Source organism: Furipterus horrens, unplaced genomic scaffold (genome assembly GCF_987537825.1).
Source record: "Furipterus horrens unplaced genomic scaffold, mFurHor1.1.pri manual_scaffold_11, whole genome shotgun sequence".
In the NCBI taxonomy this organism is placed as follows: domain Eukaryota; kingdom Metazoa; phylum Chordata; class Mammalia; order Chiroptera; family Furipteridae; genus Furipterus; species Furipterus horrens.
In genome coordinates this window covers 46346175-46407122 of record NW_028327181.1, presented here as the reverse complement: position 1 = coordinate 46407122, position 60948 = coordinate 46346175, and the positions used below count along the sequence as shown (strand labels likewise).

Here is a 60948-nt window from a genome sequence, read left to right as displayed (position 1 = left end):
AGGAGGGGACTACACAGGGTTCAAATCCCAGGAGGAATGGTTCACCGGGGCCATCTTTGAGACTAGCTACCGCAAATAGTGTCTACTTCATAGAGCTTTTATGAGAACTTTTTTTTTTTCTCACTAAATTTTATTACCTTCTTCGCTTAGGGTCGTCTTTTTTACACCTGTGATGCACCCAAAGGTGACCAATGTAAATTTTTTAAGTGGCTCGAACAAGTGACCTCAGGACATTTATCACAGGGAGAATCCCCGCCTGCCACCGTGTTGAGTGATGCCAAGAGCATTGGCATGTACTTGAGAAGCCAGCAAGTGCCCCTCTATGAGGAATGCCAGCTTTTGGTGAGGTGCGTTTTATGGAAACAAATCATTGCCTCCACTTATGTCAGGAAATCGTAACATCACAGAACTATCGTCAGTTTTAAAAGCAGTGAAAGACAGAAGCTCCAAAGGGGAGCTGTCCTCTGAGAGTCAGCAGTGTCACAGTATCAGGGAGGCTGCGGGACCGCGACTCTTCTGGCCATTTTGGTGCACGCTCACAGTCCCAAGGGAAACCTGCTGGAGAGACCACACGTGCGGTTTGGGTCAGGGCGGCATAACGGGGCGCCTTGCACGAGCCGAATGACGAGGTGTTCGGGGTAAAAGAGCTGGTTTTTGGAAACACGTCTCATAGACGTGGGATCACCCAAAAAGTAAATATAACGAGCACTTGCTTGGTAACTTAATGGTGACACGTGCTGGGAGCTCACAGGTCCAGCACTTTGCGTGTCTTAGTTCGTCATTGTGACCTGTAGGAGGTGGCCGTGCGGGGCTAGCTCGTCACTCCCGTCACCGCTGCGGCAGCTCAGTTTCGTAGGTGCTTCTAGATGCTCTTGCTGTCTCGGTCTCTGACACGGTCACCCTTCTATGAGGGCTGCTGCCTTCTTCCTTGGACACAATATGTTTTTGTTTTGTATATATGTATGAAAGAATATGAAAACAGGCACCTCCTCGTTCTTTTCTTTTCCTACTGTATTTTAAAACAAGATTTTAAAAACAATTGTACCTTCAAACTTCCAGTTCTAAAGCAAGTCCTGGGAGTGCGGTGGCCAGAATGCCGAGTGTGGTCAGTGATACTGTGTTGAGTGTATGTGAAAGCCGCTCAGAGAGGAAACCTTAAAAGTTCTCACAAGAAAAGTCCGTAACTGTGTACTGATGGGTGTTAACCAGACCCACCGCGGGCATCACGTCACTGCGTGCATAGAATTATGATGTTGCACACCTGGGACTAATGTAATGTATATATATGCTCATTATGTCTCGGTTAAAAAATTGGTACCTTAAGATTCAAATTCATTTTTGCTTTTTACTCATTTTGCAGAAAAGGATTTGATTTTCAAAGAAAACAGTATGGCAAAATGAAGAAGTTTGCAACTGTAAACCCTGAGTTTTATAATGAACCTAAGAGCAGACTTTATCTCAAGCTGAGTCGGAAGGAAAGTTCTTCAACGTACAGCAAAGGTAAGCTGGTGGGTCTTGTGGGCGCCTCTCAGCTGTGTCCAGCCCTGGAAACGCTTCATGTATTTGTACATGTTTTCTCAAAATTTGATTACTTTTATTTAGTTAACAAGAACTTTTAATTTCTCCCAGAGCAGCAAAAATACAACTTCTGAAGGGATTTTTAAAATCCTGGTTTCCTTTCAGTCCCAGCGCCGAGGTGCCTGGAGGGGCCCCTCCCGCGGTGAGTCCCCTCATAGCCTGTCTGTTCCATCTCGGGGTGAAGCTCCGCAGGCCGGGCCTCCTCCACAGCTGCTCGTGCGCCCCCAGCACACCACCGCGCAACTGGATGCTGTGCATTCTATTTCAAAAGCCCCTCCTTTTCCTTTGGTTTTGTTTGCTGCATCTGTATTAGGCCTTCATCCACTGCAGTTGGCAACAAGAGAGTGGACAGAAGAAAATTTATCCCTCCAGCCTTCTCAGCTGCCAACACCAAACGTGAGCTGCCCAGCCTCGAAGCAGCACTGCGGTTAGCGGGCGAGCTGATCCAGGAGCACAGGTTAAACGAGGACCAAGCTGTGGCTCTCACGCAGATGGCTCGCATGGTGGCATCGCACGGATGAGCCGAGGAAGCAGAGGGGCCGCGCGCCTGCACGCCCCCCATCGCCATCGTCCACGGTGAGGCGCAGGGAAGAGCGGTCAGCTGCAGGCTGGGCGTGACCCTCTGTCTCCCAGTCTCCTGCTCAGCCCCTGCCCCTGTCCCACGCCCCACGCCCCGAAACTGATCTTGCCTCCAACATAGGAAGTGCAGATCGAAGCAAAGTCCAGTGCCCCTGCGCGTGCCCTGTTCCGGCCTCTGGGTCTGCCCCCAGGAAAGGAGCTTTGCTCTCCCCTCAGCGCTCACACTTCATCCGGCTCCGCCCCCGTTCAGCTCCTTTCCTCTCAGACCTCCCCCCCGAAGCTGCGCTGACCTTCTGTCCTGTTGACCAAGCCAGACGCCCGGGAGGCATCCTCACTTACTCTCTCACCAGATGAAGTGCCTTTCTCTTCATCCTCCTCCTCCTCCCCTTCCTGCTTATCTGCTGCCCCATCAGCTGAGTCACTGAGATGTGTCCCTGCCCCGTTTCTGTCTTCATGGCGAGCTCCAGCTCGTAGGGACCCCTCAATCCAATCTCCACAGTCCCGCTCAGCCATCAGTGCAAACGAAAAACGGCCTTATGAGAACTTTTTATAATGGTACCTGAAACATAGTAAATACTCAAAAATTATTTATTATTATAACTATAATCCCTGTGTTCGGGTTGGCAAATTTTTTTTGTAAAGAGCAAGAGAGTAAATATTTTAGACTTTGTAGGCTGAACGGTCTCTGTTGCAACTACTCACCTCTGCCATTGTCACATGGAAACATTCATAGACAATACATAAATAAATGAGTGTGACTTCAAATGGTGATGGTTGGGTTTAGTGAGATTATATGTACTGGATACCCAGCAACCAGTACAGAGCCCCATATGCTCTGTACTGGCTTTGTAATAACAAGTAGTGGTCTAGATTTGGCCATTTCTCTTGGGTCCCCTCTTCTCCTGTTGCTCGGGCCTTCCTTTCCCAACCAGTCTCTCAGAAAGATCAGTCTCCCTGATTGTGGTCTAGCCCCTGTCAGCCAGATGTCAGCTCTTGGGGAGTTCCATGGCCCTGGAGCACTGACAGCATATTGGGCTCTGTACTGGTTGCTGGGTATCCAGTACATATGATCTCACTAAATCCAACTATCAACATTCGAAGTCACCTCTGGCAGTGCCAAGTGGTGCCTGATAGGGGTCATTAGGACCCTCCCCCCATCTTCTGTCAGTCTCCTCAAAGCTACCCCAAATAAACATATACTTTAATTAAATGGTATATATTTTAATTAATATGTGCTTAATTAATAAACCTACCCCTTCCCTGAGTGCCATCGGAATTAGTATTATTCTCAGTTTACAGGTGAGGACAAGTATCATATTTAAGTTATACAACCAGTAAATTATAAGCCTGGGTTCAGACATGGGCAGCATGTTTATAACCACTGCCCTACACAGCCGGCAGCCAAGGATGCTGCTTGCCTGCTGGGAGTGCTGGAAGCCTGGGTCCTGCCCTTCCTCGAGGCTAAGGTGGCTGCCTAAAAACAGGAAGCAACATCAGAAGACCTCAGAGGCCCCTTCCACCTCTGACTCCAGGGTGCTAAGTGATAACAGTCCTGAGCTGTATACCACAACAGCATGCCAGGCATTAGACGTAAAAAGTCCACCAGAAAGACGATGTAGCCATACTATTAAAGTGTTAAATTTATATACCCTTTGGGCTAGTGATTGCACTTGTAGAAAGACAGGCTGTAGAATTGCCCACCTGGGTACACAAAAGTATGTTATGTACAAGGATGTTCGCTGCATTACTGTTCTTAACAGCAAAAATCTGGAGATGTGCCAGCTGTCCCCCATTAGGGGATCAGATAAATAAATTATGTTTTTTTGATACAGGGGAGTGCCACAAAGCTATTAAAGAATGAGAGAGTGCTGAAGTGGCCAACCATCTGCAAAATACAGTGAAGTTTAAAAGCTAGTGAGAAAATGGTGTGTACAGTGGTATAGCTCATCCCTGTTATAAGTATGTATGTTTCTACAATACACATAGTTAGCTTTTAAATAGGAAAAACTGGAGGCATATACAACTGTTATAATTAACTCTGGGAGGAAAAAGAATGGGGACTCTCACCCAAGCCATAGATTTATATTGTGTTTAAAATTTTTAACAGACGTTTTTTTAATTAATAGAAAGAGAGTTGCATGATGAAGGTTTGTATTCCTATTATCCAGATTTAATAATCAACTTATGACATGTATCGTTTCAGGCATACCCCCACCCACCCGTCCTCTTCCATATCATATCGAAGAAAATCTCCAAGTCATATTATTTCTTTCATAAATACTTCAGTGCATGTCTCTAAAAGATAAGGACTATTTTTTAAAAGTAGCCACAATACTATAATCACCACTAAAAAACCCCCACAATAATTCTTTAATATTATCAAATGTCCAGTAAGTAATTTCCAGTAATCTTATAAAAGCATGAATTATTTTTGTGATAAGAAAAAAAATGAGCCCTGGCTGCTGTGGCTCAGTGGATTGAGTGTCGGCCTGCGAACCAAATGTCGCTGGTTCGATTCCCAGTCAGGGCACATGACTAGGTTGCATATCAGGTCCACAGTTGGAGGCACGAGTGAGAGGCAACCACACAGTGATGTTTCTCTCCCTCTCTTTCTTCTTTCCCCTCTCTCTAAAAATAAATAAACAAACAAATAAGTAAATTTTTTTTTTTAATGAAAAAGAAAAAGTGTCAATCCAGAGGGTAGATTGGTACTTTCCTGGAGATTTGTTTAGTGATGCTTATCAAAAGCCTTAAAAAATGTGCTTATCTTTTGATCCAGAAATCCTAACCCATTAATTTGTTCTAAGAAAACAAAGTGCAAGAGGCACACAGACACTGTTCCCTGGAGTGTGCAGTACCTGTTTCAGAGAAGTGGCTTGAAAAATATTGTTGAATCTGAAGTTGAGATTCTTTGCAGCCTTGTTTTTAAAAGGAAAAACTGAAGCAACAGAAATGTATGATGTTAAGATACTGGCTAAATCAGTGAAGGCAGATCCATGAAATGGGAGTCTTGTTCTGTCATTTAAAATCAGGTTGTAATAACACATGTAGATACTCTCCCTACATGAGGTGGAGCTTAGTCTCCCTCCCCTTGAGTGTGGTGTGGACTTCATGATTGGTGTCCAAAGAATGTAGAATGAAAGGTAGGGGGATAGTATGTTTACAAGGGTGAACCCCAACAGATGCTCCCTTACCTTAACATCAGCAGTGATAAATCATGTGGCTATCAGGCACCCCTTGATATAATGTGGTCTTCCCTATAAACTGTAACCCCAGTCTCATCATGAGAAAAACATCAGACAAACTCAAATTGAGAGGCATTCTACAAAACACCTGAGCAGTGCTCTTCAAAGCTGTCAAGGTCATGAAAAACAAGGAAAGACTCAGATACTGTCACAGACCAGAGGAGCTGAAGGAAACAAGTTAGACTGAATGCATGTGGGGTCCTGGATGCAGTCCTGGAACAGAAAAAATAACATTTGTGGAAGAACTGGAAAAATCCTAATATAGTCTGCAGTTTAGTTAATATTTTATTAATGTTAATTTTTAGTTTGGCAAAGGTACCAAGGTTATGTAAGATGTTAACATTAGGGGAAGCTGGATGAAGAATATACTGGAATTCTTTGTGCTCTCTTTGCTCTAAATCTAAAGTTATTTAAAAATATAGTATCATTTTTAAATATATAGAGATACTGTGGACCCCAAGAAAGAAGATACCTACTAAGAAAGGCTCCTGGTACCTAAGTGGGCTCAAATTTTTTAAAAACCAGTCCGGCAGCCATTTCTACACAAGGGCCTCCCATGCAAATTGCGCTTTATGGAGAAGTCAGCACTGAACTACCCGCCTCGGCACCAAACTGCCTGGGTTTCTGCCCTCTGAGCCAGCCTTTGTAAAGGAGTTTCTGGAATCCCATTTTAATCAATAGGATTGAGGCTTTCCCCATTCAATTGGAGCTACATAGCTTAACCCAATCAACACCTGCACTGAGCAATTAAAGCAGCTTCATTCTGACCAATCAGAAAAGTGCCTTTTGGACCACTCTAACGGCAAGAATTTGGCATTCTCATTTGCATGAGGAGAGACCAATCAGGAACTAGGAGTGGGGACTTCTGTCTATATAAGCCAGCTCCTCTCTGGCTCTGAAAGTGTTCTGTTTCCACCAGAGACTGATGGCTGTTTCCCTAGGAGCTGAAACACAGAAGATGTCTCATGGGAGGAGAGCAGACCTATGCAGGCTGCGGCAAACTGGCACAGAACAGAGCAGACCAATGAGGTACACATGAAAATATACATACACATGCAGGAAAGCCAAAGTCTGGAAGCATATATTTCTGGGGCTCAGACTCAGAAGCCTTCAGGAGCCAGGTGGGTGAGAACCTCAGTGGCTTTGGTGAGCTGGGGTGTTCATGATCCTTCTAAAATGGGCAGCAGCTTTTGTGGTCCCAGCCTCTTGCAGACCTGTAGCCCTTGGCACCAGTCCCAGCAGATTTCTCTTTTCAAAAGAAATCAAAAATCCTGGTTGTTACACAAATTTCCAGGGCTCACTAAGCTGAAGGAGGAAGGCCTTCAGGGTCACATGGTGAAGGAAAAGAGGGCTTGGTCTAAAAGGGGCAGGCATCACAGGCCACCAGCTGGACTCCACCCATCAGGCCCCACCACCTGCATCAGGACTGGAAGGGTGGCCCACTAGCCAAAGCAGGGGGCAGGGAGAGGTTGCAGCTCCTCTGGCCGGCAGATCTGCATGCTGCCAGGCTGGGAGGTGGGGTTTGCTTGGCGCCTGAATGCCTGGGTTCTGACCCTCAGATTCACCAGATCACTGCAGGGCTGTCGTGTGTGTGTGTGTGTGTGTGTGTGTGTGTGTGTGTGTGTGCGTGCATGTGCGTGTTATGGATATAGAACTTCTTTGGGGATTTCTGTGCATATCCAGGTAGGGTCTGGAGGACTTCAAGTGTATATCTAGGCATGACCATGTTATTTGTCTATGTGTGTATTGGCATGTTTATCCATCGGTCTGTGATGGAATGAAGGAATGTGTGAATTGTACAAATGCATCTGTCTGTGTATTGTTGTATTGTGTTTACTTGCATGCCTGGTGTACAGATGGGCGGTTTAGTTGTGACCACGCCTCTGTGGGTATATGTCGGTGTCTGCAGCTGTGTATGTGTCTGGCTGAGTGTATGTGTGTGAGTGTTTGTGGGTGTGAGTGTTGGATGCTGGGGGCCGGGAGGTCTGGGTTCAAGCCACTCACAATTAGCACCAGCTTCTTGATTCCCTGTGCTTGGCTCCTGCAAGTCCTCATAAAAAGCTCATAGGGTCCAGCCTTTGAGCCCTACCCGCCGGGTGAAAAGGGGAGCAGTGGACTGGCTACAGGGTCTGGGCTTAGAGAGCCTGGAATTCACTCCTGGTGCACATACAGGGCAACTGCCGGCCTGCCTTGGCCTACCTAGCTCCTGGGGGGCCCTCGCCCCTGGCCGGCCAGAAAGACTTGATCCAGGACACAGCCCCCACAGCATGCCACACTTCATTAACTCCCACAAATCTATGTCACATCCACTTCTTTATAGGAGATGAGCAGAACCCAGCCTGATTTGATCGGTCCCCAAACACAGGCTTTGGGTACAGGGAGCTAGTCTCATCACCATTCTTGTGCTGTAACTGGGGGGATAGGGGGACAGGGGAAATCAAGAAGATGGGTAAATGGGGGGCAGCTTGGGCAGAGTAGGAGAAGCAGGAAGTCTCAGAGACTTAGGGCCAGAGAGGCCCTTGGACAACCTCTGATCCAGTCCCCTCTTTTACAGATGAGGATACTGAGCCCATAGAGAGCAAGGTCCTCACCTGAGGCCACGCAGCAAGTCCTGGGAAAAACACATTCTCTTCAGAGTGCTGGGTAGCTCCAGAGTTCACGGTCCGTAGGAGCTATTCAATCGTATCCACTACACACCAGGCCCAGTTCTAAGCCCTGGGACGCAGCAGTGGGCCCCACAGGAACAGCCCTTACCCTCACGGAGCTTACAGACAGTAAACAAAGAAATAAGATCATGTCAAGTCCTGTTAGGGCTTGGGGAGAAAAGTACACCCTGTGGTACATTAGACTCTCTCTGTCTAACACGGTAGCCACTGGCCAATTTAAGTTCCAATGAAGTAAAATGAGAAGTTGCCCAGGCTCAGTAGCTACATTCCTGCTGCTCGTCAGGGCCACACGGTAGGTACTGTGCTGGGCGGCACACAAAGAGAATATTCCATTATCACAGAAAGCCTTGCTGGACAGCGCTGGTCTGGAGAGTGAACAGAAGGGCTGGGGTGGTGGATGGCCAAGGCGGGTGACATCTGTGCTGTCCTGATGCAAGAGAGCGGTTACATGCTGGTGTCCCAGGAGGAAGCAACAGGTGCAAAGTCTGTGAGGAGGAATCAGCATGGTGTGTTCAAAGGACAGAGAGAAAGTGAGGGGAGAAGCGGGCAAGATGGGACCAGGGAGGTAAACGGAGGCCTCTGGGGTCTTGGCAAGAGTTTCTGCTTTGTTTTAAGGGCATCAGCAAGCCCTGGGGAGTTTAAGCCGGGGTGACAGAGTTTTAAAAATACAGAGAGAATGGCTTATGGGGGAGGGGGGTAAGAGTGGAAGTAGGGAGACCTAGTGAGAGGAAGGTGACTGTGATTCCGGTGATGAGGGGGGAAGGGAGAGAGCCACCAGACATACCCCAAACCACAGCCACCGACATACCCCAAACCACAGCCATCGGACATACCCCAAACCTTAGGGTGCTGAAGCTAAGTTTCACTTGATCCCCAAGCTCCCCTCTCCTCTCCTCTTGGTTTCTGGGCACTGACTTGAACACCTTCGTTCCTACGACCCATCTGTCCCCCCTCCCCCACAGGCCACTTGAGCAATCACTCAGACCCGTTCCCCAGGCTCCCTTTGGTGGCTGGAGTCCAGTCTCGTTTCCAGGGCTTTGCTGCTCTCACTGCGTCCCCGGGACTGATGACACAGGCTCGTCTAGTTGTCTTGGGCTGATGGGAAGATGCTTAAGTCATTTGGCGTTTTATTAAGTTTCCCCTCCACGATGACCATCTTGGAGCCAGTGAGGAGAACACAGGAAGAACCCGTTTGCACTGGGTCCAGGAGGCACTAAAAGAGAAGGTTCAGCCTTCAGTTGCAACAACCTCAGGAACTTTGGTTGGATCTCGGAAGGAACTTCTTCTCTAAAAAGAGCTGATGGCATAGCCATGCATTACCAGTGGAAGGGACCCTTGAAGGCCCTAGGAATGGGACAGGTAAGCTACTCCCAAGAGTGGGGCTGCAGAGACCTTCCTTCTGTTCCTCAAATGCCCAAATCTCATTTTTCCCCAAGACCTTTGCACTTGTCCTTCTCTGCCTGGAATGTTCTTCTCCCAGGACCTGAGGGTGGCTCCTTCTCCATCCTGATCAGCACTTCTCACCCTGAAGACTTGCCTCTCTTCTGTGCTAGAATGTCAGCTTCCGGAAGACAGAACTGTTGTCTGTCTTGTTTCCGTCTGCACACCTGTGCCGGAAGCAGTGCTTGGCACCTGCGGGAGTCCCCATGAGGTTTTCGGTGAGCAGGTCGGGCAGCCCCACACCTTGTTGCGTGCTCTCACCGCACCCTCCCCTCCCCACAGCCCCTGAAGGAAGGGGTCCACATTCTGTTGGCTGGACCTGGAAACTGAGGCTGGGAGAGATGAGGTCACTCACCCAAGGTTGCAGGGGCACTGAGTGGTAGGCCTGGCCTCGAGAGGTCTGCTGGGGCTGCAGCGGGGGCAGAGGTCGGGCGAGGCTGCCAGCACACCACCTCTCCACTCGGCAGCTCTGTGTTCACCCTCGGGCCTCTGCTTCCTGCCGAGCTCCATCTGGGCACTCCCACCCACCTAGTGTCCCTCTGTGTGACTGCTACTTGAGAGTGACTTACCAGTGGTGCACAGTGGCAGGCCCTGAAGCCGAGTGTCACATAGCAAATGAAGAGTCATAGTCGAAAGTCCTGCCCATGGTGGCCTCAGCCTGGCTCTGCTAATGGACCAAGCCCGGGGCACTTGGTGACTGCACTGGCCACGAGGCAGGCAGACCTGCCCTCTTGGTGGCACTTGGTCATGCCCTGGGCTTCCATCAGCTGAGTGGACTTGGGCCGCCTCTCTGCTCAGCTCCGGGCGCTTCGGGAACCCCTCCCACCCAGCTTGGAGGTCTCAGAGGTTTTGTCACAAAGAACTGGGGGCCTGAGTTCCCGTGGAGGTTTTGTTTCAAACTTCCCTCTTGACCCTCTGCCTTCCTGAGACAAAGCTTTGCGCTCATGTTCCCCATGCTCGCCGCCCCCCGTTCTACCCCCTAAAAATGCATCCTGGAAGAGCGGACAGTTGGGAGCACACCTCCGCTCCCTCAGCTCATTGACCTCTTCCCTCTCTCCAGTCGAATGCCTCCCTCCCCTTAGCATCCAAACGAGCGGAAAATTATGACATTTAGAAAGCACCCCGCTCCCTGTCCCTCCTTTATTGGATCTCAGAGCCGCGCTGGCCACTCAGTTCTTTTGAACTCCATCCCTCGGTTTCCTTGGTGCCAACTTCATCTGGTTCGGCCCGCCCCACCCCAACCCCCAGCCACCGTTGCTGAGGGGCTCCTCGAAGCTCTGTCCTTAGTCTCCTCTTCATCTCTGGGTGATCACACCCACCCCTCTGGCCTCGGTTACAGTCCCCACCTCCCCCCGCGCCCCCAACACACGCGGGATGGTGAGAATCCTGAACACACATGGGACAAGTTACATGCACCAAGAACCTGAGTCAAGCACCTTATTATTATGAACTCATTTGACTCTCCTTGCAGCCTAAGACTAGATGAGGAGACTCGGGTATGCAGAGGTTGTGTTTGTTCCCAGTTTGCCACAGTCATTATGTAGCAGTTAGTATGTGTACACAAACCTGCCACTCTGGGCCCAGGGTCCATGCCTCTCACCACTGCACCTCACTGCCTCCGCTCAGCCTGCACCTCTCCCAGACAGGTGTGTTTAACCACTTCCTGGCCGCCCAGCTCCTCCTGCGCTCTGCACCACCTAAATCAACACCCCAACAAACATCACCCTGGTCTCTCCTGGCCCGCCTCCTTCTCCATGTTCCCTCTCGGATCTTTCCAAATACCTACTGGTGTCTGATAGATGAAACACTGTGCTAAAAATGAGTCATGGAAGTCAACAGAGCAGATGCGTCCTTAACCTCCTGGAGCTCAAATCTAGTGTGTGGGGAGAGATGGATATTAACGAATCAAGGTACCAATAATGAATTAATCCAAGAAAATTATGAAACAAAAATAGTCATTTAAAGCTGATACCTAGAGAATGAATTAACCAAGTAAAGCATGTGTGTGTTTGAGTGTGTGCCTGTGTGTGTATATGTGTGTGTGGGGGGGACTTCTTGCACAGTGAATATCATGTTCAGGGGAATCAGTACCCAAGTAAGACCCCAGCACACACACATACTCGTATACGTAATGGAAACAAACGTTTCCTGAAACAATACTTGACTATGTGTAATGTCCTTTGATATTTTATCTATTTTTTTAAAAATGCGGGTGACAATTTACTACATGGATTTTACAATGGCTCACCGCTCTAGTTTGCCTGTTCACCTGGGTCCCCTAGTTGGGTTGTTTGTTTCCCAAGTGTCAGAAGTGTTTGTTTCCAAGCCTGTTCATGCCAGTAGTGTTTGTTACTGCAGGTAGGGGACTGAAGTCATGTCCTTTACCAGTGAAATATGGGGGGGGGAGGAGCAAGAGTTGTTATTTTTAGGAAAACTAAATTGAAAGTATGGGAAAGACTGGGGAAAGAGAAACACTTAGAAACAAGTCTTCCAATTTAGATCGTCTTGCCACAATTGTCTGTCAGTACCTGTCACAATGCCTGACACTTCATGTTCATGGATACAACAGCTTACATCTGCCCACGATGTGTGTGCTAAGTGCATTTCTTTATTCTTCTTTCACCCTCAAGGCAATTCTATGAAGTAGACACTATTGTTACTCCCATTTCAGATGACAAAACTGAGGCTCAGAATCTTGCTCGGGATGGAGGAGTCAGAGCAGAAACTTAAGCCCTGGATCTCTGACTCTAACACCTGAATTCTTTTATTTGTTTATTTTTGTCAACTTAACTTTTTTTATCCTCACTCGAGTACAAGGGAGGAAGAGAGAGAGAGAGAGAGAGAGGGAAGCATCAATCAGTTGCCTCCCTCACACACACCAGCCCGAGACTGAACCTGCAACCTAGGCATGTGCCCTGACTGGGACTCGAACCTGCTCCAGCCAACTGAGCCACACCAGCCAGAGCTAACACCTGAATTCTCAACCTTTGGTTATGTGGTCTCGTCAAGCGACAGGAAGGAATGAGTGAACACCCTCTCTGCACGGGGCTTTTCGCCCCCTTCAATCAGAACCATAACTGGCAGGCTAGGTGAAGGAAGATCAGTTTCCATGGCAACGAGAACAAGGAGGACGAAAAATTTTCTCTCTTTTTAAAAAAAGATTTTATTTATTTATTTTTAGGGAGAGAGGAAGGGAGGGAGAAAGAAAGGAAGACATACATGGACAGGTTGCCTCTCGTACGCCCCCAACCGGGGACCTGGCCTACACCCCAGGCATGTGCCCTGACTGGGAGTCGAACCAGTGACCTTTCAGTTCACAGGCCAGCACTCAATCCACTGAGACATACCAGCCAGGGGAAACATTTCCTTCTGAATGAAAAGGCTCCCCTTCTGCCTTGCATGGAGCGGTGAAGCTGGGGGGCGCGGTGGAGGTTGTGCTGAGGTGAGCAGGCTCCTGGTTGAGCGGCGGAGGGTACAGGGGCTTCTGCCCCTTTCTGTAAGGAGGAAAACCAATCCCTGGTTCCGAGCTGAGGCTTTCTGGGGCCCGGCTCCAGCCCTGCCCTGCCCTGGGAGCTCCGTGTCCAACAGTAAATCTTCTACCGGTTTCCTTGTCCTCACGGAACTGTCCGTCGGAGGGAAGCAGCAGACATGACCCTGTGCAAAATGCCACGAATGCCAAGTGCCAGGGCGGCGAGGGGATAGAATGGGGATGGGAACCACACCTGAGCAGGCTCTCCTTGGCATATGGCACTTTAGCTAAGGAATTAGGGGGACAAAGCAAGGGGATGAGGCCAATGCGGGGAGGCCAGAGTGCTGCCAGGTTCCAGGACCAGAGGAGGCTGAGCCCGACAGAGCGGGCAGGGGCCTGGCAGGCTGGGGCCCGGCAGGCAAGAGCCAGGAAGAAACTCAGTGTGAAGCTCGTAAGGAAAAATCTCACTTGAGGTGTATCAGACATACCTCTTTTTCCTTTGATTTCAATGCCATGGTTAGACCCTGAATGGCTTTATCCCTCTTCAAACTATTTTTCTTTTCCGTAGCAATTTCTCTTTCCTTCTCTCTCAGGTCCTCCTGAAGTGCCTAAATTAGATTAGAAAAAGATTCACTAAAGTGATGTGTTCCAACCAAAATGCATTGTAAATATATCTTTAAGAGCACATTCAAATGCAGTTATTCTATCTTATTCCTGTCAGCCTGTGATTAATGTTTCCAAGTAGAGCCGAACGTAGTGGCATCAGCTCCAAGTCACTGTGTTACCGCTCATAGCAGCAGGGCCGGGGGGAAGGAAGGGGATCAGATCAGTTAGAACGATGACAGCTATTCCTACAGGAAGGACTCCAGTGCCTTCTGGAATTTGAATGCAGTCACATCGGTGTCTTTGAAACCACACCAGGTTATTTGGGGGAAACAACAGATCATTAATTTCATTCCTTAATGCTACGAAAGCGAGCAGAGAACTTAGTTTGATGGAGACAGAACATATACATTTATCGTCTGAGTTCATTTCTAAAGATAATCACTGCTGCCTCCCTCCCAGGCTGTCGTGAGGATCAAATGAGATCACGGACGTGCAAGTACTTTCTAAGCTGGCAGGTGCTCTACAAGAGCCAGCTGCCGTGACTAAGGGACTGCGGAGCAATGGCTTTGGAATCAGACTGCAAGTCTGAATCCCTGCTGTACCTCCGCCAAGCGACGTGACCTTGGATGAGGGACCTCACTGCTCTGAGCCTCACGGGCCACATCTGCAAGATGGGAAGGCCTGCCTCACGGAGTTATTACAAAGGCTGAGAAACCTTTTCCATAGGGCCTAAAGCTCGACTGGCAGACAGTAGCATTCGATGAGTGACAGCTAATGCCACACAGAATTACCTGCTGCACTCAGAATAAAGCAAGAGCCAAGGATAAATCTTCAACACATTTTTAAGAATTGTATCAACATACCTGGATCCTCTCTTCAAAGCGATTTCTCTCCGTCTGGCGCTCCATTTGTGCAGCCTATGAAAACGCATTAATTGGTGCCCAGAAGGGACCCACAATCCACAGCTTCCCCAGAACCCTAAGAATGAGCACCTCCTTTACTTGTTGTTCCCCTTGCTGTGGAACTCAGGAAAGCAAGTGCCCACTCCTGTCCCACCCAAGTGAAGAAAAATGTGAATATGAGCAACCCACACAGAGTAAACCAAGGAGCCACTGGACAATGAAAAGGGACAAGGCCGAGGAAGTGAGACAGACGGTTCTGAGGAGCAAGAGACAACGGCTGAGGACAGCCAGCATCTAACTGGTGAGGCCACAGAATTCACTGCTGTGTGCGGGACAGAGGAGGCCCTGCTCCGTAAAGAAGCTGAGACCTTCCATGAGCACCCAGAGTGTCTCCTAAGGAGAACATACCGCACATAGCAGCCACCCAGGCTCGAGCAAGAATGGGACGGTGTGGACTAGGCCTACCTGCACGTCCAGGTCCTGCCCACCCTCTTCCAAAAGCTGGCCGAGGAGGGCACCCAGTGTGGGGAGGGGTCCAGGGAGGCTTTCGGGTCAGTACTAGTAACCCACCTCTTGGAGCCTAGGAAAATATAGCAACTGCTCTGAGCCAAGGCGAGGGGCCGTGATCCCCGCCTCACCCGCGGCCAGGATTAAATGAGGCGGCGCACTGAATCCCTCCGCGGGCTGCCGCCCAAACCAGTGAGTGCCCTGCCCCGCTGCCTCTGAAGTCTCAGACCAGAGATGGCCTTTAGCCTGCCTCTAGCCAGGTAAGTACCATAACGTCATTCCAAGAAAACCCAAAGGATGAAAATAAAGTCTCTGGGCAGCAACAAATTAACACACAGTGCAACAGGCGCGCAGGTATGGACTGTTTCCTTAACCCCCTCCATGAACACAAGGCTGGAAGGGGAAGCATGTGCCGGCGCCCCCGGCAGAGGGAGGCTCTGCTCACTCCTCCGCTGATGGGGGGTGACACTGAGAAGCGAACTGTGAGTGAGCCGTGGGGACTGAAGGGGCATCCCATCTCCCGGAGTCTGGCCTGCTCAGTAAAGTCCCCACTCCGTGTCCTCCCGCCTCACCTCACTGTCTCTCTCCTTTTCCTCCCTCCGAGCAGCAGAAAGTCCTTGGCGCTCTCCCGATGACACGTTCTCATCAGGAGACACCATCTGAGATTTCTCCTCTTGAAGGCACTCAATTAAAGCCTGTTTGCTCTTCAAAGACAGCTTCAAGTCCTCAATCGGTCTAAAAGAGAACAAAATTTAAATATTAATTCTAGGCTGTTCTCTTAGCTCAGTGGAGCAGGAGGAGGTAGGAAATGGGGCCATGCATCTTCAAAGTAGACACATCCAATGACTGAACACGAATGAAATCACATTTTGCAAGTCGGAGATTAAGGACCAGAATTCACGTGACCTTAACTGTCCCCTCACCCCCAGCCTCCCAGGCACCAGACTAGGGGTCTGACTGAGTCACAGCCCTGCTCAGACATCCAACAGCCCCACCACCGAGAGCAGTGGATTACTACTTCTTCGGCCAAGAAATCTCCTTTCCTATAAAAATCTGGCACTGAAAGCTAAATAAACATGACCAATAAAGCAGACTATTCTGGTAAATGCAAAAAAAAAAAAAAAAAAAAAAAAAAAAAAAAGAGGAAGGACGTCTCTCCAAGGCATCTCAGGTCAAAGGTTAAAATGCACTGTCTTCCGAGATAAAGACCAAACTCCTCTGCAAGGGGGCCCGGCCGAGCTTTCAGGGCCTAGGACAGAAGCCGGGCTGTGCTGCGCCCCCAGACCTTCGCGCACACGCCTCCCTGCACCCCACTCCCACCTCCACCTGATAAACGCCCATAGTCCTGCCAGGCTCAGCTCGGCATTATTCTCCTAGGGGGGCCTTTGCCAACCGACACCCCCGGCGGCCCCTCAGGTAGAGCCGAACACGTCCTTCTCGAGGCCACCAAATTACCTCTATCACCTGTTCTCTGACAACAGCCGCATTGTATCGGCTCTCTGAGCCTGCATTTCCTCAGCTATAAAATGGGGATAACTTATGTGGAATGGAGATAAGCTATTTAAAACGAACCTCCACCGCTCCAGGCATATGGCAGAATTCAACAAATGACAGTTGCTATAATTATTACTTTTCCTTTTAGCACGCGATGATGAGCATTTTGTCGAAGGACCCTACGAAGAGTGTCTCTAGCTGAGACTAAAAAGCAACGCACTGGGGCGGAAAGAGGACCGGCTCCCAGGGTGAAGGTGAGGAGGGGGCTAAGGGCAGTCAGAGCCCCCGGCGGCGCCCCCTGCAGAGGGAGGCTCTGCTCACTCCTCTGCTGACGGGGTGGGGTGGGGTGGGGGTGGGGTGGGGGGGGTAACACTGAGAAGCAGACTGTGGGTGAGCCGTGGGGACTGAATCTCCCAGAGTCCGGTCTGCTCATTAAAGTGCCCCTCCGTGTCCTGTCACCTCACCTCAGTGCATTGGCTGAACATTTGTACCTCCCCAAAAGTGATGGCATTATGGGGGTGGGGGGAGGCTTTGGGAGATGAGGTCATGTGGGTGGAACTCCCATGAATGGGACTGGTATCTTATCAGTGAAGCTCCAGAGATCCCTTGCCCCTTCGCCAGTGGGGACACAATGAGAAAAAGGACCTGAGAGGGGGCCCTCGCCTGACCATGCTGGCACCCTGAACTTGGACTTCCAGCATTCAAAACTGTAAGAAATAAATTTCTATTGTTTATAAGCGACCCAGAGTGGGGTATTCTGCTATGGCACCAAATGGATTAAGACAACCGGACATGGAGGGAACTGGCAGCACCAGTACAAGGCTCCCAAAACCAGGAAGAGGAGTAAGAGTGCCCTCTAGGGGCTCGGCTCTGAAATCATCACATAATCAACGGGAGAGACAGAAAGTCACCCAACTGTACACTAAAATGGGTGTTGTGTCTTGTGCAACTCACACCTTGATAACACTGATTTCTTAGTTACCTTAAAGCAAGTTCTAGCCGGGGATGGACATGAGAGGGGCCGGGCCCACCTCAGGGGGCAGCAGCGCTCGGGCAGGACCATGGCCCCATCCTCCAGCACCTTCCTGGTTTCCAAGAGCATCCAGAAACCCAGGCTCTTACATAAAATTAAGACTTTTAAAAATATTAGCGACTAGTTAAAACTTCAAAAGAAAAACGAAATCAGATAAAACATATCTGCTGGCCAGACTTGACCTGCAGGGCTCCTCACTGTCAGCTGCCTGGAAGATACAGACTAGCTTTGAAGTCCAATCGAAGGACAACAAGTAGCTAACACATGTACCTTCGAAAAGGGTGGTGAGGGCGCAAAACATCCTTGTGAGGGCGCTGCCCCAAGCCCCGTCAAACTGTGTGGCAGATCTGACGTCACCAGGGCCTGACCGGGGACCCTGTTCCAGTTCTGTGCTGAGCCCTCACCTTCTGTCACTGGCTCAGCTTCCTAAACAGGCCTGCCTTCAGGGAGGAAGCACACAACACCCTCAGCGAGCAGAGCCCCAGAGGACTCCCTGCTGCCTGAGTCTCTGGGACGTGGCTGGGGCGCACCTACCCCTGCGTCAGACGCATTCGCAGTTCTGACAAGTCAGGCTTCTGCGCCTACCCAGCTAGACCTGCGGGAGACCCCAGGAAGACGAAGCCTTTAGCAAGGCCCTGACCAGACAACCCACGTCCACGGACACCCCACCACTTGGACCAGTGATTACTCAATAAGCATTAAGCCTTCCCAAGCTCCCTTTCCCCAAAAGACAAGAATCCAAGTTTCTGCACTTTCCTCTGGAATTACCTAGAAACTGAGCCAGGCTCCACACCACTGCTCATGCCGTTCCCTCGGGGAGGCAAGGCTTCCCCCGCAACCCCATCACGCCTCCTCCCATGAGCCTTCCCTGCGCCACGCCCAAGCAGAGCTGGGCACTCCCTCACTTAGGTCTCAGCACAGAACCCTGTTTGTACCTCTGTCCCCTCTCACACGCGGGGACTCCATAGAAGGAAGACAGTGCTCCTCTCTGCATTGCCCACACCCAACGCAGCCTTGCTCAGTAGCTGGTTCTTGAATGGATCCTTAAATCCTCTAATTCAGGCCTTAATCCATATACCCAATGTTCTGGACTCCCCTCTTGGATGCCCACAGTCCCTCAATCCAACATGTCCCAGCTGAAAGCTCATCTTCCCAGCCCCTCTGCCCCCAAACATCTTTCTCCCTCTTCCCCCCTAAATTCAGCAAACTGCACTACCATCCCACTATTGCTCACCTGGGTGAGGGGCTATCTCTGCAGCCTTTTCCCTCAGTCTCAAATCCAATCAGCCACCAAGCCCTTCGCACCAACATGTGATTCTACCTTCTAAAATATATCTCTCTCTTATCCCCTAGTTCTGTCACCTTAATCCTGTCATCATCAAGATTAAGGGAAAAAGAGAAATCAAAATAGTCTTTCCCTTTTCCCTTTGGCTACCAGGAAGCTTACAGCCAAAGCCAAATGCTATACTCAGTATCTGAGTGGAAAATCCCAGCATGAATTTCTATCTACTACCTCTCTCTCTCGGTCCTCAGAATCCTAGTGTCCTTACTGTGGGAACAAGGAGGAAAGGAAGGGGACAGGGAAGAGACAATTCTTCCCCCATGCTGCCAGACAAATGACTGTCAGGTATCGGAGGGACAGAGCCAGACCTGTCTTTCTCTTCCAGGCCCAGAGCCATGTCCATGGTCCCCTCGTGCATCTTCTTCATCTCCAAAAGCTTGTTTTCCAAGCTTAACCGCAGAGCCTTCTCCGTTTCTGTCCCTGCAAAGGCCTTTTCCAGTTCTGCTTGGGCGGCTTTCACATCCTAGAGTTAAATTAAATGCATGTGATGCAATTTTCCAATACAATTGGGAACACTTTGAAAGGAAATTGGATTAAAATATAAATATTTATGACTTTTTCTCCGGCACATTTCCCCTCCCTGAATTGTACTATACATACATGGGGAGAATCAGTAATAAATACATTTGCCAGCCATCCTTCCTTCTTGTATCCTGAAGAGTAATAGGCATTTCCTATGGAAAAGACTCAACTCTACGAGAACTGTTTTGGTTTTGAAAAATCAGATCAATATTTACAGCTCAATGAGAACAAGGAGAAATGCGCCTCTCAATACCTAAACATACGTAAATCTCAAAGAGTCACCATAATCTCCACACAAATTCATTCCACACCCCACCGCCCCCACTAGCTTTTTTTAAGATAATGACTACACAATAGTTCTAAAGTACATTTTCTGTATCACCAAAGAGATTTAGGTGGTGAAAAACTCTAGGTTCTTCCGAGGCGCTCACAGAAACCAGCAAGGAAGTTATCTAAATCACGCAGCCAGGGTCTGTGTTAGGGATAAGGGACCTGGGGCTCATGAAAGTAACCTGGGACTACTCAAGCCAACCGCCTCGAATCACATCACAAACACAGAAGTCAAATCATACTGGGTACAAAGCCCAGCTCCCACTTACTTGCTGTGTGACCTTTGGGTAGTCACTTAACCTCCCTGAGCCCCATCTTTTCAATCTACACAACAGGGATAACAACCATTTACCAGAGACTTGTTGTGAGACCTGCCAAATGCCTGCTGTATCACAGGAAACTCAGAAAAATGTGGCTTCTTCCCCCCAATCCTTCCCCTCTAGGACCTCCCCCAACACTGTCTCCCAAGAGACTTGTCTGTCAATCATAGTGGTAGCTGGGAAAAATCATTTCCCAATATTCTGAGACCAAGCAACAAAACCTCTGACTTACTGAGAGCCTACTCGACACCGGGCTTTACAAGAAGCTCTGTTTGTAAATACCCTTGATTCTCACTCAACCCTAACAACTGGCAGACTACCGCAGTTCAGAGTGCAGGCTCTGCAGCCAGACCACCAGGCATTTACTTCCTGTGTCCCCTTAAGCAAGTGACTCAGCCACTCTGTGCGAGGGTCACGTTTTCCTTTTGGTTGTTAAAAGATGACAAAAGCACTTACCTTCTAGGTCTGTTGAGGGGATCACCTAAATCAATGTATGCAAAACGCTGAGAAGGATGCCTCACATACGGTAAGCCCCTGAGAAACTGGTAGTAGCACCGCTGTTATTACAATTACTACAGCAAAGCAGGTAGCACTAGCCTCATTTTACAGAGCAAGAGGCAGGGACTCAGGGAAGGGAACTGCTTTATCTAGGGTGACAAAGCTAGTAAGTGACAGAGCAGGGATTCAACCTAGTACTGCCCATTGTGCGGGCACCTTAAGACAGTGGGAAGCACTTACTGAGAAAAATAAGATGAATGAGCAAGATTAGGTTAAGCGTCTTAAAAGGCTCACAATTATCTTAACTAAAAGTCAGAACCTGGACTCAGAGACCCTTCTTGGACTCACAGAGGTCCCGGCTCTACCACTCATGACCATGACTCGTTTCCCACCCTCTCTGGGCCCATTTCCTCGTCTATCCGATCAACCTAATATCTACACACCCCCATGAAGCTGACAGAAGGGCTCCAGTGAACATCGTAACTGGAGAAGGACACTGTAAGCTTCAAAATACAGTACAAATATACCCACTCTTTGAATTCAGACGTGCTTTTTGGTGCTATTTCTCCTCATGTCTGCTTAGAAGAATCAGGGTCGCAGATAGAGAAAGCAAGATGAAACAACAGACTCCAAAGATCAAGACATAAGTAACTAATTTATGCAACCTTTTTAACATATTGAACCAGGATTTTCTAACCAAGAAACATCCTGACTCCCATCAGTCATAGGAAGCACCTGAGAATCAGGAAGATGAGGAACTATACACAGTGCCCCCCGGAAAAGAGGCACTCAATCAACACTGGTGGGACGCTGGGCTGGTGGCATGGAGGCTGGGCGCTGGGGACGCTGGGATGGTGGCATGGAGGCTGGACGCTGGGGACGCTGGGATGGTGGCAAGGAGGCTGGACGCTGGGGACGCTGGGATGGTGGCATGGAGGCTGGACGCTGGGATGGTGGCAAGGAGGCTGGACGCTGGGGACGGGCGGCATGGACACATAATGTCCATGATGGGTGAGTCACTCCCCCTCTCTGGGCCTCGGTGTCCTCTTCAGGGAAAGAAAGGCACTAAACCAGCTCACAAGAGGAGTGGTGCAGCGGGAACACGGGGTTTTAGATCAGTCACCCATTTCTATGCAAGATTAAGCTTGGATTGGTTAGCATTTCTCTCCGCACCTCAGTGTCCTCGCCTGTAGGAAAGAGACAATAACGGCCAATTTGCAGGATGTAAGGGTATAAATGCTGTATGTCAAGCACCCAGAATGGGCTGGAACCACGGAGATGCTCAACGAGGATGGCTGTCATGTCTTCAGAAACTCTGACAGTTTATGAGGAAAAGAACAGAATTCTGCCCACTCCGTTATTAACCCACTGGAAGGAACACGTTCTCCTCGGGGTTTCCAGACTTGCCTCTTCTAAAAGGAATATTCTTTTGGTCAGGAGATCTTCAACCTGCTTCACCTTCTTCTGAGCATCCTCTTTCACCCGCCGAACTTCAGAGCCGCCCCCCTCAGCGAGGCTCTCAACTGCTTTGCTGCAAAAAGAGGCAAATGAGGGTGACCATCAGGTGGTGACTGCATTCACCCTAAGAAACAAGGAATATTCCTACAGACCTGTTACATTAATTAGTATCTGTAACTCAAAAAACACTGATAATATAATATATAAATGTATCGAATCAACATGTTGTACACCTTAAACTTACACAATGTCATATGTGAATGATGTATCAATAAAAATACATATTATTTAGCCCTGGCTGGGTAGATCAATTTGTTGGAGCATCATCGCTGTACACCAAGACTGTGGGGTCAATCTCTGTTCCAAAGGCATATACAAGAAGCAACCGATGAGCCCTGGCCGGTATGGCTCGGCTGGCTGGAGCATTGTCCCATGGCCGAAAGGTTGTGGGTTTGATTCCCAGTCAGGGCACATAGCTAGGTTGTGGGTTCGATCGTCGGTCAGGGCGCATATGGGAAGCAACCGATCAATGTTTTTCTCACATCGACATCTCTCCCCGCACACCCCACCCCTGCCCTTCCTCTCTCTCTAAACTCAATAAACATATCTTCGAGTGAGGATTAAGGAAAAATGTTTAAAAAAATACATACTATTTAAAATAAAGTAAGAATCACCTATAATCTCAGGATAGCTACGCTAACATTTTAGTATACAGCCTTTGAGGCGTTTTCTACAAAAACAGAATCATAGAGTATACGTCTGTGATCTGACTTTATTGCTGAACACAGTATAAACATCCTTTTGTGTCAATAAATATACATTAATATTTAGAGGCTGCAAATTAATTTGCTGTATAAAATGTACTACATTAAATTGACTCCTATTTTTAAAACATTTAGATTGCCTCTGACTTTACACATTTCTCTGATGACAGTGATGAAGCTCTGGGAACAGTGGTCAGCAGGAAGTGTTCCACAACTGTCAGTTTTATTATTTGTTACTATAAGCAACGTTATGCTGAAAGCATCCCCGTGGGTATACTATCCAGTGCTTTCCTTAGGGTCAATCCTAGAAAGAGAATTACTGGGTCAAAGTGTAAACACTCTGAAGATTTTTTTGACAATTATTGCCAAATTTCCCACCAGGAAACTTCCAATAAAGTACACCTCCACCGGGGGTAGGAACGGCAGAGAGCTGGTCTGACAAACCAAAGTACAGGGAAAAGAATGAAACAAAACTGAATCTGAGGAGTCATGGGACTGCATGCCTCGTCTTCTGCCGGCTGGAGGGGGAGCATTTTAGCTACAGCCCACCTAGGTGGGCACCAGCTGGCACTGAGGGCGAGAGGAGAGGAGAGGGGCGAGCAGCCCACACCCCGTGCTACAGAAACATAAAATGCAGAGTCCTGCTGCTGTGGCACCATGGAGCACGCCCCCCGCCTCACAAGCCGCGGGGGGAGGGCACACCCACATCAGACGCAGGACCAAACCACTGACGCCTTCCACTCTGGTCCTCCCCAGAAGAAGAACAGGGTCGGATATGCATTTGTGAGACGTACCCAGAGCAGGTCTCATCGGTTTCTGAAATGACTGCGGGTTTCCTAAAGGCAGAATAATATAAAGGAAATGGCTCCACCTAAAGCTGGTTTCTCAGAGAAACTGCAACAGAACACACCTATTCACCAGCAGCCTCCCAAGCCCTACTTGAGGGCTGTGTAAGACTTTCCCAACCAAGATATGTGATCGGACACACACATGTACAGGCCATGTGAATTTGGGACTGAGAACAAGGGACAGTCAAGAGGGCCATCCTTGCTGCCCAAGCCTCCAACATGAATTGCCTGCAAATAAAGACTTTATTCTTCTCGTGTCTCCTTTCACCATGAGCCTTCCGAAGGCCCCAGGGCCGTGACATCACTGTAATGGGACTCAATGTGAACAGCTGGAAAGAAAGAACATAGACTCTGAAGCTGAACAGATCCGCTTCCAACTTCTCACTGTTTTGTCCTCAGTGTGACTCCGGGTGAATTACCTCTGAGACCTCAGTTTCCTCTTGGGAAAAATGAGGCGGTGACCTCTTGGAATGAACATGCTAAGACACGTGGTGGTCACAGCACAGGGCTCCTTCCTCTCCGATCCGAGTGCTGCACGGCAGCCTGTTGCCGCCAAGGCCAGCGCAGTGCCTGCCTCGCTGAGATGCCTGGAGCGGCCTCCTTCTGCCCCCGGCTGGTGTCTGCGCTGAGAAAGGATCATCCGCTGGCCAGAACTGAGGCCACCACGGCCACTTCCTGAGTAATGCCATGAAACGTCCTGAGCCCACTCCCTCAGCTCATTTCCTGACCAATACTGTCTGGAGTTCACAGATTCCCGATCATTTCTGTCACTTCGCAAGAGGGCATGCTATATGGCTGCAAGAATGCTGGACTGGACGCTTTTCCTTCCTGAGCTTTGGATCCAGAATTTTCCAGTCTTGAGCTTCCTCAAACCACCACAAAGGTTTTAGCCCCAGGGTTTTCTAGAGCCTCCTCTAGAAAAGGGTCACTCCCTCAATTAACCCACCCCACGCCCCACTCCAGCCAGCGAGGGCAAATACACCAGCCCCTCCTGTCCGCCCAGATCAGACCTTGGTGTTTTACAGTCAGCCTCCTGTACTTTGTCAAGCGGCCGACTACAATTTTTAACAAGTACTGGCATTATTCAGTTTGTTCGCATTTTAGTTATACCAATAAAATATACTCCCAATAATAAATGTTCCAACTTTTCATTTATCATCTTTGTATGTTACAGTTACTGTAGCAATAAAATTTACACTCAGCAGTACAGTGCAATCTTCCTCTACTAATGGAATTATTATTTTTGTTTGTGTTTTAAAGCTACAGAAATAAAATTTACTCCCAACAATATGTCTGCTTTTGTTTTTAATGTCCCCTTATGGTAACTGACAAATAGAACAATGGACTGTCAGCGAGCATATAGGTTTACTTCACAGCAAGGCAGAGTGGGCTCCTGAACCAGACCAGCTCCAGATCTGTTACCAGCCTGAACGAGTTCCCTGCTCCTCTGAGCCTCAGTTTCCTCTTCACTTAAATGGGAATTGTGGCTGCCTCAAATAACTGCTGTAAAAGCAAATGCGATATAGCATGTCGAGTGCCAGGCACAGGCTTAGAGGCTAAGACGCTTCTCCAAAAATGTAAGTACCCTCATAGGACAGGGCTCCTTCCTCTCTGATCCGAGTGCTGCATGCCAGCCTGTTGTTCCCAAGGAGACAGACAGCAAGACCTAAGGAGAGGAAAGGCTGAGAGAAACTGGTCTCATCCAGCTTTCCACCCAATGCAAAAATGAACCTTCTGTAAACACCCCTCTCGCTGCTCTTCCTAACCATCAACATTTCCTCTTGATTCTTTCCATTCTAATTATAGTTCTTCAGGGAAAAGCCGACCACCCAAAACAGAAACAACCACAGAACTCAAAAAGGAAGTGGAGGGCATTAACAAAAAGATACTTTTCCATCAACAGGTACGCACCACACACACACCGCGAGGTGCCGAGCAGTGAGAGGTAAAGGCAACGGCACGCTGAGCAGGTCAGCGGAAGACGGCGTGCGTGTCCTACGGCAGGTCACCCACACAAGGGCTCTGTGGAGCAGGAACAGCTGAGCAGCTCTAGGGCTCGGAGGCCACAGTCCTGCCTATTGCTAGAGCCAGCCCAGAGCCCCTGCCCTTTCCACCGGCCCTGAACCCCACTAAGAAAGAGGCCCTTGGCTGAGATGTACGGTCACTCTGAAGAAATGAGAAACACGCATGGAAATAAAAAAAGAAGATGAAACCTCGTGCTGGACCAGAAGTCACAAACTTGAGCTCTAATCCCAGCTATGATCTTTCTGGCTGAGCGGTTCTAGTCACGGCCCTTCCCTTCTCCAAACAGAAATTCCCTCCTCTCTCAAATGAGGTCTGCCTCAAGGTCTGAAGAGCCCTCGGGATAATGATGGACTGCAAAAAGATGCTAAGTGTTTTATGAACTGGAGAGCGCTGCGCACAAACGGGACCGTCATTACATGCCAGAGAAGCTGGTGAAAGTGGGCTGAGGCAGCCACGTGTGGCCCCGCAGGAGGCCTTCTGCAGGGTGAACAACAGGGCCTGCGGGGGGGGGGTGGGGGGGAGGGCTGTCAGGGCCAAGGCAGAGCGTTTCAGTGTCTGTGAGCTGTGTTTGCAGTAGAAAGTCGGCGGAGAGAAAGCTGGGGCAGCTAAGTCACTGTGAGCATTCTTAAACACAGCTCAGGACCTTGACCCCCAACCTACCCTTGACAGCTCCCTGCCCATCCATCACTTAGCCCTGTTGATCCCGCTTCCTCAGTGTCTTTCCAATCCCCCTATCCATCTCTTGTCACTCATCCGTCACCGACTACTGCGCTAGCCTCCTAACTGGTCCCCCTGCTTCTACGCCTGCTCCCTCTACAAAACATGTCCCACTCAGCGTCGACTGACCTTTTAGAAAACAAAACTGATTGTGTCAGTTCCTTAAAACCCGTGACTACTTTCTCTCTGATCTCGGGATAAAGACCAAAATCTCTGATGAGGCCTCCAGACCCTGCAAGGCAAGGCCCCCTGGACTTCTCCCCTGCCCTCAGTCCCGCACGCTCCTCTCCCCTTCAACACTTCTCTCCGCCCTTTCACTGCTTGGTCCCTCCCGACCCCCCAGATCTCACCTCCGATGCTACGTCCTCAGGCCCTTCCCTGCTGGGGACCCACATTACACACCCATTCCCACGGCTCCCTGTTTCTCTCACCGCTCTCCTCCCAACTTCACTGATACACACATTCTTGAAGCGCTTCATCCTCATTGCTCCCACTGGAACGCAAGCCCCACGTGCCTGCTTGGCTCAGCACTGCATCCCCAGGAGCAGGGTCCGGTGCAGCACAGAACAGTGGTTTAAGAAGTATTTTCTCAATAAACTGACCAGTAAGAGCAGACCAAAAGGGTCTTGAACACTAGTTGCGGCGGTTCAGAGAATCTATGCAGACAAACATGTGCACAGGCCCCCAAAGCACCCAGCCCCGTGTGCTGCCCTGCGTGCGCAGAGCCTTGGGGAGTCTGGGTTTCCCTGTGCGCACGCCTGACTGAAAGCGGTCCGGGTCCAGATCTGCAGCAGGCAGGGCGCCGAGCAGGAGCGGGACCGAGCGCGACACTGACTGCCGGGCTTGGTAAAGGAGGTCTGACTCCTCGCCCAGGGAATGATGAATGATGTGCTTCTGAAAAAGGAAAAGGAAACTACAGCCACAAGAACAAAAACGTGTCTTCCCCGTTTATTCACTCATTCATTCACTCACTCAGAACATGCCACGCGTGCCAGGTCAAGCGAGGCCTGGGAACCTGCCGTCCGCTCAAGGCTACAGCAGTCGGCCTTCCGGCTGCCGGCCCTGTGGCAGTAAAAGGAGCCACATGGCCCGGCCCAGAGTGCAGCTGCGCCCTAAGCGGAAGACTCCGCGCTCCCGGCTCCACGTCCCGCAGGAACTCTGCTGCCGTGACAGACGAAGCATTTCCACATAAGCTTTCAGCTGGATCCTTGGCGAGTCCACCCTGGGCAGTTTTCTGCCACGCTCACCAACTGAAACTCAGCACACTTGGTACCCCACTGTCCCCACAAACTATCACTGCACCTCCATTACACTTGGCTCCTAGGATGAGTTGTCACCAGTCTCTGATCAGCTCTTAAAGTAAGGAAATATCTGTTTTCAAAAATCCTCCATGTGTAGCATGAGTAATTACATAATAAATGTTTATGAATGAACGAATGAATGAGCAATTGAGTCATAGGTTATATTCTCTGAACTGTGCTTGTTGTTCAATAAATAATTAATTAAAATAATAGTCTTCAAATGTTCTTTAAGCAAAACAGAGAGAAAAACAAGCTACTCTGACTGAAGCCCCATCCTCTGCCTCACCTGCCGCAGGAGTCCCTCAGGTCCCCTTTATGCCCCCAGGACTTCTACAGCGGTGAGTGAGCTAATGATATACTTAAAAAATATGAACAGATCTCACTAATGTATCGCTGAGGAAAGGGACCAGACCCAAAAGCATAGTGTAGGATTCCATTTCTACCACGGGCAGAACTAAGCAATGGCGATACTGCTAGTTAGCAAAGTGGCCGTCTTTGTGGGAGGAGGGTAAGTTCTGGGAGCACAAAGGGGCCTTCCTGGGGGCTGGTGATGTGCTGGTTCCTGGTCGGGATGGTGGTCCCATGGGTGTCTCTGCTGAGAGAAAATTCATCCTGCTGTACGTGTAAGATCTGTTCATTTTCCTATAAACTTTAAAAGTTGGTTGAAAAATAATGATATATAAACAAAGCCTCCTTGGGGTCCCCCGAGCCCAGCTGGGGAACAAGAGGCTTAGGAAGCACGAGGCTCTGTTTCACTGACCCACGCAGCCGCCACAGGGGGGCCCTGGGCGACCCCCGAGCATGTGACAGGATGACGGGTACTCACGAGGCTTTGATGAGCAGCCGCTCTCTCTCCTGGAGCTCACGCTTCAGACTTTCCACTTCCACCTTGAGCTCGATATTCTTCCAGACGAGGTTAGGGAAGAAAAGAAACAGTGTAAAACTACAGGCCATACTGTGCCTACAGTGGGGAAACCATCTTCAGAGTGGACTGATCACACCACGCTTGTAATAGGCAGCCGTCAGATTCCAAACCTCATTAGCCTCAGGGCACAGGGAAAAGGGAATTTCCAAACCCTGGTGGTCTCATAAGAAAGCCCCAGATTTCACAAGACTTGGAACAATTATGTAAATTTTGCAAGCTTCGAACAGCCAGAGCATTCAAACACCAAGGCATAAATGTCATATGAGAAAGGCCGATTTAAAAATTGTTTGCCCTCCACCAAGCAAATTTACAAGCAATTCTGCAGTTTGCTTTTACCAGTCCAAGGCAATTACTTCTGGTTGTTTACCATCATACGTGTGCTGGTTGTGGCAGTGGAAACGCTTTACAGCTTCAAAAAAGAAAACATGTGGGTGCATAACTGGAGGCCTCGTCACTGCCTGTCTCATTTCAGTGGGAGATTCCAGGGTTCTCACCAAAGAGCCGCAGCTGCACGGACAAGCTGGCTATTAGGGACACCGCTGCGTTCTCCAACCAAATGCCTTCCTTGTAACTGACCAGAAGGAAGGGAGTCGCACGTGGCCTGGGGCTCACGATTCACATGCGAATCCAAAGACAGAGTCTTCAGCAAGCAGCTCCCAACGTGAGACAGTGGGCCGGTGGCTGGCTTCTCAAACCAGTCCATAAATGTAGCCCAGACAGTGTTAGATGAATTCACGGAGTGGAAACGGGTCTGGTTGAAAAGTTTTCAGAGAACTGCTCTAATTCCAGGTTCTCTTTGAAATCTTGCTCCTCTTTTAATAATTCATGCCAAGTTTACATTCTACTCCATAATACATGAATATCGTTTTAAATCAAAATAACATTTCCAGTAAAATTTACAGTCTCGGAGGATATGCCTCCCTCCTTTCAGCCAAGCAGCTCTGGGGGATCCCCAGGCTGAGAAGTCAGCCAGAAAGGAAAGGTCATGGGCTTCGGACCAGGAGGACATGGGTTCAAATCCTACCTCCACTCTTCACGAAATGGAAACCATAGTAAATCAGTAGACGCTCATTTATTCATTCCCTCTCTTCACAGACATTTACCGTCCCTGTGACGTGCCAAGCACTGGGCTGAGCACCGAGGACACAGGTAAACAAGGCAGACACAGGCTCTGCCTTCAAGCGAACACTGAACAGAAAACTGGAAGTGTAGGCCTATAACTGTCCTCAGAAGCACAAGTGCAGGAGGTGAGAAAGCGACGTTTCTCCTTGCAGATCCCCCAAGTGGCAAAAGAAAATCATAAAGTCCACCCAACGGGGGGGATTTCAGGACTAAGTGAACTAATGAACATGTTATTGTCTTCAACGTCAAACAACAGGAACCAAAGAAGTCACTTATGCGGCAGGACTTTTTCCTAGAAGGAAATGATCTTTGCATAAAGGACACCGAGTGACAGTGCACCATGCCTTCAATGGCGGTTTTGTGAAAACGACAGGAACAGCGTTCGAACTGAGGATTCCTTTCCAGCTCTCACAAGAGCAAAGAGCTACGTAGGAGCTGATTTCAGAGATTCTGAGTGCTCTGCTTTCTGAGGCACCAGCTGGCACTCCAGCCGAGCAAATTTAGTAGAACAGAGAGCTAACATGTCCGCTAGGCTATTCTTCGCAAGCCCAACACCTCAAGTTATAAACTTAAATATATGACAATCATAATTTCTTAACCAAAAATCAAAACACCTTATTAGCATAAAATAGAATATCGGTACTAAAAAATAAATAAATAAAGAAGCTTTAACCCACTACTAAGGAAAGATATCCAAGATATTATTAAGGAAAACTGCAAGTTACAGAACAGAACATGCTTCCACTGATATAAAAAGGGGGCTTATACACATATATATTCACATACACACTTGCCTGCATATGCATAAAACTTCTCTGCCTGAGGAACCAGTAATCTGGTTAGACCTAAGGGACTAGGAGACAAAAGTGTTTTCAGAGTACACCTTTTACGCTTTTTGAACTCTGAATCATGTGTAGCTATATAAAAACTTAAACTGAAATAAAAGTGCGACGAAGTCGGGTCAGCTAATCAGACAACGGAAAAGAGTAGCTGAAACAGCGTGGTACAATGAGACAGGCAGGCCTGGGCTCCAACGCACCTCACACAGTGGCTAGGACATCAAGCAAGTTACTGATGCCCCCTGAGCTTCAGGCTCCTCTCCTGCAAGTGAGCTCATCGCTGCTGCAAAGGGCCATCTTGAAAAGTAAATAAGGCGCTGATGTGCAAAGGCCCAGGACAGCGCCTGACACAAAGAAGGCAATTCACATGCTCTGGTTTCCTATCACTTAGAAGTGCTGAGATAGATGATAACTATACTTACAAATAAAATGTTTTAGGCTGTTGTTTTTTCTTTTATCACCACTTCCTTCCAGAAAAGGGGATGTCCTCATTGTCTTCCCACCCCCACAACAAAGAAAAAAAATTGTGTCTTGCGGGACAAGGGAGCTTTTCAACTCTTGAAAAGGCTCAAAGTACAGTACAGAACAATCTCTCTTCAAGACAAGTCCATTTAAGTTCATTCACTGAAACTCAAGCAGAGTTCTTTTTCCTCCTTCAAAAGTTTCCACTGGTGCAAACTTCAGACGAGAAAACAATGGACTAATTCCCAGGCCAAGGGCTAATCTACTGGAGCAAGCCAAGAAATAGGTGCTGAAATATTGTTTGTACTCATGTCTTTTCAAGAAAGCCAAGTTCTTTTTCAAGTTTCAGAACCAAGGTTTGTTTTCAGGCAGAAGCCTCCAGGCCAAGACTTTCGGCTGGAAACAAACCTTTTTCCTGACAGTTATAAGCAAGTATATAAAACCCACGGAAGAACCACAGCACAGGAACATGGACAGTCCTAACTTTGTGCTGCCCGCGGAAGCCTCAATCGGACAATGGTAACTGTCCAGCACTTGACTGCGTGCTGGGACTTTTCATCTGTCATCTCATTTTAATCCACACTAATGACCCTATGACGGAGGGATTATCACTGCCCTCTGGAGCAAGCCCAGCTGAGCTGAAGTGACTTGCCTACAGTTACACAAATTAGTGGGTAACAATAAGTTTCAATTCCAAAGACATTCTTCCATTTCACTGTCTTTGTCTAAATATGGATAAGTTTAAAAAGCCAACTGAAATACAGCAAATCAGAAGTCCAATTTTAAGAAGAGAAAAAGGATCCCTTAAAATTAATCTTGTATCTCTTTACTTAATACTAAGGTCATCTTATTGTCTTTATACTCCCCATAATCAATGCAAATTAAATGAAAGCAGCTCTATCTATCCATGCTCACTCTGAGAGCAAATATTAATCACGTTTCTGCTTGGAGCACCATGAGAAAAGACATCAGGGATGGCAGCAAGAAGGGGGGCCACTTACAGTTTTATAGATGTGCTCCGTGGGGCCATCGAGTGAGTTCCTGTTGCATTCTTTCCTCAAGGAAACAGATGCGAAGCTTTAGGTTAAAGTTTTCTTTCTTCAATTCAGTGATTTGCTGGAAAATAAGCACAGGTGGTTATCAAAAAAGAGTAAAAATCTAAGGGATGTCACGTACATTAATTCTGATAGCTTCCAGGGCTACAAATGGATTCAAATGTTAAACACTAGAGAAAGCGTGCCTGTGCTACAATTGTGCCAGCCCAGAATTAAGTGGTTCCCTCCAAACAAATTTAGGACCATGTGAGCATCAGAATGAATAATGACCAAGAGAAGGAAGAATTCAAGACTTCACATTGATAATAAGGAAAGAAAGAAAGTAAAAAGAGAAAGGAACCCCTTCTTTACAAAAGAGACCCAGTTAATAAACACAGAAGAATAACAGGAACAGGAAGCCACCACCACACAACCACTACAGGAATGACTGCCTCGGGGAGGACTCATCAACGCTAAAAGAATCAGATGGAAGATCACTGGACAACATGATATTCACACAATCTCAAGACATCACCCCAGAGGTGGTTTATTAATAACAAAAGGAAAAGGTATATTGAAAATTCAGAAACCTAGCAGGCATCACATTAATCAAGAACACACACAGTTGTCCGTTGGTACTCACAAGGGATGGGTTCCAGGAACCCCCAAGGAAACCAAAATCAGTAGATGCTCTAGCCCCTTACGTAAAATGGTGTACTATTTGACTATATTCTATACTTTCGAAAATATTTTCTAAGGAAATACATCCATGGTTGGTCAAATCCAGATGCTAAAGATGTAAATAGAGAGGGTTGACTGTATTTAATATCGCCCTGGTGGGACAAAGTGGCATCTTGTGCCTCCTGAAATAACTCACTGCAAGTAAACAATTTCACTTAAAATACTTCTGCCCACAACCTTTAACCTGAACCTAATCCAAAGTTGCCAATCAGACACATCCAAATAAAAGGACTTTCTGCAAAATAACAGACCTGTACTCTTCAAAAATCTTAATGACAATCTGAAGTCAAAACTGACTGAGGAATTATTCTAAATAAATGGAAGTACTTGAGGGATGACAACTAAGTGCAATGAAATCATACAGTGCATCTTGAATATTTTTTTAAAAAGCTATGTGGGAATTAACTGGGGAAATCTGAATAACAACTTTATATTAGACAATAGTATTATGATTCTGTAGCAGAATATCCTAAGTGAGAGCTACATGGTGAAGTACTTACGGGTGCTGTCAAAATGTCTGCAACTAACTCTCTAATGAGTGAGGAGGAAGGAGTCTACCAAAAAACTATTAGAACTAATAAATGAAATCAGTAAATTTGCAGGATACAAAATTAATATTCAGAAATCTGTTGTGTTTCTATACACAAATAATAAACTATCGGAAAAAGACATGAGGAAAACAACACCATTTACAATTGCATCAAAAAGAGTAAAATACTTAGGAATAAATTCAGGCAAGGAGGCAAAAGACTTGTACTCTGAAAGCTGAGCAAAACACAAATAAATGGAAGGCTATACCATGCTCATGGATTTGGAAGAATTAATGTCCTATAAAGGTCCACACCAAAAGCAATCTACAGATTTAATGCAATCCCTATCAAAATACCCATGGCGTTTTTCACAGAACTAGAACAAAGAACCTAAAATTTATATGGAACCACAAAAGACCCTGAATAATCAAAACAATCTTGAGAAAGGAGAACGAAGTTGGAGGTATCATCCTCCCTGATTTCAAATTATACTATAAAGTTATAGTAATCAAAACTGTCTGGTACCAGCACAAAAGCAGACACACAGATCAAAGGAACAGAACAGAGAGCCCAGAAATAAACCCACGCTTATATGGTCAATTTATCTATGACAAAGGAGGCAAGGTAAAATTATACAACTTTTAGAAGAATACATAGGGGGAAACCTTTGGAACCTAGGGCTCAGCAGAGTTTTTAAATATAACACTGAAGGCATCATCCATTAAAAAAAATTTTTTTAACAATAAATTGGGCTTCAACAAAATTTAAAACTTTAGCTCTCAAAAACAGTGTTAAGAGAATAAAAAAGCAAACTACACACTAGGAGAAACATTTGCAAATCACATACCCAATACAGAAACTGTAGCTGGAACACATAAATAACTCTCAAAATGTAAGAAAATAACAAAACTAAAAAAATAAAATAAAAAAGCAAGATTTTAAAAGAAACTTCACAGTAGAAGATACACAGGATAAATAAGCACAAGAAAAGATTTTCAACACCTTTAGCCATTAGGAAAATGCAAATTAAAACCATTTATGCACCTCCTAGAATAGCTTAACAAATTTTAAATTGATAATACCAAGTGCTAATGAGAATGTGAAGCAAATGGCATTATCACACTCTGCTGATGAGAATGCAACATGGCACCACCACTCTGGATAACAGTTTGACAGTTTCTTACCCAAAACACTACACTTATCATATGACTTAGCAATTCCACTCCTAGGTAATTACCCTAAAGAAATGAAAACCCATGTTCACACAAAAGCCTGTATGTGAGTGCTTACTGCAGCTTCCTTAACGATTACCAAAATATGAAAAGAACCCAAGTGCCCTTCAAAGGATGAAAGAATAAACAGTGTTCATCCATATGATGGAATAATACTCAGCTACTGCGATACACACAACATGAATTTATTTCAAAGACATTACACTGAGGAACAGAAGCTAGCCTCAAAAGACTACATACTCTATGATTCCATTTATGGGACATCTGGAAAAAGGAAAATCACAGGGACGAAGGACAGAGCATAGCTACCAGATGTCTGGGGTAAAGAGAGGGTTTGACCACAAAGACACAACACATGGGGGCATTCTGGCAGTATGGAGCTGTTCTATAATCTGATTGTGATGTTGGTCATAACCTAGAACAGTATAGACGTATTTAAAAAATTATAACTACATATACATGTATATACGTATGTTTATATACATGTGTGTGTAAATATATATATCTTGATTACGACAGGTCACAAGAGAGTATACATTTGCCAAAACTCACCCAACACTTAAAATTGGTAAATTTCACTTTATGTAAATTATATCTCAATAAAGTTGAATTTAAAATAACTAAAATGAAATACAGTAAAATATTAATAGCTGCATTTGAATACTAGTACATCCCGACACATATATACCCACTGGGATTTTTTCAGCATTTAAAAAAATAATGGGTAATAGCATATAGTACTCTATTTAATAAGCATACTTTTATGACTGGATAAAAGAACATGATAAGCAGATATTACATTATGTTTTCAAACAGTCTGCCCTTGGCCCTCTTGTTAACAATTTTGTGACTAACAAGAACAGCACAAGAAACAATTGGGAGGTTCGCTAAAGCCTCCTTTTGAATGTTTTAAGGAAACAGCACATAAAACATTCATTCAAACAAAAAACGTCTGCCCTGCCAGCTGCAGCCTATAAAGAGGAACCTTATTCTGTTACTCAGCTACCAATAAAATATTTATGGAGCTTGCTTAAAATGCCCACACTATACACACTGCTAAAATTCTTCACAACACTTGAAAGAATATTTGTCCTATTTATAGGTAAAGACATTTTCTTTAAAAATAAGAGAAAGGTAATAAGCCCTCAGAAGGTCACTGAGAATGCCAGACAGGCCCAAAAGCAACACAGACCCATCTTCACAACAACGCCGGTCTAGGTCTCTGCTTACTACCACTTCCCTCATCGAGTTCTCTCTGAAAGCCCCAACGGGCTGGACTGGCAGCCCTTCTAAATGTTTCCATACCACGTCCACTTTCTTCATCCTAGCCGTTAACACACGGCATTGTACCAGCCGGGGATGGCCTTCCTACCCAAACCATCTCTAAGACATCGGGAACCATATCTTCTTGTGCATTCCAGTCTAACACGTAAGGGACAGTTACTAAATACCCAACAGCTGGACGGGTGAACAAATCCATGTAAGAATTTCCCAAAGGCCATACGATGCAAGGAGGCATCAGTCAGACAGATCTGGTTCTTATCACACCACTGTTGTTGCTCCCCCGCCCCTGGACGAGAACTCCCCGCCACGGCCACAGAGCGCGGCACGTCATCAGGCTCCCACCCGCCTCTCGGTCTCATCCTCGACATCCTCTCCCTTGCTCACAAGGTTGCAGCCTCACTGGCCTCCTTGCTGGTCCTCAGATGGGCCCAGCCCCTATCTGTCTGCATCGCCTTTCCTGCAGCACTTGCCAGGGTGGCTCGGTCTCCTCCTTTCCATCTCAACTCAAACATCACCGACTCAAAGAGGCCCTTGCCAGCTATCGAACCTAAAGTGGCCCCCATCTCTACCACCTCCACCGAGTCACGCTCTAACACGTAACTCTTATTGTCTTGCTAGAACTTTCCACGATCTGGATTCACCTTATTCACTGACATGTTCATTATTTATTATGTTTATTATATGAAAATAATCCACTTTTTGATGGCATGGGCCTTACCAACTCATGGCCCTGATGTTTTAGCACAGTACCTAGAACATAGTGTTAATCAACATTTGTTAAATGAATGAACAAGTTAATCAATAAATATAGTCCAGACTACCTTACTAGCTGTATGACTTTAGTCAAGTTCATTTTCCCGTATGCGTGTTCCTGTATCTATAAAAATAGGATTATAATAACTATTTCAGAGAGCTATTATAAGGATTAGAATAAATTAATCTGAATGTTTAGTACTGTGCCTAGCACAGCATAAGAACTTAAAACATAATCATATCCTTCTCATTTGAATTTCTCCCTTTAAGAGAATAAGCTCAAAAAAATTTTTAAACTTGAGCTGGAAAAACTGAAAACAGTAGGAACAAATATCTCAAAATGGAGAACCCACCAAACAGGACTCAGAAACCTAATGCTCAAAAGTAAGCCCCTGGCTGCTGTGGCTCAGTGGATTGAGCGTCGGCCTGCGAACCAAGTGTCACTGGTTCGATTCCCAGTCAGGGCACATTACTAGGTTGCACATCAGGTCCCCAGTTGGGGGCGCGAGTGAGAGGCAACCACACAGTGACGTTTCTCTCCCTTTCTCCTTTCCCCTCTCTCTAAAAATAAAATAAACAAACAAATCATTTAAAAAAAAAAAAAAAAAAAAAGCAAGCCAGTGCAAGGGCTGCACTTGGCACATCCCATCCTTCGGAACCCAAGTGTTACTGTGGAACTGCAACCCCCCGCAAAGGGAACCATCCATGCTCAGGTCCTGTTTTAGCCAAAAAGGGAAGAAAAATAAAAATCAACATGAAAAAAAAATCCAGGCAACTCCAACCAGGCCCACCTTAACTAAGCAAGGCACCTCAGTCTGGTGAGCGGTTCCAAAGGCTTGCAAGAGCCCGGGCCTCCAACGCTGAGGCTCACCCGCCACATGACCTTCTGCTTCAAGGCAGCAAGGGCTAGCAGCAAGGCCCTGGGGCCAGCAGGAGGGACCGAACTCCCAATGCTGCCACCGGTGAGCCGTGTGACCTTGGGAAAATTATTTCACATCTCTGTTGGCTCCGCTATAAAGTGCGGATAAAGATCCACTACCTCCCAGGGGCGTGGTGACGAGCAAAGGCGCGAAAGCACTGGCGGAGCCCGGCATCAGCGGGCAGGGAGCAAAGGCCGGCTTTCAAAAGGAACTCATGTCCCCCGCAGCCCTCTGGAGGCAGATCTTCGGGCCACCGCCCATTTTTCATCCTCTCTGAAAACCCCAAAACCGTTAGACAGCTCACCTGAACATCACAAAACCCATGAACGCTTGCTGCCCAGAGTCCACCTCAGGCAAACAGCGCCGCACGTACGGTGACTCTGCCAGCAGCAGCTGAGTAGGGTCAGTAAAACGAGGAGGACGCTTGGGAGTTCGTTTCTGATTCCAATACTCCCTCCGGTGTCCCCAAGTCATCAAGAAAACTGTTCCTAGGCAAACGTCTATTTATTAACAACCAGTACTGTAGCAGTAAGAGAATTTTAAAGCTGAACCCCAAACAATATTTGGAATATAATGAAATCAACTTATGAAATCAACTCTTGTTATATTCTTTGTAGCTTTCACTCATAAATATACATTTTTTTATAAAAGTATAAAATAAGTGAATTTGGATATTCCATTGCTTTCCCCTGGTATCTTAAATTGTTGTTGCAGAATTACACATAATTATCACTTAAAATGACTGCCCTCAACTCTATCGAACTGACTCACTATCAATTACCTCACATTTCCCTACTGAGCATCTATGCAGCCAATGTGACCCAGTGGAAAGTGTTCGGGCTTTGTAATAAAAAAGGCCAGGCTTGAATTTTGCCTCCTTTGAGTTTCTCAATCACAACAAGCTCATGGGAAGGTCACTTAATCTCTTCAATCTCAGCTTCCTCATCTGTGAAATACCTTCATCACAAGCTTACTGGAAGACTGCAAAGAGCCTTCGCTAGGAGGCTCAGTTGGTTGGAGAACTGTCCCACACATCAAAAGGTTGCAGATTCAATTCCTGATCAGGGCACATGCCTAGGCTGCAGGTTCGACCCCCGGTCGGGGCACATACGGGAGGCTAACACTTGATGTCTCTCTTTCCTTCTCCCCAAACCCCACCTCTCTCTCTCTATTTTTTTTTTTTAATCAATAACCATATACTTGAGTGAGAATTTTTTTTTAAAAGAAGCCAAAGAAATAACAAACATAAAATATAATTCCTTTGTTCCCAATTTTTCATAATTATACACAATGTGACAACAAACAACCTCCCACACAGCGCTTTTTCCTTCTACTGGGTTGTTTCCTGAGGATAGTTTCCCAAAATGAGTTAGTGGGCTCCTGAGTAATATTTTTTTATGACAAACAAAGCAGGGGTGGAGGTGAAGGAAGCTATTTATTCCCAGGTAATAATAAGTAATTTGCAACATAGAGGTAACAGCACAAATTGGAAGATGTCAACCTCCCAGCCATTCCTCAGATAAAATATTAAATTTGACGAACTGCCTCAGCTGAGACCAAGAATTTTCAACAAGAAAGAACAAGGTCCTGGATACAAGAATACCAGCACCTCAGGGTAGGTGGGTGTGAGACATGAGCAGTGGAATTTACCCTAAGAAAATAATCATGTATCTGTAAAAAAGATATATGCACAAGGATATTCATCATTGCTTTGTTTGCAGTAGTGAAAACTTAGAAACAATTTGGAATGTCCCACAATAAAAGATTATATAAATTATGGTCCAATCCATTCCTTTTAATGTCTTTATGAACTTTAGACCGTCGTTCAATAATAGTATCCATCAGTAGTATTAACAGAGGTGGAAAGCTACCTCTGCCATTCTCTGTCAGTGAAGTCACAGAAAAAGCCGGAATTAAGGTCTTCTATGCACGAATAAAGATTGCTACTGGACTGACCGTATGTGCTGAACCAGACTCTGAGTCCAACAGGACAGGCCCCCACTGCAGACCAAACTGATCTGCCAACATCCTACATAAGGCCTGCCATAGGGGTGATTACACCTTCAGCTAATGAAGGCACTAGGCAACGGATTCCCAGTTTAAACACCCAAGAAGAACGCATGTGGTTTTCACGTGTCAGAGTGAAGGCTTGCACGGGACAGCAGAGTGGAATAAAAAAGACTTCCTGGGCCAGGAGACCAGAGTTCAAGGCCTGAAGAAGCGCTCCCACTCTCTGGGCTTCAGAGTCCCCTTGTGTCAGGTGGAGGGACTTCTGGCATTCCTCTGGCTCTGAAATTCTGACTTCCTTCTAAACATCCTGGGACCCTATCCCTTAGCTCCAGAACCATCCCCGCCCCCACAAGGCCACACACGGCAGCCCTTTACCTGACCACACCGCCACCAGCCCTGCTGCCTCGCTGCTGTCGCCAGTCTGAGCGGCCTGAAAGTGCAATTCGTTCATTTCCCTCCCACACTAAAATCCATCATTTACTCCCCTTCATTTTAAGGGCAAAATCCAACAAAAAAATGTAACATGCAGGAGCTGGCCCCTGCCCGCTGCAACCGCCTCGCTCCTCTCAGGCCCCTCACCCAACCGCCCCCCTCCAGCCAAAGAGAACTTACAGTTCTCCCAACTCATCACACCCTCCCATGCTTCTCCCTACATTTACACGTGGGTCCGGGATGCTCTCCCAGTCCTCTTGCCTTGGCAAATCCCTCCTTGTCCCTGATGACCCAACTCAAGGAACACCTCCTCCAGGGAGGCTTCCCTGAACACCCAAAGGCCAGGTTCAGGGCCCCTCCTCTGTGCCGCACAGCACCCTGTACTTACCTCTGTCACTGCACTATTTTCCTCTCCATCTCCCCAACTAGACAGTGAGCCTCTTGACAGAGAGACGTGCCTAGTATTAACCTACGACAAATTCCCCAGCCCTGGTACAGCCTGGCATAGGGTATATACCTGAAAATATTGACTGACGAACAGATGAACTCTGAGCAAAACAAGAAGGAGGACTACGTCTTGATAGATGCTAGCTAACAAACCCTAACGTTCAGATACCCGTTACCTGAAACTAGAAGAGGAATCATAAATTTCCCCTTCAAACCAAAGGCATTCCAGCCTCCTCTTTAGTATGCATGCTGACTCTAAAATTAGCATGAGATGCCAAGAGCATTTCCTATAAGCCCCCCACAGAAAGTTCAGACCACCGCAACACAGAAGTCATGTATTTGGTAGCTCAGGTCAGATGAAAAATTTCAGTGGCTTCTAAAGACCCAAAAGGGAGACACTGAGAACAGTGTGACTATATCAATTTCAACTGAAGAATTTGCTCTTGAAAATGCTATAGTAAAAGATATTAATGCCACAAAAACCTAACAGCAGCCAAAGGACCACAGTCATAAAAGAACAAGAACAACAAAAAAAACAAACAAACCAAAAAACATAAATCCTAAGATATATTGGCATAGAAGGCTCCCCTCACCTTTAAGAAAAATAGTATTTAGGTCATCAAGAGTACGTCTGAGCGAGGAAAACTTAAATCACATGCACAGAAGGAAAAAATTCACAATAATTAATACACCAATGCCAATAAGAAGGATCAAGAGCTGACACATAAGGTGAACTCAGTTAGGCATGTCCTTCCCACAGCCTCGCTCCTTAAATCCTCACAAGAGCACTACGAAACAGACACGATTTTCATGCCCGTTTCCCAGGCAAGGGAAGCACAGAAAGGCTAAGTGACTGGCCCAAGACCACCCAGCGGAAGGGGATGAGCAGGCAGTCTGGCTCCAGAAGCTGTGGTCACACCCTTGGGCCTCAGCTTCCCCTACACGGAGTAAAGACAGTAAAGACGGGTGGATTCAACTCTAAGCTTCCTCCCAGGTCAAAAGGCAGGCGATAAAATGTGAAACAAAATGCCAGGATTCTGTAAAATGTTTCCAACTGGAAATAAAATTCAGAAGGCTGCCCTTCGTAAGTTAAATAACTCTGCATCTTGTGGAGCTGCTTTAATATCAATGTAACACATTGCTATAGGAAGAGCCTCACACATGAGTGCCCAGCTCAGAGCAAGAGCTCAATAAACAGTAGCCATTGTTACTCTTACGATAAAAAAGGAACAACCTTTTAATAGCAGAGCACATTTTAATTATACACAATGTGAAATAATCAAATCGCCTTCGTTTGAGGCCCCAGACCCCACAGCATAGATCAAGTTGTACAGTTGAAATTATAACAACTCAAAGCTCAGAAATTACTTGTTTCCATTAGAGATCTGACAAGTCATTTCTTCAATAGGTCACTGGTGGTTTGCAGATAACTGTGAGCAGTAATGAGTATTCTAAATTAAATCCAGAGACAGTACCGCTCTGTTCGGGAAAGACAACTGGGGAGAGAGACATAATGGAGCATCCTTGTCTCTGCATCCTCCGTCTCCTCTCGGATAAACAGCTCCCGTATCTCGCGTAGTGTGGATTTCATTTGGTTACAAGTGAAGAAGGGTCTAATTCTTCCCATGATAAATGAGAGTGTTGAACAGGTAACTTGTTAAAAAGATCTGGAATTGGGAAAATCACCTTATTTTCCTGTTATTTGCCAACGAGCCCCCTCCGCTAACAAATGAAAGACACAGTGCCCAAAGACATCAGGCACAGAAGCCAAATCTATCACCAAGTAATCCATCCTCAGACAATTACCAAGGATCCAGGCTGCTCACACATCACTCAGCAGCAACAGAGACGAAGCCTACAAAACGCAAGGAGTCGCCCCGAAGTGGTGGGAAAAATAATGGTTCTGGAGTCATTAAAAACCTGGATTCAAATCCCAGCTCTGCTGCTAAAGTATCATGTGATCCCTTATCTGCAAAATGGTGGTAATATAAAATACCTCACAGGCTTGTTTCAAAGATTAAATAGGGACCATAAATAAGGTGCCTGACATTATAAGAAAGCCTTTGACAAATATGAGCTCCTCTCAACTGTGCAGTACGGTAATATCCTCACCTTCGGGACACCGGAAATACACCACCTTCCCCTAAGTTGGAAATTACTGATCCTGTTAGAACCCATAACCGGCCCACGTATTAAAGAGCCAACTGCACAGGTATGTAATAGTTGCAGAGAGAATGCCCGTGAGACATGGCATTCCTCCAAACTCTGACATTATCCAGCTTAGACACTCGTCAAGAAATACAGCTCCCTCCTGGGTCTGCTTAGACGACAGCAGCAGGCATGATTTCTTAGGGAAAGAAATTTGGTAACTCCACTTACATTTTCAAAGTCCTTCATGTTCCGGGCTCCGGTGGGAGACACTTTCTCTTCCGACACCTTTGGGAGCACTCTAAAAAGGTAAAACACACCGAATATCACGGTATGCAAATCGTCAGCATCCCCATTAAGGACTAGAGCCCAGAGAAGAAAATACATGAACAGCTTCCACAGTATAGTCTGCTGGTACTTTCTGTCTGTTTCGATATACTGATTGGCGTCCAGGGAAAGCTCTAAACCATTAGGTTTCAAATATTTACAAATCACTTCAACAAGCACCAGTGTATTAATATATGTGTCAGAGGACGGACCCAGAAAATGCACTGGGCATGTGGCAAAGCAAAGCTGTCCTGATATGTACTTCCTTACTGTTTGTCATAAAATTATTTGGCTAACCAGGATATCATCTCACATGTCGGCAACTAAAACAAAGTATGTCTAAGTGACCTGACAGCAGGGGCCGGCAAAACTGTTAGGACACCAGACAACAAACATTTTAGGTTCTGTGGGCCATATACGAAGCCTGAAATCTGTGACAATATAGTAATACGGACACTTCTGCTGAAGCACAAGAACAGCCACAGACAATTCATAAACAAATAAAGAAGCTGTGTTCCAACAAAAGCTTATTTGCAAAAGCAGGCAGAGGGTCAGAAACTGCCGATCGCCGCTACAGAACGACTGAAGACTTTGCCAGAACCCAAACTTCCCCCCAGCTTCTTGAATTCAGCAAACACTTACTACTTCCCTACTCTGTGCCGAGCACCGTGCCAGGTGCTGGGGAAACAACAGTAAAAGAGACACTGATCCTGGGCCCAGGAGGTCCCTGATCTAGGGGGCAAGACAGAGGTGGGCACCCGCCGTCACGCTGCACAAAGGGCCTGGTATTTCTCAGCTGCTGAGCAAACTCGTGCTGGCCAAGGAAAGCATCCTTCCAGCAAATACGCATGCAGGGCCTCTCCTCTGCCAGGCATCATCTAGATGTGGTTGGATCAGGAAACAAAACAAACGGAGCTGGTATTCTAGAAAGAGGAGACAGACAATAAACAAAACAAGAGGGCGATTTCATAGTGTGTTAAAATGTGATAAATGCCAGAGAAAAATAAAGTGGATGAGGAGAAGAAGTACCACGGCTGGGGTAAGGAACTCAATTTCACATAAGGTGGTTAAACTAAGCAAGGTCTCACTGAGAAGGTGACACCTGGACAGAAGCCTCTGGTGGGAGCATGTCTAGCGGACCTGAGGACCAGCCAGGACGCCAGTGGGCGAAGAGGGACAGAGAGCGGGAAAGCGAGGTACTGGGGGATGGCCTTGCAGGCTCTTCTCTGGACTCTAAGGAGCCAACAGAGGATTCAGAACTAAAGAGTAACAGGCTCGGACTCAGTTCCTATAGGCTCCCTCTGGCTGCCTCTCTGAGAACAGACTGAAAGGCGCTTAGGAATGAGGAGACCAGTCAGGAGAACACTGGGAAAATCTGGACCAGAGCTCACAGAGGCTTAGACCAGGGTGGCAAAGCGTTGAGTCAGAATTAGACCAGAAGTGGGCCAATTCCGGGTATTTTAAAAATAGCCAACAGAAAGCAACGAAATGAAATGAAATGAAACGTATAAATTTCAGAGAGGAAAGCACTCCTAAGTCAGGTGGAGGGGCACCAGGGAAGGCAGTGAGTTGCAAGCTAAGTCTTAAAGAGGCAGCAGGCAGATGAGGGGCAAAAGGAAAAGAAACGTCCCGTGCAAAGGCCCAGAGGTGGGACTGGGCACGGTGATCCGAACCATTCAGCAGGGAAGAGGTTCACGAGTGGGCAGGGGCAGACTGTGTGGAGCCCTGTACGCCAGACTCAGGGCACACAGATTCGTGTTCCTGTTCCTCACACAGGCCCCGCTCAGTCGCCTGTGTCTGTGTCCCTATCCAGGTCCTATTCATTCTTCAAGTCTTGGCTCCAGTACCAGTTCCCTGGGAAACCCTTGCCTGACCCACCTCCTCCATTCACCAACATAAACCTCCCTCTTACTCGCTTTCACAGCACCTGATACTTCTTCGCTCATTACAGTCATCATGTGATTTATCATGATAATTCTTTAATTGTCTGTGTTCTCGGCTTGACTGGAACCTGTTCAAGGTTGAACCCCCGGTGCTCAGCGCAGAGCCTGGCATGAAACAGACGTACACATGGGCCTACCAATTCCCTGCTTCTAACCGTCTGTGGGCAGGAAGAGCAGAACAAGAATTGTTGGGTCTGCGTTAAAAGTAAAAGTTAACATATTCTGAAGGAAAACCTAAGAGTGACCTATAAGCTAAAGTATTCTCCACAAAAGACCTTGTGACATTTATAGGACCTGCTCTAAACACTTCTTCCTTCTGCACATACCTCAACACTTTGGAGAAGAGAATAAAACACAAGTCAAAATATCTCTAAGATATTTCAACAAGTCAAATTATCAGCACTTCCCACAGATACTTCCGATAGCCTGCGCTTTCCTCGGAACAAAAATTATGAGGAATGCAAAGCAGAAGTCTCCTGATAATCCAGCCGAACCACAACAGACTGCTTATTCACTGAGCGCTGTCTCCTGTGGTCTAACCCGCTAGTTGCCCCCGCAGGGCAGGCCCGGGTAGGAGTGCTGGGCCTCCGCTGGCAGATGGGAATCCAGCAGCCTGCCAGGAAGGCCTTGGCACACGGAAGTTCAGACAGCAGCTCTCCTCAGCCTCCAGCCACTCAGCAGTGGGGACCAACAGACCTTCCGTGCCTGCCCTAGTCACCCACCCCATGTCCAGCCTCCACGCCGTCATGCAGTTTAGCAAACACAGACTGAATCCCGACAAGCTTGGTAGCAAGAAAAAAACTTGGGAAATATACCCTAGAGGACATCGATCCCTCTGGTCCATTGTTTATGACAGGCGATGAATAACGGATCAACACATACATAAAATACTGAGCACCTACGGTGAGTACCTAGCAGGTAAGGGTAGGCTTGGGTCCCAGAGACATCACAGCCCCTTCCCAGGCTCAAGGCCTCAAGGCCCTCGTGGACTGGTATCTACTTCCCTTGTCCTCAATAAAAATTTAAATTAAAAATAAAAATAAAAACATGCCCAGTTTTGCATACTTACCACCATTTCCTAAACCAGCAATGGGGCTGATGCCTTTCAGGTCATCTGGTAACTTGGGTACAAGGCCACCAAGAGAGAATATATGCATAAGAGATGAGTTAGTGTTTGAACAACAGAGACTGTGAAGACTGACCAGACTGCAGATGACAATCATCAGGCCATGGCCAAGGAGGGGCACACAGCTGAGCTACCTGGGAGGCATGCAGTGCAGAGGTTAAGAACTTGGACTTTGGAGCTGAGTTCTGGCTCTAACACTTAATAGCAGAGTGACCTTCAGGAAGGCCAGTCATTCATTCATTCATTCACTCACTCGTACACCAAGTGTTCTGTATGCCATATATGTGATAGATGCAGTCTCACTTTCTTAACCTGTTACATGCGAATACGACCCTCTAGCTGTAAAGATTAAATGAGTTAACAAACACAAAGAGCATAGTAAACATGCAATAAGTGGCATCTATTTCTTTTGTCATTACTATTATTAATATATCTATCACAACCAAAAATCAGCTTCCAAGAATCAGACACCAATTCAGATGCTTTAAGACTGTCAAACAAAAATGCAAAATTTACTGATTCAGGAAGTGTTACTACGTGAAATGTTGATATAAAAAGAGGTTCAGCTCTGGCTGGTGTGGCTCAGTGGACTGAGCGCCGGCCTGCAGACTGAAAGGTCGCTGGTTCGATTCCCAGTCAGGGCACATGCCTGGGTTGCAGGCCAGGTGCCCAGCTGGGGGTGTGCAAGAGGCAACTGAAAGATGTCTCTCTCACACATCTATGTTTTCCTCCCTCTCTCCCTCCCACACTCTCTAAAAATAAATAAAACATTTTTTTAATAATAAATAAAAATAGGTTCAGTGAAGATCTGGGGACATTGTCATAAAACTCAACCATGACAGAAGGAGTGATTTAACACGAAAGACACTGTCCTGGATTCTATTCTAAGCTCTGCCACATACCCCTCCAGGCCCTGCTTCATCTATGAAAGGAGAAACTGACAATTAAACAAGACACAAGCGCCCAGCAAGGTACCTGCATGTTTTGGGTACCCCAGAAACGGAAGCAAAATATCCCTGTCAGCTAGAGACATACAGCGCTTTATAGTTTATAAAGGATTTACGATCACAAGAACTACCCAATTCCTCGAGGGTCCATGCATTTTTCAAAGGAAGGCACTAGGACCCAGATAATTTCAGTGGCCTATCCAGAGCTGTGTGGTAGTTAGGTAGAGAACCAAGTCCAGAATCCAGGCCCTTGGTGTCTAACCCCCAACGATGCACCTCTGTCCCAAGCTGTAAACTAGGAGTTAATGGAAGCTCAGCTTGACTTCCTGGCAGCTTGCTCTTTCCATACTTCTAAATCTAAATCCATTCTCTTCCGAAGCCCATTTCGCCTGATCACCAAACTTATAAAGTTGGCGTGCAACTCCAAGATGAGTGCCAAGCAAATGAAAAAAAAATGGATATCATAAAATTCCAACATCAAGAGAATGATTACATAAAATGTGTCTGCTATAAAGATAACGGGAAAAAACTTAAGTAGAATGTGCCCTCAATTATTAAAATTAAAAAAATACATGTACACTAAAGTCACCTCTAATCCTTCTTGGAAATTAGATGGGGTATAAAAATATTAACAAGACAAAGTAAATATTTAAAATCATAATTTATGGAAATGAGAGAGACTTTCCTCTTTTTATTTTCTATTATTCTCAATTTCCTCTAATAAGCATCACTAGAAAGACAAACTCCATTTTCTAAACTGAATTTTCTTAAAAATTAAAATCAAGTTTAATCGCCACCTTTGGCAGATGGTGGCCCAAAGGCCCAAGGGCACACACCAGGTGACGGTCAAGCTCAGCCTACAGTCTAGTCTCTACACTCCCCCTCTGGTTTCTCCCCAGCACGGTCACTGAATGACTCCCACTGGCTGAAATGTCCATCGATTACTCAAGCCAAGATCAATCATGACTGAAAACTACCTGGTAGGCAAAACCAAAGAATCCGGTCTGAGACAACAGGCAAACACTGAAGTGTGAAAAATGACATCTGACATCCCAGCTCTTAGAAGAAACCACTATGTGATGCAGAAATTCCCGTCTGGTTCCTGCCCAGTTTCCACTTCGGCTTTACCTACCCACTTTTTTTCCCTAAAATTTATTTATTTTTATTTAATCTTTATTGTATTCTTTTCCATTACCATTTAGTCCCTTCATATCCCCCTACCCCCAGCAATCAGCACACTGTTGTCCACATCCATGGGTCCTTTTTCCTTTTTGCTCAGTCCCGCCACCCGCTCACCTCCCCCCACCATAGCTGTCATCTGCTCTCCATCTGGGAGTCTGTCTCTGTTTCGCTTCTTAGTTCGGTTTGTTCATAAGATTCCACATATGAGTGAAATCATATGGCATTTGCCTTTCTCTGACTGGCTTATTTCACTCCGCATAATGTTCTCCAGGTCCATCCATACTGTCGCAAAGGGTAAACTTTTCTTTTTTACAGTGGAGTAGTATTCCAGTGTGTAAACGTCCCACAGTTGTTTTACCCACTCGTCTATTGATGGACACTTTACCCACTTTTAAGATGCTATAAATCTGTCACCTGCACACTCCAGTTGGTTCCAATCACCCCTTCAGCTCTAAGTAGCTTGCTCTTCCCATTCTGATGACTTGTTTTTAGCCTGGGAACTAAGGTTGGGGAGTCATGGAACCTCAGAAGATATCAAAACTATGCAAGCAAAAAAGAGGGCTCAGATATGGTTTTATCACGGTATAGACTGAAGAGACCAAGGCCCAGAAAAGGGGAGGAATTTATTTGTTCAAAATCACAAAGCATTAGTGGCAAAGCCGAGATCAAATCCAGCAAAACACAACAAGCTGAGCCTGTGGGGCACCCACGCTGAGCAGGCACCACACTCAGAACAGGACAGGGCAGGACAGGCAGCCTCCCATTTAAGCCTCACCATGGCCCTTCTGTGGTAGGTGGCAGTTTTTACTTTCATTTTTTTAAAGGTTTTGAAATTTATTTTTGGAGCAAGGGGAAGGGAAAGAAAAAGAGAAGTAGAGAAACATCAATGTGTGGTGTGGTTGCCCCTCACGCACCCCCAACTGGGGACCTGGCCCGCTACCCAGGCTTGTGCCCTGACCGGGAATCAAACCGGTGACCCTTTGGTTCACAGGCTGGCACTCAATCCACTGAGCCACACCAGCCAGGGCAAAGTGGCAGTTTTTAAATGTTGTCATTTTTTTAAATGAGGAAACAGAGGCCAAGAAAAGTTAATGAGCCGCAAAAGCCAAGCTGGCCGGATTTCAAACTCCATGCTCTGAACCTCTACAACCACCCTGGCACCCCTCGCACCTTCCTCCGGCGGCCGTGGCAAGGGCCGAATGCACCGAGGCAGAGGGTCTGTAGTGCTCGCTCACCGCGGCGCAGAGCCACCCCGACTGCTGTCTGCCAGCTGTTTGTTGAACGAATAAGTGGCCACTCGCCCGAGCTCCTCCATCTCATCCTCCTGTCCCGCTCTACGGCCACCCGACAGGAGCGATCTCTTCCTGTGTCTGTTTGTGCAGCAACAATTGTCCGTTCACCCCACAGACCCAGCAAGGCCTGAGCATTTCACGGGTAAAGTGCTGTGAGAGCTGCGGATGGGTCTGGACGTCCCTTTCAGCAAACAATCACGCCAGCAAGTGCGCTTCCGTCTGCCTGTCAACATTCGTCCTTCCATGCTATGTATCCTTAGAGAAGAAATATATAAATACCACAACACAGATAAGCCTAAACTTCTCCCTGACCACTCCTCACTCCCATCTCAGCGCCTCCTGAGAGGTAGCCGCTACTGGCGGCCAGACATGTATCCTTCCAGACCTCTGTCTATGTGTTTACAGAGACAGACATAGTTTTATTTTGTGGTTTAAAAAGAAATAAATGCAATCAAACTTTACATATTATTCTGCAGCATCTTCTCTTCATTGAATGCGTCCAAAAGATATTTTCATGATGGTACGAACAGATCTCCCTCAATGTTCTTCACTCCCACAGAGCATTCTAAAGCACGCTTTCCCCAAACTTATTGCCCACAACCCATAGAAGGAAACATAGCACCCTTCATTCTTGAAATATTTTCTGTTTTATTCTACTGCATCTTGTAAAATTCTGATTGCAACCTAAGCAACTGAATTTCATGAGCTGCTATGGGCCACAGTCTGAAAGATACTTTTGAAAGGATCTGTATTTACACAATACCCTCATGATAATTCAATTTGTTCCAAGTTTGCCTTTTACAAACAATGCTGGACACATATCCTCATACAGATCCCCTTGTGCACATGCATGAGGATTTCTTGTGGGTAGAGAGCAAGGGGAACTGCGAGACCTAATCATATTCAAGTTTTTTTAAACAGGCAAAGGATTTGAAAATATACAAATAGCTAATAAGCACATGAAAAAGTGCTCAATATCATTAGTCATTAGGGATATGCAAATCAATCCCAGGCCATACCTTCACAGACGGCTGCAATAAAAAGACAAACAGTAACAAGTGTTGGTGAGAGTATGGAGAAATAACAACCCTCATACACCGCCAATCAGAGTGTAAAATGGTGCAGCCACTTTGGAAAAGAGTTAGTGCCTTAAAATGTTAAATATAGTGTTATCATATGACCCAGCAATTTCACTCCCAGGTTTATATCTAGAGAGAAATAAAAATATGTCCATATAAAAACCTGTATACAAGTAGATGTTCATAGCAATGTTATTCATAATAGCCAGAAAAGTAGAAACAAGACAAATGCCACAAACCAATAAATGAATAAACAAAACATGGCACATGTATACAATGGAGTATCATTTAGCCATAAAAAGGGATGAAGTACCGATACATGCTACGACATGGTTCCGTCTCACAGAGACAACAGAGCATAAGATCCCATTTACATGAAGCATCCAGAATAGGAAATTCTATAGACAAAAAGTAGATTGTGCGGTGGCCTAGGACTCAGGTGGGGAAGGAGGAGGAATGGGGAATGTTATGGACTGAACGTTGTGTCCCCCCCAAAATTCAAGCTGAAACCCTACCCTTCCCATGTGACGCTATTAGGAGGTGGGGCTTTGGGCAGGGAATTAGGATTAGATGAGGTCATAAAGGCAAAGCCCTCAGGAGTGGGACAGTGTCCTTAGAAGAGATGAGAGAGAGCCTGCTTCCTCTCTACTCTCTTTCACACGAGGATACAATGAGAAGTCAGCCCCGAGAAGTCTCACCAGACCGGACCGTGCTGGCACCCTGCCCTTGGCCTTCCAGCCTCCAGAACAATGAGAAATAAATTCCTGTTGTCTATAAGTCACACAGCCTTTGGTAATTTTTTTACAGCCCAAGCCGACGAAGACAGTGAGCAACTGCTAACGGGCATATCTTGGGGGTGATGAAAAATTCTAAAATTAAATTGTAGTGACAGTTGGACAACTGTAAAAATACTGGAAAGTCATTAAATAGCATATTTTAAATGGATGAACCTTATGGCATATAAATTATATTTCAATAAAGCTATTTAAAAACACACAGGCACATTGTTAATGTTAATAGATGCCAAGCTGTGTTCCAGAAAGACTGTATAAGTTGACACTGCACTTTTTCAGTGATTACAAAGCAGCATTTCACTACTGAATAACCGACCTATACTTACATAATGTTTATCTTTTCACACAGAGAATGAACAAAATTGATTCATTCAACAAATATTTGTTGAGCCTCTATGTGCCAGACATGGTCCTGGGTCTAAAGATACAGTGGGCAACAAGCCAGGCGTGCCACTGTCCTCAGAGTTTACACGGGTGACGAGGAGTGCTCCCCTCAAACCTCACGGTCTAGGGATACCCCTGATCCAAGGTCAGCCTAGGATCAAGTTCGTAGGCCTTCACTGAAAATTCCCTTCCACCATCCCCTTTCTCAACCCCCTTCTACAAAATTCCGCAAAGGCACCCTCTGTCTGATGGAGAACAAACCGTGTACAAACTTTTAGGAAAACACAAACTAATAAGAAAACATTTCTTTGTTGGTCTGCCCCTAAGCAGACAGCAAGCACTTAGTGGCCACACGACGGAGGGACCTATAGGTGAACAAACTGAGCCCGGGTCTTCGTAAGCTCAGTTAGGGAGAGGCAGAATCCTGGGCAAGAAATCGAAGCCACTGACCCAGGGGTGAGGATCGGAGGATTCTGTCCAGGAAACAGTGCAACACGGTAGCGATATAAGAAAAACAACTAACATTTAATACACTCCCAGTACATGCCGGGCTCTAATAATTTCCATTAATCTACACAGACACCCAAATAAAAGAGATATTATCCGGTAATATCTACACAGATAAAGTCACCGAAGAGAAACGGAGGCTCAGAAGGATTAAGTAAATTACTCAAGCAATACAGCTAGTAAGTAGCTGGCTAAAGCAGGATTCAGATCCAGTCATTTGAGCACAAAGCCCAGGTTCTTTCAACACCACCATGTAGGGCTTAATAAAAGGTTTTAGCTTGGGTGAGGCCCCCGGGGCCCGGATCTGGGCCTAAATGTCACCAGGTTGAAGTGCTCTGGGACACCCACAGGTGATCGGGTTTAGGGAGAATGACGCACCACGAACCTTAATTCAACAAACGTCTAAGGACAAACTGGACTCCAGTTTAGTCTCTAAAACTGGGGCTTGGAAATTACCAAGCAGGAGAGTGCTCTCATTAGCAGATGATGAGGTGATTTTTAGTCTATGGAGTTTTCCCTTCCTCTGTGACCACCTAATGGAGAGCCAATCTCTCAGGATGTTTCTGCCAGTCTTTAAGGCCAGTTCAAGTACCAGCAGTTCTGTAAAATCCTCCCAGAAGCCTGTCAGAATGGGTACAGAGAACTAGTCAGAAGGCAGGATAGGGTGCTGAGAACCCGGCTTTGGAGTCAGCAGGCCCGGATGAAATCTTGGCTCAATCAGGTACTTCTGGTGGATCCCAGACCTGTTCACCTCCCATCTCTGAGCCTCAGTGTCCTCACCTATACAAAGGGGGTAACACTGTCAAACAATGGCTGTTTATTCAGTGATTTAACAAAGTTACTGAGCCCCATTTATGAGCCAGTTACCAGGTGAAGAACTAGGGTTACGAAGACGATCAAAATGCAGCCCCTGCTCTCAAATAAGTCATAGTCTAATCTGGGAGACAGACAAGTGAACAGCATATCTGCACCGTCCGTACAGGGGACATCGGCCACATGAGGCTGCTGAGCACCTGATCTGGTTAATCCACGCTGAGAAGCGCCGTCAGTGCAAAACACATACCGGACTTCAGAGACTCAGTAAGCTAAAAAAGAATGCAAATTCTTTTTAATAACTATTAATAATATTTCTTGTTTACAGTTAGAATGATAATATATGGAAATATGGAAATAAAATATATTAAAGTTCATTTCACCTGTTTCTTTTTACTTTTTTAATTTAGCTACTAGAAAATTTTTAATTACATATGAGGCTGAATATATACTTCTATTGGACAGCGCCAGTCAATAAAATTCAGCAAGATAAGGACTGAGGTAGGGTCGGTGATGGATGGGGCAGCTAGGAGAGTAACGAGGGCCCCAGAAGGGGTGGTGGAATGTCAGTGAAGGTCTCCTGGCCATGACATCTAAATTGAGATCTGAAAAATAACAGGCCTTAATAAGGCAAAGGGGTGTAGTAAGGGCAATCCAGGCAGCAAGACCAGCAAGTGCACAGGCCAAGCAGAAAGAAAAAACAAGGCAAGCTCATTCATGACAAAGAGTGAAGAGCCTGGGGAGGAGACAGGCTAGGGAGAGGGAGGACGGGGAGGCTATGAAGTAGACGGGGCCAGGTTAGGAAGGACCTTGGAAGCTGTATCGAACAATTTCACACTGAGTGTGGAAAGAAGCCAGGGAGGGTCTGAAGCAGGTGAATAAGGGAGTCACTGCCAGGAACGTACACAGCCCCCTGGGTCCTGCAAAGTCAGGGAGAGGGGGAGAAGGGAAAATACCTGGTGACCTGTTAAGTTGCTACCCTGGGTCAGGCACCTGGCTTAACCTTTTTAGGCTCACCCACTTTACAGATGACGAAAACTGATGCTCAGAGGGTAAGAGAGCCATCCAAGGTCACAGGACCGTTAAGTTGCAGAACTGGGACTGACACCCAGCTAGGTCTGGCCAACTGGCACTGAGATGAGAAAAGCTATCTGAGAGAATAATAATGGGGTTTATCTTAATGGCAATGAGAAGCAATGAACACGTAAAGCAGCAAACTGTGATCAGAATCACATTCCTAAAAGAACTTATGAGTTAGGATGGCAACACATGGAAACAGTAAATTAATATTAGAGACGGGAAGGAAAACAGGACAATCTGGGTGAGACATCATACCACAATATATTGGGGCAGTGGGAGCAAGACAATGAGGAAGAGGCATGATGAACTACCACAGGATCCAATGAGGCAGGAGCTCCAAAGGGCCTTGCGCTGCTTTATACACAGTAGGTTGGCAATAAACAAAGTATTTGTCCACGTTTGCTCAATATAGGACTTATTGATGCCTGCTGTCCAGGCATAAATACTGTGTCCATTTCACTCTTCAAAGCGTCCAGGTTTGCACAACAAATAATACGGTTACCCTTTCCATTAGGGTCTGTTGACTAAGAGCAGCAGCCTGTCCCCAGCAGACCTGGATAAACACCGCGTCCTCTCAGCCACGCTCGCCTCCGCATCCTTCCACCCACTCTCCAACCGGGAGTCGCAGACAACCACAGTGCCCAGCACTCGAGCAGCGCAAGGCTCTGTCAGGCCTCCCCATCAGGAGAGACCCTGGCCCCACCAGCACTGTGGCCTCCAACTGCCTCTTGAAACAGGCCCATTGGGAGGCCACTCTTGGTCATTATTCCCTAATTTATATTGCTATTGAGGACGATGACGACGATGATGACGATGATGAAGAAGGTGATGATGACGGCAACACAATCATGTTAGGCACTGATTATGTGCCAGGCACTCTCCTTGCCAAGCAAGTGGCTGGGCAAGCATATTCTCCTTTAATGCTCACCCCAACTCTGTTGAGTGGATATTACTACTCGCCCCATTTTACAGATGGGAAAGTAGGTTAAACGACTCGACCAAGGTGACACCGCCAGTTAGTTGAAAGGACTGGATTTGAGATCCAGTTCTGTTTAACTCCAACCAAGGTTCCTAACCACTGCGGTCCCACTGCCTCGGTCTCAGTAGCCACTACGTGACCCCATATGCAAAGTCCGGACAGACCAACTACACTCCCCATAATGAAAGCAAACCCCGAAACCAGAATGAACCATCAAGTACCCTCACGGCCATGCCCCTCAACCAGCTCCCGCTCACGGCCACACTCCAAGAGGTGGCCCTCCTCCCGCTCTTCCAGAGAAGCCTGTTACCTGCCCCTCACCTCCTCTTCAAAGGACGTCCCGAAATAGGAAAGGCGAGTGTGGCGCCGACACCCCAGCCCTGCCCGGTCAGTATCAGCTGGCGGGTCCCCAAAGAGACCTCTGCACAAGAAGCCCAACATGCACACCTGCCTCTGCCCGGAAACCCTCAAGATCAAACCCCAGTTCTCCGCTGAAGCGAACCCTCATCAGCGGGGACCCCGTCCTCGTTACCGCGAACCCGCAAAACCCGCGCCGCACCTGCAGCCGCTGAGAGACCCGGGGAGGGTGACGTCCTCTTCCAACACCGAGTCCATCGCGGACACAGAGGAGGTGGTGGCACTGGTGGGGGTGGCGGCGGCACCACTGGTTCCCCACCGCGGTCTCGACCCGCCCGGCTTCCCAGGTCCCCGCCCCCTCCAATCCCGCTCTTGTTCGGACCCCGGCGGCGCGGCTGCAATTCAAACCGCAGCCACTGCCATCTTTCCCGGCGCTTCTTCCTACAGAAACGAGGCGTGGCCACCGCGGTGCGTGCCGTGAAGCCGACCGGCCGGGACCAGAAGCCGGGCAGGGAACCGCGGGCGGGCGCCATCTTAACTAAGGGCAGGACATCGGCGCTTGGGCCACCAAGACCAAGGAAAGACAGCGTGGAGGCCATGCTTGGTGAGGTCAGTCAGGCCGAGGCCAGGGAAGGTGCCATCTTTGTTGAGGGCAAAGTTGGCCTCGGTCCCTTAATTTAAGCGGGAGTTGGGAATCCGGCCCCTTGGGGACCGTCAGAGTCCATAACCAGCTCTACGCTTCCCTAGGATAAGGACCACCACCGATATGTTCCTCTAAAAGCCTTGCTTCCCTCCACCCTGGCTTGAAGTTCACCAGATAATCCTGTGCTGCCTCCCTTTAGAAAAATCCGACCTGTAGAATCCCAACTCAAGTAGTAATTTGCACATTTAATTTGAAACAAGCTCATTCCCGGGAGCCGAATGGTCAGCAACACTTATTCTTCAATCTCTGCTTGTGACCCTTTATTACATTTAGGGCTCACACACACTTAAGATCAGTAAACTGAGGCTAAGAGAGACAAAGCGACTCTCCCAAAGTCCGGCACAGCAAGCCCGGGAACTGGAGCCAGGTCCGGGGCACATCCCCCCGTTCTCAAATGGAAAATTCCCCAGGATAAGCCATTTGGTAGGCCGTAAAGCAAGCTACATTAAATTTTAAATAATTGAAATCCTATAAAGCACATTTCTGACTACTAGGGAATTAAATTAGAAATTAATAACAGAAGGAAAGTTGGAAAATTCTCAAATAACTGAAAAATAAACAACACACTCTTAAATCACCAATGGGTCAAAAACGTCATAAGAGAAACTGAAAGCACTTTGAGACAGATGAAAACAGAAACACAACACACCAAAACTTACGGGATGAACAGCTAAAGCAGAACTTGGAAGGAAGTTATGACTGTAAATGCTTATGTTAATTTAAATTTTTTCTCTAATTCTCCACCTCGAAAAACAGAAAAAGAAGAACAAAGTAAACCCAAAGCAAGCAGAAACAAGGATGTATAAGGATTAGAGTAGAAATAAATAGGAGTAGAAAAAACAATAGAGAAAATCAGTGAAAGCAAAAGATGGTCCTTTGAAAGCTCGACATTCACAAATCTTTAGCCAGATGAACTAAGCATAACGGAGGGGAAAAAACTTGAACTACTTAAGTCAGAAGTAAAAGAAATAACATCGCCAATGCCATTGCCAAAATAAAAAGAAGTATAAATGAGTACTATGAACAACCAACCATACACCAACAAATTACGTAATTTAGATGAAATAGGCAAATTTCTATAAAATTGATGCAAGAAGAAACAGTAAATATGAATAGGCCTATATAAAGAAAAGCTCAGGGATATTAGTGGAATGAACATAAAGTTGGACCAGGTGGATCAGGCCGACTTTATTAATTCAGGACCACTAAGCAGAGATTCTGGACCTGACGTTGTAGCTCGAGGGGTTAGAAAGCATTCTCAGTTAGTTTGGTCCGTTGGACCAAAAGGGGATGCACACTAAGTGAAGGTGAAACATCGAGGGAAATTAGCCTGTTAGAGTGGGTTTGTCATGTAGGACCTGCCCACCCATGCCAGGAGGACCCAAAGGACGCACTTCTCACAACTGGGAAAAATACATGTGTGAGGGGAGCTCCAGGGTCCTTGAATAGCCCTGGGGCTCCTCTTTTCTGTAGTGAGAAGTTACAGTGAAAGCTAGGGCCACTGAACTGGGATCCTTCATCGCAGGAGGGCTAATTGCGTCTTGGAATGGCAGGGGCCAAATAATGGTCCTCACCGGTCAAAGACAGAGGGTGGCGGAGCCAAACACATCACCAGGACAATCTCATTCACAGACGCCTTTGGCTCTGGCTAGTGGATCATGGTGCTCCTGGAAGAGAAGCAGATGAGCTGTCTGTTTGGTTCTTTTGAAGATTTTCATTTATTTGTTTTTAAAGAGTGGAGAAAGGAGGGAGAAAGAGAGGGGAAAAAGATGTGAGGGAGATACATCCATCAGTTGTCTCTCACACACACCCCCAGCCAGGGACCTGGCCTGCAACCCAGGCACATGCCCTGACCAGGAATTGAACCAGCAACATTTTGGTTCACAGGATGACACTCAGCCCACTGAACCACACCAGTCAGGGCTAACATGGGCAGTCTATTAAACTCCTACTTAATCTATATAAGCAGAAGAGTCCTAGGTCAAGTAAGCAGAAATATCAATTGAATCACCAACACAAAGAGTCATGGCTCCTTAACTGTGTTCCTGACTGAGCCAGTCTGCAGACCCCTTGAGGAAGGACCCCAGTACACTACCCAAACTGTATACTGTTAATTTTTCTCCTGGCTTTCCCCCAAGGCACCTACAGTCTTTCACCCATGTAACCCTGCCGTGGGGAAAGGAAAATAATCAGACTCGGGAAATTCCTGGCCCCTGCCATTCCAAGACGCAATTGGCCCTCCTGCAATGAAGGATCCCAGTTCGGTGGCCCCAGTTTTCACTGTAACTTCTTACTACAGAAAAGCGGAGCCACAGGGCTATTCAAGGACCCTGGAGCTCCCCTCACACATGTATCTTTCCCACTTGTGACAAGTGTGTGGTCAGCGCGGCTGCGCGGCGAGGCCCGACGGCCCGGTCCGGCGCGCTGCGCGGCGGCCGGCGGCAGCACCATCCACGGTGGGCTCGGGAGACGGAGGCCGGGCTCAGCGCGGGCTCCCCGGCATGCCCCGGCCGGCCGCCGCCTCAGAGCCGGGCCGCGCACGTAGGGTGGCTCCGCAAGCGCCGGGATGCGGACCGGGCCTTCCGTCACACCACGGTGCTCCGATGCACTGCGCGCCCGGGCACCTCCGCCCCGTGCCCCGCGCCCCCAACAGAGCGCGCGGTCCCTGCCGCCCGGCCGTCGCGGGCCCATGGACGCGGCCTCCTGGGCACGCTGCCTACCTGCGCTCGGGCCCGCCTCTCAGGTGCCGGGCCGCTTCGGGTCCCTGCGGTCGGGGCGCCACCAGTGCCCCGGGCGCCCCGCGGCCGCAGCAGATGCTACTGGAGCCTCTACGCACTCCCGGGGCGGGGCAGTCTGGTGGGCGGGCGTAGGGGAGGAGGAAGCCAGAGGGGCAGTGATCGGCGGCCCTGTCGGCCAATGGCAGCGCCGATCTTCGCCTACCAAAGGAAGCCCTCGGCCAGTGGCAGCCAGGGGCGGGGACAAAGGGCAGGGCGTAAGGTCACTTGCGTACGGTGGGGCGCGGGGATGGGGCCTTCAGGTTGGGTGGGCTATCCACTATCATACTGTGTGATCTTGGGCAAGTCACTAAGCCTCTCTGAGCTCCACTCAGCAAGTATTTATGAAGCACTTGCTATGTGTCAGTCACTGTGTTAAGTTCCAGGAAGGAAAGGAACTCACATTGTGGTAGTTGAAACAGACATGTAGCAAATATACACGACAGAACATAATACAAGTTGTGATTAGTTCCATTAAAGAAAATAACAAATTATGCAAAAGAACAGCAAGCAAACTGTATTTTTCAAGACAACCAGAGAAAATTAGGTATGGCCTGAGTAAAGACAATGCTAAGGCATCATTGCTGGGGGTGATAAGACATTGAAGGTATATTTTAAAGACCCTATATGTTAGGGATTCATGATTTAGTATTTACAGGTAAGTGACATGAGTTCTAGGATTTGCTTTAAAATACGTAAGCTAAAACAATTGGTTGGGGAATAGAAAGGCATGCTTTTAAAGCTGATCTATTATGTTATCCTCTCTATGTCCAATAATTCTATAATAAAAAGTTTCAAAAGAAAGGGAGAACAGAGCAGGACAGGGAGCCTAATTCCCCCTGGGCAGTCAGAGGAGCCCTCCGACATCTGGGCTGACACTCAGTGTTGGGTAGGAGGAGGCCAGGAAAGAAGATGAGCAAATGCTTTTCATGTGCAAAGCCCCGAGGTGGGAAAGAAGGCAGCATGCGCAAGGAAATGCAGAGAGGCCAGTGTGGCCACAGCAGAAAGATGAGGGTAAAGAGATGCCACACCGTACGTGTCCTTCCACAACCCCTCCTCAGGCACCCAAGAGCAGTGGGGCCGGAGGGGCCGCTGGGAAGCCATCCCCTTGGCTCAGGCCCCAGAAATCACTGCAGAACGCTGTACAGGAGAGTGGAACTGGATGACTGCACATGGACTTGCAGGAGACGCAGATGTTCAGCAGGGTGTCCCAGCATTGTTCTTTGGGGCACAGCTCCATGGTGACCCCCATCAGCAGGCCCTGTGGAGCTGAGAGGCAGCGAGCATGAGGACAGCTGGCACCCCACCGGAGGTGGAAACAGGCAGCCTCTCCCGTTCACGTCCACACTCTCTGTCTCAGTGAGCAAAAGAAGAACTAGATAATACTGGCTTCCACCCACTGCTGCAGTTGCCAGGGGGTCTGGGGCAGCCACCTCAGCTCCCTGAGCCTGCGTCTCCAATCTCCCCTGCATCACCAGTGCCCTGCTTGATGCAGCTCGCTGCCCTCTTGAACGTGGCGTGCCTCTTCCTACCACAGGACCTTGGCACATGCTGTTCCACTTACATAAAATGTCCTCTTCCCCTCCTGGCTGGTTATTTCCTCCTCATCCTTTAGATCTCTGCTTCAACTTCATTTCCTCAGGGGAGCCTTTCTGACTCCCCCACCCAGGCAAGGAGACACGCCTTCTGCATACAGATATGCCCTTTACTTGTCACTTCACTTTTATGAGTGTGATTATTTGATATTAACTGTGAGCATCATGCAGCAGGGGCTCCGTCTAATTTTTTGTTCACTGCTGAGACCTGAGGACCTAGATAGTGCCTAGGACAAGTAGGCGCTCATTAAATGAATAAATGAAAAGAAAAGCAGACCTAGTGTCCAGCATACAGCAAGCACTCAATAATTGACAATGTCCCTCCATTTTTTAACTGGGTATGAAACACACGCAATGTTGTGTGCAACACACACAAATCTCAAGCGTGCAGCTAGGTAAGTTTTTCTTTATGTATACAGCGGTCCCTCTTTTTCTCTGGGGGATACATTCCAAGACTCCCAGGGGATGCTTGAAACTGCGGAGAGTACCAAATCCGATATATGCTGTTTTTTTCTTACACATACATACCTATGGTATGTGTTT

General features: G+C 47.2%; 1 protein-coding gene and 2 long non-coding RNA genes across 7 annotated transcripts; 2 read left to right on the top strand and 1 right to left on the bottom strand.

Annotated features, from left to right (window-relative positions):
• The first annotated feature begins 276 nt into the window (after positions 1-276).
• On the top strand, positions 277-2399 carry LOC149997501 (uncharacterized). The gene is made up of 3 exons (XR_016514259.1): positions 277-347; positions 1361-1500; positions 1684-2399. It is a non-coding gene; the product is annotated as an uncharacterized LOC149997501 (long non-coding RNA).
• Positions 2400-12646: 10247 nt separating this feature from the next.
• On the bottom strand, positions 12647-29379 carry LOC149997499 (CDK5 regulatory subunit-associated protein 2-like). Of its 5 annotated transcripts, XM_090292512.1 has the most exons (10): positions 29064-29379; positions 28937-28978; positions 28471-28547; positions 21939-22062; positions 19170-19324; positions 15565-15727; positions 14447-14500; positions 13466-13585; positions 13109-13162; positions 12647-13002 (listed from the first exon to the last, which is right to left on the bottom strand). In XM_090292512.1, the coding sequence occupies exons 2-10, from the start codon at positions 28940-28942 to the stop codon at positions 12823-12825; spliced, it is 933 nt and encodes a 310-aa protein (XP_090148638.1). In that variant the 5' UTR covers positions 28943-28978; positions 29064-29379; the 3' UTR covers positions 12647-12822. The 5 variants fall into 5 exon arrangements, with proteins under 5 accessions (XP_090148638.1, XP_090148637.1, XP_090148636.1 ...); XM_090292511.1 differs by having other exon boundaries at positions 28937-29379; XM_090292510.1 differs by having other exon boundaries at positions 28471-28978.
• On the top strand, positions 16537-17223 carry LOC149997500 (uncharacterized). Its single transcript, XR_016514260.1, has 2 exons — positions 16537-16740; positions 17075-17223. It is a non-coding gene; the product is annotated as an uncharacterized LOC149997500 (long non-coding RNA).
• Positions 29380-60948: the final 31569 nt, after the last annotated feature.

What these genes read in the sequence shown, in the direction of transcription:
- LOC149997499 (XM_090292510.1), bottom strand. Translation starts at nt 28,598, where the DNA reads ATGGCCTGTAGTTTTACACTGTTTCTTTTCTTCCCTAACCTCGTCTGG. An exon ending in CGGCTGCTCATCAAAGCCTC is followed by an intron (nt 22,063 to 28,470) that starts GTGAGTACCCGT and finishes CTCTTTTTGCAG; the next exon opens with CAAAGCAGTTGAGAGCCTCG. An exon ending in GAATATTCCTTTTAGAAGAG is followed by an intron (nt 19,325 to 21,938) that starts GCAAGTCTGGAA and finishes ATTTAACTCTAG; the next exon opens with GATGTGAAAGCCGCCCAAGC.